Here is a 72,089-nt window from a genome sequence, read left to right as displayed (position 1 = left end):
TCGACATTTGATTGACGAGAAGAACATATGATCATCATGGAATGGGGGTCCGTTCATACAGCGGTTCAAGAAATGGAAGCTTCACTTTGTTTACTTATTTTTGTATACAATTTATTATTTATATTTCTTATATTTTTTTCATTATATTATTTAAGGAGACTGATTGTGTAATTTCATTATATATATTATATATTTTGCACTTGTCACTTTATATGTATATTGTTATGTATGGGGTACTTATTATTGTCCTCATTAAGTCTTTGTAATAGGGAGTACAATTATTTATCACTTTATCTGTGGATTTATATGTGGTATACTCACCTAATTATTTCCCCTTAGTGTGCCCTTTCCCAACATGGTGTCCTCAGAGTGAGTGCATGCCCGCTGCGACAGGATTGCTGATGCATCTGTCTCGGCTTCCGTTAGTGGAACGGCTGGGTATCTGTCATGGGAGATTCTTTCCTCACCCACACCCAGTCACGTGAGATGCCGACTTGGATGTGTCGTACAGGACCTATGACGCGGCACGCATGCACCGTTTACTGTGCTGTATGAGATATTTGATTCAGGACCTGCGATGCGGTGCGCATGCGCCAGTTACGGCGCCATTGATTTCAAACAGCTGCGCCGCTCGGATATAAGTGCTCAGTAAATGCACAGTCACAGCCCCCCGAGGAAGCCCATGGGAAACGTGCGTCGGGGCTACAAGTGGACATATAGTGGGGCAAAAAAGTATTTAGTCAGTCAGCAATAGTGCAAGTTCCACCACTTAAAAAGATGAGAGGCGTCTGTAATTTACATCATAGGTAGACCTCACCTATGGGAGACAAACTGAGAAAAAAAAATCCAGAAAATCACATTGTCTGTTTTTTTTTCATTTTATTTGCATATTATGGTGGAAAATAAGTATTTGGTCAGAAACAAAATTTCATCTCAATACTTTGTGATATATCCTTTGTTGGCAATGACAGAGGTCAAACGTGTTCTGTAAGTCTTCACAAGGTTGCCACACACTGTTGTTGGTATGTTGGCCCATTCCTCCATGCAGATCTCCTCTAGAGCAGTGATGTTTTTGGCTTTTCGCTTGGCAACACGGACTTTCAACTCCCTCCAAAGGTTTTCTATAGGGTTGAGATCTGGAGACTGGCTAGGCCACTCCAGGACCTTGAAATGCTTCTTACGAAGCCAATCCTTCCTTGCCCTGGCGGTGTGCTTTTGGATCATTGTCATGTTGAAAGACCCAGCCCAGTTTCATCTTCAATGCCCTTGCTGATGGAAGGAGGTTTGCACTCAAAATCTCACGATACATGGCCCCATTCATTCTTTCATGTACCCGGATCAGTCGTCCTGGCCCCTTTGCAGAGAAACAGCCCCAAAGCATGATGTTTCCACCACCATGCTTTACAGTAGGTATGGTGTTTGATGGATGCAACTCAGTATTCTTTTTCCCCCAAACACGACAAGTTGTGTTTCTACCAAACAGTTCCAGTTTGGTTTCATCAGACCATAGGACATTCTCCCAAAACTCCTCTGGATCATCCAAATGCTCTCTAGCAAACTTCAGACGGGCCCGGACATGTACAGGCTTAAGCAGTGGGACACGTCTGGCACTGCAGGATCTGAGTCCATGGTGGCGTAGTGTGTTACTTATGGTAGGCCTTGTTACATTGGTCCCAGCTCTCTGCAGTTCATTCACTAGGTCCCCCCGCGTGGTTCTGGGATTTTTGCTCACCGTTCTTGTGATCATTCCGACCCCACGGGGTGGGATTTTGCGTGGAGCACCAGATCGAGGGAGATTATCAGTGGTCTTGTATGTCTTCCATTTTCTAATTATTGCTCCCACAGTTGATTTCTTCACTCCAAGCTGGTTGGCTATTGCAGATTCAGTCTTCCCAGCCTGGTGCAGGGCTACAATTTTGTTTCTGGTGTCCTTTGACAGCTCTTTGGTCTTCACCATAGTGGAGTTTGGAGTGTGACTGTTTGATGTTGTGGACAGGTGTCTTTTTATACTGATAACAAGTTTAAACAGGTGCCATTACTACAGGTAATGAGTGGAGGAAAGAGGAGACTCTTAAAGAAGAAGTTACTGGTCTGTGAGAGCCAGAAATCTTGATTGCTTGTTTCTGACCAAATATTTATTTTCCACCATAATATGCAAATAAAATGAAAAAAAAAACAGACAATGTGATTTTCTGGATTTTTTTTTCTCAGTTTGTCTCCCATAGTTGAGGTCTACCTATGATGTAAAGTACAGACGCCTCTCATCTTTTTAAGTGGTGGAACTTGCACTATTGCTGACTGACTAAATACTTTTTTGCCCCACTGTATACTGGTAGATATTATATGGGTGAGTCTGGCACTCCTTCACTGGATACCCCCCTAGACTTTCTAGTGACTATAGAGGGTAGAAAAATGAGTATATTTAGATCTCATGCCTGCCATGTGTTTGGGAGATCCCTTGTTATAATCAATGCATTTTTTTGCACTAAGCACTTTTTTGATACGCCATTTAGAAACTTCTTAAAGGTGCAACATTTAGTTGGTCTGCTGGATAGCCCTTTCTGTTACTACAGTGTATGAGTCCTTTTACACACACCTTGTGTTTTGGTCTGCGTTTTTTGATGTATTTTTAATAATCTTGTAATAATAAAAGTATATTGATTTTTATATACCTGTTTTGGACTTTCACTCTGTGGTTGTTGTGTAGGATTCATTGTTCTTGGAGTGTTCATGGTACCTATTTGCTGGTCCACTAGTCTGATATATGGCAATTGAAAGATATTTGATATGTATCAGTGGTTTTTTGTCTTTTTCAAACCGAAAAGAGCCCGCTATTTCATCAATAATACCAGCGCATAACAGTCCCCCACCTTCTCCTTGCTGGCTTCTCAGTCATCCATTTGGTCAGTCAAGCCTCACTCATCTGTTTAGGCCATAAAATCTTTGAAAACAAAAAAAAAAAATCTTCAGATATTTCTTGGCCCAATCTTGATGTTTCCACTTCTGTGTCTTGTTCAGTGGTGGTCCGGTTTCAGCCTCCCTTACCTTAGCCATGTCTCGAAGCACTTAACACCTTGTACTTCTGGAATATGACAGCATTGGAGGATAAGGCATTCCTGGTCACTTCACCATTGATTTTTTTTCTCAAGGTGTCTATTCTCATGACACTTTTCTGCCACCCTGTTGACTATTTGCAACAAAGTTTCAAGAGTGCTGCATCCCTCAACAATTTATCACTTTTTAGAGTCAGTTAAATCTTTTCTTGCTGCCTAATAATTCTGCACCCTTCAATAAAAGATGTTGTAGCCTTAGGCCACACCCTCCCTCATAACACAAATACACATCACCTGATCTGCTTCTTCCAATAAACATTCACGTTTATACAATTTGGTGTTGGAAATTATGCATAAAAGTTATGTTATGGTCAAAATATTCAGTTGCCTAATAATTCTGCACAAAATGTAGGCGGTTAAACTTAGACCCCTTTGGTAGGAGTACAACTGAGAATTAACTAAAAGGCATGGATTTCTCTTATTAATTCTACTTAAGAGGGATAACGTATCTTTAAAATTATATATCTTTCCAAGTCCCTATATTAATTTCTTGATAGTACCATATTTTACAGACATCCTATTGGCAGATCTCCTAGATTGTCCAAGCATAAGTACCGTATATACTAGTGTATAAGCAGCGTTTTTCAGCACTTTTTTTGAGCTGAAAACGCCCCCTTCAGCTTATACATGAGTAATTGTCCCAGAAAGCCGGCGGGGGAGGGGTAGGGGGAGCAGCAGGTCACAGAGGCAAGAGCTGGCGGCTGTGGCTAAAGCCTGTGCTGCTGCTGTAATAGCGCACAGTGCAAGCCGCCGATGCTGGCACTGCATCTCGTTGATTCCGCAACCTGCAGCTCTTCCAGCCGATTGATCACGTGGACCCACTCATTAAGCTAATGAATATGCACTGCTCTCCATTCCCATGGGGTGGAGAGCATACTCATTACCTTAATGAGCAGGGCCAGGTGATCGCTCGGAAAGAAGAGCTGCAGGCACCTACGGCCGGCATAGATGCAATGCCAGCACCCAGGGCAAACAGGTAGTTAAGTAGGATGTTTTTTTTTTTTATTTTTATTTTCAATAGGAAACATGCAAACAGGGATGGGGATAAGGGGATAAGGAGCCATGCATAGAGGGACGGACGGGGGTGCCATGCAAACAGGGACGGGGGAGGCATGCATACAATGGCAGGGACGGGGGAGGCATGCATACAATGGCAGGGACAGGGGGAGGCATGCATACAATGGCAGGGACAGGGGGAGGCATGCATACAATGGCAGGGACAGGGGGAGGCATGCATACAATGGCAGGGACGGGGGAGGCATGCATACAATGGCAGGGACGGGGGAGGCATGCATACAATGGCAGGGACGGGGGAGGCATGCATACAATGGCAGGGACGGGGGAGGCATGCATACAATGGCAGGGACAGGGGAGGCATGGATACAATGGCAGGGACGGGGGAGGCATGCATACAATGACAGGGATGTGGGGACAATGCATACCTGGCTTATACTCGACGCAATAAGCTTACCACTTTTCCGTGGCAAAAGTAGGAGCCTCGGCTTATATTCGAGTATATACGGTAATCTATTTCAGTTCTTCAATACAAAAAGTGAAACTCATATTACATAGACTCATTACAAACAGCGATACGTATCATCGACATTAACAGAAATAAACACTTGAAATACATCACTCTGTAATGACTATATGAGTTTCACTTTGTATTGAAGAACTGAAATACATCAAAGGGAATCTGTCACCCCATTTTTCAACTATCAGCTGCCAACACCGCCATCAGGGGCTTATCTATAGCATTCTGTAATACTGTAGATAAGCCCCCGATGTAACCTGAAAGATAAGAAAAATGAGTTATATTATACTCACCCAGGGGCAGTCTGGGTCCAGTTTTGGTCCGATGGGTGTCGCGGTCCGGGGCCTCCCATCTTCTAATGGCGATGTCCTCTTTGCTTCCCATCGTGGCTCCTGCGCAGGCGCACTCTGCTCTACTCTGTTGAGGGCAGAGCAGAGTACTGTAGTGCGCAGGCGCCGGACCAGCTCATAGAGGTCCGGCGCTTGCGCACTGCAGTAATTTACTCTGCCCTCAACAGGGCAGGTAAAGTAGGCCTGCGCCAGAGCCGTGATGGGAAGCAAAAAAGAGAACATCGCCGCTACAAGATGGGAGGCGCCGGATCGCGACACCCATCGGACCAAGACCAGACTGCCCCCCAGTGAGTACAATCTAACTCGTTTTTCTTATCTTTCAGATTACATCGGGGGCTTATCTACAGCATTACAGAATGCTGTAGATAAGCCCCTGATGGCGGTGCCAGCAGCTGATAGTCAAAAAAACGGGGTGACAGATTCCCTTTAACTTTTTGATGATATTCTAATTTAGTGAGAAGCACCTGTATGTCATTACATCCCACACACTGAAAAACCAGCTCTAAGCTATTGTGTGGACATGTCCATCTTTCCTTCAAGTGTAGCGGTCAACTTCTGATTGGGCAACAACAAAGGGAAGAAGCACACCTCCTAGTGAAAACTAACAGAAAGGCAAAATAAAAAAAGTTTAATTCCGCTCTGCAGCCATTACATTCTCCATCTCTCCTAGACTAGATAAGTTAAAGCAGCAATCCAATGAAGACATTTTTTAAAAAATAATATGGTGCATATGTAGTGTAGTGTGGGTCTGTGTTAATATATTCATCTATGCCCTTCTCGGGGAGCCAGCGCCGTTCTTCTCTTCTGACTGATGTCACTGCTCTTCAGACTCTACAGGTCACGCAGCACTCTGGATTTTACAAATAAAGTGCATGGAGAGTCAGAAAAAGCCTCCATAAACTTATACTGTAAAAGAGACTTCTGGCTCAAGCATAGAGTGAGTCGGATAGTTAGTGGTGTCAATCAGAAGAGAAGAATGGCATTGGATCCCAGAGAAGACGGAAGTAGGCGAGTTAATTAACACACACTACATGCAAATATTCAACGATATAGTAAAAAAAATAAATAGAAATGAAAAATCTTTATGGAGTGCTTCTTTAACCCCTTTCTGACATCGGACGTAATATTCCGTCCATGTGACCTGGGCCTATCTGACAGGTACGGAATATTACGTCATCACGATCGGCCGGGCATACGGGGGGAGCGCGGGCAATCGTTGCTGGGTGTCAGCTGATTCTGACAGCTGACATCCGGCACCAGGTGTAAGGAGCGGTCACAGACCGCTCCCAGCACTTTAACCTCCGAAATGCTGCAATCGAACATGATCGCATTGTAGGGAGGAGGACCCCCACAGAGTGTCCGGGCCGGAACCAAGGGGACCGCCATCTGAGTTCCTAAGGAAACAGTACACGGGGAACAGAGGAGGAGAGTGGACTATTGAGAGTGACAGGATAGCAAGGGGAGGGGCGAGTATAAGAGGGACAGGGAGCACACAGAGAAGTCAGTTGGTGATACGTCAGACACGGAGCAGGAGACGGGGCGTGAGAGAACGGGAAGGACACTGACAGTTGAGAGAAGAGACCAGCAGCAGAGGGTAGATACGCAGTGGCCCTTAGGAAAGAGGCGCCGAGCTTACCGACAGGGGACTGCCTCTTCACCCCAATCTCGGGTTACGATCTGCCCCCGGTCATCCTCGGCCGTTACCGCTGAGCTCGAGCCCTCCGCGGCCTGTCCACTCCCTCTCCCGGCTGCTGTCATCCCCTTTCAGCCCGCGGATGCGGCCTGCCCGCTGCCACCCGCGGACGCTGCCGTTTCACTTCAGCCCGTGGTTGCGGCCTATCAGCGCTCACAGCCACCTTCACCCCGCTGCAGTCGGCAGTTGGGGCCTGTTCCTCGTCAACACTGACAGACACTCTGCACACAGCCTCAGTAAACCGCCACTCTTGAGCACTGCGACACAACCCTGCTAGGGGACAGGAGTCCCATTGAACTCACTAACAAGCGCAACTCCGCTGTTACTTCATCGGGGGTTACTTCATCTCAGGACTCCATCAGGGCCTGTTGCTCCCCAACTCCTCCTGGGCGCTGGAACGCCCGAAGACTACTCCAAATCTACAGCAGCTGGGCCCAGCGGCTGCCACGCCAAGGCAGCCTAATCAAAGACGCCAGAGCAGCCTTATCAAAGACGCCAAAGCAGCTTCATCAGCAACGCAGCTTCCACAAAGACACTGAGGGACGTCAGGACGGATAAGTGACATTATAGAGTATAAGGACCCGTAAGACGGTCATACCGTGGCCCCATAGTAAACGGCCTCGGCCGGGTTAGTCGTGTTCTTTTCAAATAGTGTTTGGTTGTACTGAGTCCCTGCGAGAACTGTTACCCCTTTTTTGGTTGCTTAGTATAGCACTAGCAGCTTCAAATTATAAAAGTTTGCTTTTCAAAGTTCAACCAGTCTCGCGTCTCGTCACTGCATCCTGCGAACCTGCTGTTACCTACAGCATCATTCCAGAAGCAGGCAGAGGGCTGACCGCCCCTCTGCCTTTGGATCGGAGACCCCGCGGCATGAAACGGGGTTCCGATCGTTGCCATGGTGACCCCATGTTATCATAACGACATCCGGGTCACCAGACCTATCAAATTTTCTGATCATGTGCAGTGCATGATCAGCAAGTCTCTCTGTCAGTGCAGAGCTGACAGCTTCTATGGCACGCAGATGCTGCTTCATCTCCATGCTATAGCAGTGATCAACCTGCAAATGATTGTCCCATACATAGAAAAAAAAGTAAAAAAATTTATTTAAATAATTGTAAAAATATTTAAAAAAAATAAGAAAACAATATATATTCTATCACTAAATAAATATTTGAATGAAATATTTGGTATTGTCGCGTCAGTAACGACCCGACCTATAAGGCTAAGTGCACACGTTGCAGGAATTTTCTGCTCAAAAACCTGAATCCCTTCCCAGAAACCGCACCTATTTTTCCGCTTGCGTTTTTTGCGCAGTTTTGATGCGTTTTTGATGCGGTTTTTTTCTGCAGCGGTTTAAAACCGCATGGAAGAGGCCTAAAACGGGGAAAATCCGCAAAATTAATGAGCATGCTGCGCTTTTTACCGCGATGCGTTTTTTTCGCGGTAAAAAACGCATCAATGTGAACAAAAAGTGCAAAATGCATAGAAATGACTGTGCAGCTTATTTTTAGCGGTTTTATAGCGAAAACCGCGGTAAAAACCGCTAAAAAAACGCTGTGTGTGAACACAGCCTAAAACGGTCTCACTAGTTAACCCCTTTATTGAACACCATAAAAAAAGCAAAAAACAACACTTGATCATCATACCGCCAAACAAAAAGTGGAATAACACGCGATCAAAAAGACGGATACAAATAAACATGGAACCGCTGAAAACGTCATTATGTCCCGCAAAAAACAAGCTGCCGTACAGCTCCATAACCGGAATAGAATCATAGAATCGTAGAGTTGGAAGGGACCTCCTGGGCCATCTGGTCCAACCCCCTGCTCAAAGCAGGATTCGCTAAATCATCCCAGTTAGATGTCTGTCCTGCCTCTGTTTGAAGACTTCCATTGAAGGAGAACTCACCACTTCTCGTGGCAGCCTGTACCACTCATTGATCACTCTGTCAAAAAGTTTTTTCTAATATCTAATCTGTGTCTCCTCCCATTCAGCTTCATCCCATTGCTTCTAGTCTTTCCTTGTGCAAATGAGAATAAAGTTGATCCTTCTACAATGTGACAGCCCTTTAGATATTTGTAGACAGCTATTAAGTCTCCTCTCAGTCTTCTCTTTTGCAAACTAAACATTCCCAAATCCTGCAACCTTTCCTCATAAGACAGGGTTTGCAGACGGGTCACCATTCTGGTCGCTCTTTTCTGAACTTGCTCCAGTTTGTTGATGTCTTTTTTAAAATGTGGTGCCCAAAATTGGACACAATATTCCAGATGAGGTCTGACCAAAGAGGAATAGAGGGAAATAATGACTTCACGTGATCTAGACTGTATGCTTCTGTTAATACATCCTAGAATTGCATTTGCCTTTTTTGCTGCTGCATCACACTGTTGACTCATATTCAGTCTGTGATCTATTAGTATACCCAAGTCTTTTTCACATGTGCTGTCACTTAGCCCTATTCCTCCCATTCTATATATGCTTTTTTCATTTTTATTGCCCAGATGTAGTACTTTGCATTTCTCCCTGTTAAAAACCATTCTGTTAGTTGCTGCCCACTTCTCCAGTTTATTTATATCTTTTTGAATCCTCTCTCTCTTCTCTAGTATTACCTATCCCTCCTAGCTTTGTGTCATCAGCAAATTTAATCAGTTTACCCTCAATTCCTTCATCTAAATCGTTGATAAAGATGTTGAACAATACAGGGCCCAGGACAGAGCCCTGTGGTACCCCACTTGAGACATTCTTCCAACTGGATGTGCAGCCATTTACGACCACTCTTTGGGTCCGATCACTAAGCCAGTTATGAATCCACCTAACAGTTGCCTTGTCCATTCCAGGAATACAGGGAGTAGGAAGAAGTAAGTATATAAAGAAGCGACAACCAATAAAATTAAAGCAGCAGTTATTAAAAACACATGATTAATTAAGATACAAATAGCAGACACAAATAAAGATACAAAAAGGGGAGGGTGAGATAAAAAGGACATGATATAACAAATATAAAAGAACAATTACTAAAAAAACAAGAAAAAGTAGTAAGATGCACAAAAGTATGAGGTAATTATGTGAGTCTTTTTCGATAATGAGATTTAACCCCTCAGGTGCCAGCGTGCCAAGTTTAAAAATCCAGTAACACTCTCTTCATATTAAATTGATAAAACGATCATTCTTATCAACTGGTATCTGATCTATGATAGTTAGCTTTAATGAACTCAGATCCTTATTGTGCATTACAAGAAAATGTTTTGACAGACTATGCATTAAATACCCATTCGGGATGTTCTGACGGTGTTTATTTATCCTTGCATGCATAGACTGTATCGTCCGCCCGACATATTGCAGTCCACAACCACACAACCTCCCCTTTTTATATTTTTAATTGTGCCTGCTATTTGTATCTTAATAATTGCTCCTTTAATTTTATTGGTCGTCACTTCTTTATATACTTACTCCTGCCCACTCCCTGTATATTGCCACCCGATGAAGACGGAGTTGTTCCGTCAAAACGCGTTGTGTATTTCAATAAAAGAAGACATTTTTAATCTCCTCATCTGTGTCCTTTGCGCTCCCGTGTGACTGGGGTATCTTGCATCTCAATGTCACTTCCTCTCCTGAGGCACCCGGCAGGAGCTGCATTGAACCTCCCTCTAGTAACATCCCCATTGACTGCCAGCCTGGCGCTCCGCTAGCTTGTCTTCTCCGTACCTGTCTGCTTTATTCTGGCAGTGTCTTTATTTACCATATAACTATAGGATTAGTAATAGATAGGTGTCTTATAGATGTTTCTCCATTACTAAGCGGTGGGCTTGATGTCACCTGACAATACAAAGGTGACACCAACCCCACTTGCCACCGCTACAGGGCAAGTGGGAAGAGCCGGGCAAAGCGCCAGAATTGGCACATCTAAGGCTGGGTTCACACGTAGCGGAACTCTTGCGGAAATTACCGCGAGAATTCCGGAATTCCATTCCGCGGGAAAATCGCATTTTAAATTCACACGATTTTCCTGCGGAAAAACAAGCATTTTGCAAGCGTAATTAGCTTGCAGAATTGCTAGCGTTTTACAAGCGATCTGGAGCATCGCTTGGAGAACTGATTGACAGGCTGGTCACACTCATCAAACATAGTGTTTGACGAGTGTGACCAACTTTTTACCTATTGAGGCCGTCTATGCGGCATCAATAGTAAAAGATAGAATGTAAAAAATAATAATAATAAAAAAAAATATTGTTATTCTCACCTTCCGACGTCCCGCGCAGCCTTCCCGCCTCTCTCCACGCTCCCGGTCCCAGTAATCCTTTACGACAATTACCGCAATGACATCTGTTCTCGCGGGATCGCGATGTCTCGCGGTCATTCGCGATGACCGCAAGACTTTGCGATCCCGCGAGAACGGACGTCATCGCTCGCAAAGGCTTGCTGGGACCGGGAGCGTGTAGAGAGGTGTGAAAGCTGCGCGGGACGTTGGAAGGTGAGAATAACAATATTTTTTATTTTAAATTCTATTTTTTACAGTGATATGGTACCCAAAGCCCGGAGGACAGCCTCCTCTCCTCCGGACCGTGGGTACCATCCGCAAATGTTCTGCTTACTTTTCGCATGGTGTGCACAGCCACATGCGGAAAGTAAGCAGAACAACGCATTCCTATGGGTGCAGGATCGCCGCGATTCCGCGAAATTATTGAGCATGCTGCGTTTTTTACCGCGAAGTGATTCCGCCGCGGTAAAAACCGCAGCATCAGCACAGCATTGCGGAATCCCATAGGAATGCATGGGATGTTTATTTTTCGCGGCAAAATCGTGCGGTTAAAACCGCCGCGGAAATGCTTAAAAAATGCCACGTGAGAGCCTAATAGATGTGCCTTTTCTGGGCAGCTGCGGGCTGCTATTTTAAGGCTGGGGGGACGGTCAATATCCAAGGCCTCTTACCAGCCTGCGAATACCAACCCCCAGCTGTGAGCTTTAACAAGGCTGGTTGTCAAAAATGGGGGGAACCCCACATTTATTTAAATACGATAATTAAAAAAACAGAGTGGAGACCCCTCTATTCTTGATAACCAGCCTTGCTGAAGCTTACAGCTGAGGGTTGCAGCCCCCAGCTATGAGCTTTGCCTGGCCGACTATAGAAAATACAGAGGAACCCACACTGTTTTTTTCATTTAGTTATTTATAGCGCAGGTGGTGGCTGCTGAATACCCCCATCAGCCGCTCCTGCTGTCACTGTTATTAGCAGCAGCGGCAGGCTGATGGGAGTAATAGTCCCATCAGCCGCCGCCTGCTGTCTCTTATCACTTAAATGTAACTCTCATCATTCTCCCCTGCTTGCGCCAATCGAGCAGGGGAGAATGATGAGAGCCATGTTCAGCACCCAGCGCTGGGGAACAGCGTTTACTGTAACGCTTCTTCGTCGGCGCCGATGCTTGTCACAGATAATATCCATGTGTGTTATGCGTATGCACGTGCGCGGGATGTTTTGTGACCCGTGCTGACATTAAAAAAAGGACAAGTCAGCTTGTTTTGCCCACGGACACACGGTGTGTGGAAACACATTGACATGTGCACAGACCCATTCACTTGAATAGGCAAATAGCGCTCCATTCCTCCAGAGTCTATCCGTATGGCTAAATAGTACTGTACAGTCACATATGGGGTATTGCCAAGCTCAGTAAAAATTGTGGGACAAATTTTGGTGCCGGTTTTACCCACTTATTGTGTGAAAATGTAAAATCTTTGGCTAAAACAAAATTTTGGTGCTAAACATGTAGTTATTTTGTCTTTACTGCCCAATGGTATAAAATTGTGACACACCCATGGTGTCAATATGATCACTGCACCCCTAGATTAATTCATTGAGAGGTGTAATTTGTAAAATGGGGTCACATATGAGGAGTTTTGCTGTTCTGGCACCTCATGGGCTCTCCCAGTGGGTCATGGCACCTGGAAACCATAACAGTAAAATCTGGCAATCCTTGCCTTCTGAGCTTTGCACTGTGCCTGAAAAATATTTTCCGATTACACGTAGGGTATTGGCGCACTCAGGAAAAAATTGACCTCAGTTTGCTGTAAAAAAAATTCCTATTAGCCCTTAAAAATATTAGAAACTTGGGGCTAAAGCATTTTAGTGGTAAAAATGTTATTTATTAGTTCTTCACCGCTCAGTCATATAAAATTCTGTGAAGTACATGTGGTGTTAATATGATCACTGCACCAGTAGATGAATTCATTGGGGTGTGTTGTTCCATCTAAGGTTATGATTGTATGCTTTCATAAGTGTGTTATGTTACCTTTCTTTGTATTCAGTTTTGCATTTGGTCTGCTGCCACCTGCTGTCCTTTTCTGTATAGCAGACGGCAGCTAATTAATTCTAGTACATGCCTCCCACTTCCAGGTCAGTCCTTCTCTTCCTGCCGGTGGCCATTACTAGTTTCTTTTCACCCGGGAGAGACACGCTTACCAGGCTGTGGAAGGCATCAGTTTTTTGACCACACACACACACAATTTTCTGAATCATCTTGCTGCACACATCTTGCTGTACCACCTGGGTTGTTACACCTGTATTTCTGGAGAAGTACTGCATTACCAATCATACGCTGTATGTCCAGATTTCCAATAAACAACTCTGGACTTCACAATATCTGGTGTGTATCATCTCTCCGGACGCATGAACAGCAAAACAGCAACAATGGTCCTGTCTGCTCTGCATCGAGGAAACGGAAGGTAGGAATCTCTCCCATCCCCACTCAACTACACCTCCATTCGCCTCATGTGGGGACAAAACAGTCAAAAAACTGCATTGAATCCCGGCAAAAAATCACCCTTATATGCTAACCCGTCTGCCCGCTCACATACTGCAGCGTCACCCCAGATGGCATTGTGCATATAGACTCTCTGTATATTATACAACATCGCTGCAGATTGTCAGACTGCAAAACCCCACAATTCTCTAAAAATACATTTCTCGTCAGGACGTCTTAACTAAGCTACACTGCGATTTCCAGCCCCAATTCAAAAGTTCAGTTTCATAAAGAGACAGTGCACCTTAAATCAAAATGGCCAAAAAAGACCCTGCAGTCTCCCACTGCTGAAACAGAGCAAATACTACCCGATACTGTTCATTATGAAGAGGGGGAAACAGAGCCAGCTTCAGAAACAGACCAAGACTCACGACCAAGACGCTCTGTCAAACCAACCATAAAGGTCATCGAAAACTATCACAGCACAAAGGAGGAGTTTAATGACAACCTGGACGACCTATGGGAACGAGTCACCTCCCTCATGTCAGGCATCCAACGCCAAAAAATGATGCAGGGAGTCTACAGGACACTATAAAACGTCTAGACACAGCCCACGGAAGATACAAGAGACTGTCAGCAAGGTACGTTGCCTTCCTAAGAGACTCTAATATTGATGAAGCCTCATCAGAATTAAGCAAAGTAGATTCCACAGAAAGAGAAAGGGACGCCGCTGTGCAAGCTGCCAAAGGTAAAGCGGAGCTCCGTATCGCTGTATGTCCAGATTTCCAATAAACAACTCTGGACTTCACAATATCTGGTGTCTATCATCTCTATGGACGCATGAACAGCAAAACAGCAACAATGGTCCTGTCTGCTCTGCATCGAGGAAACGGAAGGTAGGAATCTCTCCCAGCCCCACTCAACTGCACCTCCATTCGCCTCATGTGGGGACAGAACATGGGGAGTGTAGTTTGTAAAATGAGTTCACATATAGGGGGTTTCTGTTGTTCTGACACCTCTGGGGCTCTGCCAATGTGACATGGCACCCTCAAACCATCAAAACCTGAACTTAAATATAGCTCCTTTTGATGTTTGCACTGTGCTTCAAAAGTAGTATTCCCCTACATATTGGATATCAGCGAACTAAAGAGAAATTGCAAAACAATGTTTGGGGTCCAATTTCTCCTGTTACCCTTGGTAAATTAAAAAATTGGGGGCGAAAAGATTATTTTTGTGGAAAATATTTTTTATTTTCACGGCTCTACATTATCAAACTTCTGTGAAGCACTTGGGGGTTTCAATGTGCTCACCTCACATCTAGATAAGTTCCTTGGGGGGGTCTAGTTTCCAACATGGTGTCACTTGTGGGGGGTTTCCACCGTTTAGGCATATTAGGGGCTCTCCAAACGCAACATGGCGTCCGATCTCCATTCCAGGCACTTTTGCATTGAATAAGTTAAATGGCGCTCCTTCCCTTCCGAGCTCTGCCATGCGCCCAAACAGTGGTTCCCCCCACATATCAGGTATCAGCGTCCTCAGGACAAATTGCACAACAACTTTTGGGATCCAATTTCTCCTGTTGCCCTTGGCAAAATAAAAAAAAATTGTATCTGAAGTAATTTTTTTGTGAAAAAAGTTAAATGTTCATTTTTTTCAAACATTCCAAAAATTCCTGTGAAGCACCTGAAGGGTTAATAAACGACTTGAATGTGGCTTTGAGCACCTTGAGGGGTGCAGTTTTTAGAATGGTGTCACGTTTGGTTATTTTTGGTCATATAGACCCCTCAAAGTGACTTCAAGTGTGATGTGGTAGCTAAAAAAAAAAAATAATGGTGTTGTAAAAATGAAATAGCTGTGTACCTTTTAACCCTTATAACTTCCTAACAAAAAAAAAAAAAAATTTTGGATCCAAAATTGTGCTGATGTTAAGCAGACATGTGGGAAATGTACTTATTAAGTATGTTATGTGACATATCCCTGTGATTTAAGGGCATGAAAATTCAAAGTTGGAAAATTGCGAAATTTTCAAAATTTTCATTACATTTACGTTTTTCTTTCACAAATAAATCATATCAAAGAAATTTTACCACTAACATGAAGTACAATATGTCACAAGAAAAAATGTCAGAATCATCCGGATCCATTGAAGCGTTCCAAAGTTATCTCAAAGGGACAGTGAACAGAATTGCAAACCACCCTCGGGGGTAAAAGGGTTACGATATATCTTTTTACTAAATATCCTTCTATAACAAAATTAAAACTTGAGATGTGGCTTGAAACTTGTGTCTCACATGGGTACGTTGACCTAAGTGCCACAAGGGTGGTATAAAAAACCTATAGCCGCAACTTCATTTCAGTACCATAAGTAGGACATTTTTGTCCACCAATAAAATGAAGTTGAGAGGAATGTGTAGACCAGTGCTCCCCAACTCCAGTCCTCAAGAGCCACCAACAGGTCATGTTTTCTAAGGAAATAATTTCTAAGGAAATTCTTTTCCTTAGTATTGCCCAGGTGATGGAATTATTGCCTGTGCAGTTACTGCAATCATCACCTGGGACATACTAGGGAAATCCTAAAAACATGAACCGTTGGTGCCTCTTGAGGAATGGAGTTGGGGAACACTGGTGTAGGGAGTTTTTGCTGGGGTTTATTCAGTGTCTTGACAATACGCTTTTCGTAGGAGAGAATCCTGCACAGGGATAGGCCCAAGGGTGTATTGAAAAGTGACCTCTAGAATTGGCTTTACCTGTCCCCCCCCCCCCCCCACTCTTTTGTATAGTTTTTTTTCTAGCTACCATACACACCAAGGTAACAAAATTATCTTCTCTCAATCGCTAAAGGTAACAATCTTTTTGTGCATACTTCGTTTGAGCACAGATTAAGTTTTTACATACATCATTGAAAGTGTTCCTCATGCAATTTTTGTTTTACTCTTTCAGTCCGGTTTAGGTTCCCCGATTTTTGAGGAATCTCAAGTACTGGCTTTTTCTAAAGCAAAAAGCATATTCTTTTGTGGTAGCCACCATCTGTGTCAATGAGGATACTTCTGGGATTACTGCTTTGCATGGGGCCTGTTGGATGCTCTTGAATAAGAACATATCGTACCACTCAGTACTTTATTCCTGAAATTCCTTCCTGGAGGTCTGGAACCTTATGAACTGTTTTAAGAATGCTATGCGTCTTGCCAGATATCGGATGATTTTTCAGATGAATAGTATGTCTAACCAAGACTGTGGAAGGTTGATTCACAACCTGTTCATAGACTACTCCATCTTGAACAGACTGGACAGTTGTTCCCATCTTTGTGTCATGATCTCTCAAAGGTTTGGGTCTGCGATTCCCCCTTTTTATCCCCTCTTATCAGTTTGCAATATTTTGTTCACTGATAGGTTCTAGTAGTTTGCTGGATTAAAGGTGTTGTGTGGGGGTATGATATATAGTGAAGGGTACGGTAACCTGTGTATTGTATTCTCATGCTATATACGGTGTGTGTTATTTGTACAGGCTATATTTGTAAATGAAGTCTGATTGTCAATAAAGCTATACTTTTAAAATATCAATAAGGATACTGGAGCTTCTAAATCAATCAGAAGTGCCCAGGGGACTCAATGGTTCCTTTGGACTGTGTAGGATTTTTTTTTTTTAAAAGACTAAAGTCGAAAAAAACCCTCACATCCTCACCCAACCCTGAGTTCACACGTGGCGTTTTTTTCGCGCTTCCGCGGCGGTTTTAACGGCGCGATTTTGCCGCGAAAACGCGAAAAATAAGCATCCCATGCATTCCTATGGGATTCCGCAATGCTGTGCTAATGCTGCGGTTCTTGCCGCGGCGGAATCGCTTCGCGGTAAAAACCGCAGCATGCTCATTAATTTGCGGAATCGCGGCGATCCCGCACCCATAGGAATGCATTGTTCCGCTTACTTCCCGCATGTGGCTGTGCACACCATGCGGAAAGTAAGCAGAACAATTGCGGATGGTACCCACGGTCCGGAGGAGAGGAGACTGTCCTCCGGGCTTTGGGTACCATATCCCTGTAAAAAATAGAATTTAAAAATAAAAAATATTGTTATTCTCACCCTCCGACGTCCCGCGCAGTCTTCCCGACTCTCTTCACGCTTTCGTTCCCAGTAGTCCTTTGCGAAAATGTCCGCGATGGCGTCCCTTCTCGCGGGATCGCGAAGTCTCGCGGTCATTCGCGTGACGTCATCGCGAATTACCGCGAGACATCGCGATCCCACGAGAACGGACGTCATCGCGGACATTTTCGCAAAGGATTACTGGGAACGGCTGCGCGGGACGTCGGAGGGTAAGAATAACACAATTTTTTATTTTTTTTTTTACATTTTATCTTTTACTACTGATGCTGCATAGGCGGCCTCAATAGTAAAAAGTTGGTCACACTTGTCAAACACTATGTTTGACGAGTGTGAGCAACCTGTCAATCAGTTCTCCAAGCGATGCTACAGATCGCTTGGAGAACACTAGCATTTTGCAAGCTAATTCCGCTTGCAAAATGCTAGTTTTTCCGAGGGAAAATCACGGGAATTTAAAATGCGATTTTCCCGCGGACTGGAATTCCAGAATTCTCGCGGTAATTTCCGCAAGAGTTCCGGTACGTGTGCACTTAGCCTCAATGGCACTTTTCACTGGATGGTAGCTGGTGCCAAATCAAGTGTAGAAATGTTTCCAAACAGTCGCAGTAAAAGAAAGGTTTATTTAAACAAATATGCTGGTAACACATTCTTAACCATGATCAACAACACCCCAACCATAATTCTTACACGCTCCCTTCTAGCATTCCGACCCAGCATTACCTCCAGAATTGATGGCAATTCAGTTTCTTTCACATTTCAATCCGGTACATTCAATACATTAATTGCGCCATTTGCAATCCAACAAGAGAGCATATGTTTAATATCCAAATGAAAATTCTGCATGGAACATAACATTTATTTTCAGGAAAAAATATTGTAGCATATATAACAGATGTTACAGACTACACACAGGTCGGGCAGATTGTCCCCCTTCTCAAATTCTAAACACAGAGATGGCTAGTAGCCTTACAAAATGACAGAATTCAGGTAGCACAAAAGATAGCCCTCAATGGTGAGAAACAAGCCACGTGATAACAGGACAGAAAAATAATTTTAATGGAAATATAGGTCCTTAGTAATACAAGCCTATAAAAGATTACTTAGAAAATAAGTTATTCCCGAATCCAAAGGATAGGGAATAATTTACTGTTTACTGGTGGACCAACCACTGGGATCTCCAGCAACCCCTGAGGCTTTGAAGCTTCATCTTGAATGCGAGAAGACGTATGCACCAATAGACTGCCAGAAACAGCGGAGCGCTGTACTCTGCTTTCTCCGGCAGTCCCATAGACCATGAATGTAATGGAGGTTGGGCATGTGCACCTTGGCTCTATTCAAGACACTTTACAGCCATGTACTCTGGATTGATGGGGGTCTCAGAGATATGGGATAACTTGTTAATGCGGGAATAACCTTTTATATGCAAGCATCCTCTTACTATGGACAATGCTTTGTCACTGAAAACATATTTCTACTCTGGTATAAAATTCAAAAATAATAAAAATTGCACAGAAATTTTACAATCTTGCCATTTAATGATGCAAAGTTCATTGCATTAACTATAGAGATGGATTTACGTCTTCCTCTATGAAGTCAACAAATAGTATATTATAGGGCTAACTAAATAATCAACAAACCCTTGTTCTCGATAATTCTCTTGTGGGACTCGTCACCATGCATCATATTTAATAATTGTGTAGGACTTCCTTCAACAGTGCCAAACTGGATCAGTCATGTGTCACCTCTGCCCCATTGTTAGAAAGTGCAAGCTATTGAAATACTAGATAGAAGACATAGAACAAAGTATCCCTATAAGAAATGAAGTGGGGTTAGCCATTTAGAAAAACCCCTTTAACATTCTTAGTTTGCCACGCATGCGTAACTATGGCAAATAACATTCCTCAAGCCATGAACTTTCCATCCTGGCTACCAATTTTCTAACACTGAAGCTATATTTGAATCATTTGAACACGTCATGCAAGTCTTGGGTGAATTATTACTTTTTGTCGACACTTTTAAAACAAGTCATTTATTCCAATTTAAAGGTAGTTGTTACCCTGAGCAGAACCATAGCCCACCAACGTGGGGAGAAGAAAAAGAAAAAAAAAAAACACACAAAGTGATGAAGGCAGTAATACCGGATTGTAGACAGTCATCTTGACGTACATACCCGTTCACAACAGACGTATCTATATAAAGAAAAGTCATTAACCTCAGACTTCTTTCATCCATAGAAAACAAAATTGTGCACCTCTGCTTCAACTGGCAACACACACATACATACAGTGCGCAACGCTAAGTAATACCTCATGTGGTCATTCTTCAGATAGTTCTGCCTAACCGTGCTCCTGCTGGATAAAGGAAAATGAGACATACACAAACAAGCGAAAATTAATCTACTGTTCTGGCTCTAATAAGCACTTGTAAAATCCAGATTGTGGTCCCGATGCAACAGGCTTTTTATACACTAAACAGTTTGCAACGTTTTGCATTGGGATCCTAAGTAAGGGTATGAAGGAACCTAAACTGTGTGAAAAAGAACCACTAATCTCACTAGCTGCATGTTTATATTTAGTAAGTACCCTACCTATGTCCTTAGATAAATGACGAATTAAACACAAACACACACACACAAACAAAACATGTATGCTCAAATCACATACGTACGTACTGGGTGCTGTCGGGGTGGGGGGATGGGAAAAAAAAAAAAAAAAAAAGGCTTCTGCCTAAATGTCAAAAAATAAAAATTTGGCTTCTGCCACAAAATATGAAAGACAAATTAATGACCACAGGACTTTTCAAAAATAATAAGTCTCCAGCCTCTGAGTGGGGAAGAAATCCATTCTTGATCGGCAACCCAGCATTATCTTAATCCCTGAAATATGGTAAAGTGGACAATTCAGAGGCTTTGACCCCAAGTTTTTGTTTGTCCTTTAAACACTGTCATCAAACACATTTACTTGTTTAGTTCCGTTCCAAAAAAGGTAAAGAGTTGAGGATAAGTCCTGTTTGATAATCCTGTAGGAGGAAAATTTAGACTGTAAGTAAGGATATGTAAACATACATTTTAATATTTTAAGTAATTAAAAGCCTCTATGTGGCAAACTGAATAATGCAAATCCTTCTGCATATACACTACTGTGAAAACTTTTAGGCAGGTGTGGAAAAAACACTTCAATGTAAAAATGCTTTCACAGAAACTTAAGTGTTAGTAGTTTATTTTGATCGATTAGCAAAATGCAAATAGAGTAACCAAACGAAAAATGTAATTTAAATCATCAATATTCAGTGTGATCACCCTTTGCCCTCCCTCATCAGTTCTTCTAGGGTTCACTTGCACATATGCCCCCCAATTCATCATTTGTGGGGGAGTTTACACCATTCTCCTTTTTATTTGTCTAGTAGTTTTAGTTTCAATTTCTGACACCAAATTAATTAAAATGTAGCATGCGAATCACAAATCTGGTGCAAAGTAGAAAATGGTCTTTTTGAAAAAAATGCATCAAATTTTTAGCATACTCAAATACTCCATGGGAAGAAACTGGAGTGAAATTTCTCCATATTTTGCTACTTTTTAAAAAGGTCGCAATTGATAAATTGTCTGAAAACATCTGGAATCAACTCTTACCAAGCAGCCAAGAAAAAAAAAAACTAAAAGTGACCACATGTAAGATGGACTTCAAAAAAGTGGCTGCGAAAAAAAAAAAAAAAAGGCCAAACACACATAACTAAACAAAATAACAGGTACAGAGGCAATGCTATCCATAGATTCTGAAAGAACTCTGCAGGTAGGTTGTTCTAAACATCTTGGGTGAACCACATATCTTCTGTGGATGTAGGCTTGCGGGATTCCTTCTGTCTGATCACACAAAGCTAGGAGGGACTGCTAGAGAAGAGAGGGGATTCAAAAAGATCTAAAACTGGAACTGTGGGCAGCAACTAACAATGGTTTTTAACAGGGAGAAATGCAAAGTCCTACATCTGGGCAAGAAAATGGAAAAAATCATATACATAATGGGAGGGACAGGGCTAAGCAACAGCACATGTGAAAAAGACTTGGGTATACTAATAGATAAACTAAACATGAGTCAACAGTGTTTGTTATTTTTAAATAAAAACGGAAAAGTGTGTTTTGTTTTGAGTTAAAATAACATATTTTATACTTACTGTGTCTTTATTTACAATATAACTATAGGATTAGTAATGCATAGGTGTCTTATAAATGCCTCTCCATTACTAAGCCTTGGGCTTGATGTCACCAGAAATACAAAAGTGACAGAAATCCTACAAATTTGAACCCGACTTGCCACCACTACAGGGCAAATGGGAAGACCCAGGCAAAGCACCATAATTGGTGCATTTAATAGATGTGCCTTTTCTGGGCGGCTGCGGGCTGCTACTTTTAGGCTGGGAGGAGTCAATATCCACGGCCGCTTACCAGCCTGAGAATACCAGCCCTCAGCTGTCTGCTTTAGCTTGGCTGGTTGTAAAAAAAATGGGCGGGGAGGGGGGTCCACACACTTTTTTTTTTTAATTTATTTAAAGAATTAGCAAAGACAGCATGGGGACATCTCTATTCTTGATAACCAGCCTTGCTAATGCTGACAGCTGAAGGTTGCAGCCCCCAGCTGTGAGATTTGCCTGGCTGGTTATCAAAAACACAGGGGAACCCACGCCGTTTTTATTTATTTATAGCGCATGTGGCTGATGGGAGTAATAGTCCCATCAGTCGCCGCCCTTGTTATCAGTTGAATATAACTCATCATTCTCCCCTGCTCACGCCAATTGCCGGTAGCAGAGGAGAGGAGAATGATGAGAGCCGTCTTCAGCACCCGGAACTGGGGAACAGCTCTAACTGTACTGATGCTTTCTCAGGCGCCAGTACGTGTCGCACGGATGACATCCCTGTGTAGGTGTGCGGGACGTTTTGCGACACTTGCTGCTTTTAAAAAAAAAAAAGGAAAATAGACATATGAGTGCATTTTGCCCACTGACACACGGTCCATGGAAACACTCTGACAAGTGCACAGACCCATTCACTTGAATAGGTCTGTGTGTGTGTCTCCAGTACATGTGAAAACTGTGACCACATGTACCAGATACACCGACGTCTGAAAGAGGCCTTACATGTATTTGGGATGGTGGGTTTTTTTTAACATTTCTTTATTTTTAACTGGGGAAAAGTGGGGTGATTCAAACCTGCAGTTGTTTGCTTGTACTATTTACTTGGATACTCCATTATTATTATTATTATTATATATAGTGTAAGGAGGCTAATGGCCATGTAATCGATGGGAGGTATGTGTCACAGAGATGGCTGCTCTCTGTGATATAACCTAGAGTATTTTCTTTAGTGCAGGTAAGCACTAAACTGTCATTTGGTGCACCTGGATACGGGTTGCGGGTAGCTATGAGAGATGGGCGGGTCTGCCTACCCACAAACCTCACCTCTGCGTGTGGTTAAAGCCTATATAATGGAAGCTGTTTGGCACAAGGTCCGTGTGTTGGGAGGGAGAAGGCCTGTGTGTGGCTCCAGACTGAGCCTGAGTGCTAGACATTACCCCAGCCTGTGTGCCCACAGGCCTGGCGGAGCAGAGCCCTGCTATGGACATTTATGCTTTGGTTTTGCCTGATCTAAAGGCTGTTTACCTTTTGTTTGTGCTTCTGAGTTTATGAAGCAATAAACCCACATGAACTTTTAAAGGAACGTGCCTCCTGTCGCACCAGAGTACAACCCTTACAATAGTTAAAAAATTAGTACATCTCTTACAACGCCCAATATGGGGGTTTTAATTAAAGTTTTGGTCGGATGACGGTACTTAATGCTACAATCAGTTTGATATGCAACATAGCCGGCATCTGCCCTGTATGGAGCAGGCTCAGCTCTGGAGCCAGTTCCAAACATCCTGACAAGCTCCATAACATATTTGTCCATCATGGAGCATTAAGGGGTTAGTCTTTTTATATAAAATTTACCATATTTATGTTCTACATGTAAACGGTAAAATGGTTCTTGGTGCATAGGTCAAAAACGTACCTGATTTTTGATGACCTTTCTAATTCTTAATCACCTAAAATAAGAAAGAGCAGAGGATATACTGTATAAACTTACTTCGAGTTATAAAGACCAAAGTCAATGTTTCCCTGGAAAAAATCATTTCTCATGGCATTTTTCGAATATTTGTTAAATCATGACATCAGAGAGTGTACAGAGCAGATTGTAAAGACTAGTAGCTAGTTTTTAACCAGAACCATTCTCTCTATATGAAACAGTTAAATTTGAACTTTTCACCAAATTCTTCAAGTTGTACTAGACACACAATGTAATACTGACTGCAGAGCGGTTTAAAATGTTTTTTTTTTTACTTTATTTCGCCTCTCTATTTTGGAAGTATTAGCAATCGATTAATTTGGCACCTAATGAGTTAAACTTTTTTTTTTTTTTTTTTTTTTTTTTTTAAACTCCAAATGGGTGTTATCAGACTGTTTTCACTGGGGGCGGGGTATTCCTTCTCCCTGTATGAAGTTGACCAATTATAAGCAAGCATCAAAACTTAAAACAAGAACATGCTCCCACAATAGCTTAGAGGATATTTATCAGGGTGAAAGGTATAGTTTGAGACAGACATGATCTCCTGGTCTAATCTCCTGCATGAGTCAAGTGTGCACGTGAGTGCAGCTGAGTTTAGCTGTGTCAAATTACAAACCCTTCTATCAGCTCTCCTCATTACAGAGAGTGTCAGTATCACACGTGTTTGCTGTTCTCAGGCAACTTGTAATCGCTGCTTGTTGTGGACTACTGCAGTATGAGATATAACAACACCCTGCTCTGATCTCACTGCAGCCCAAGTCAAGCATAACAGACAAAAGTGTGATATTGTCTCTGGACAAGCAATATTAGGGAGGAGCGGTAAAGCAGAAGTGAATGTGCCAGATGTAACAGTTAAAATTAGCTGTGCCAGCCCTCCCCCACAGGGAATTTTATATGAAAGGTGTTAGTATGCGCTGCTTTCTAATCAAGCAGGAGGATAGACCTGGAGATCAGGCTGTCATTTGTCTCACACTTACAAACTTGCTCTAAGCTATTGTAGGGGCATGTTCTTCTTTCGTTTGAGTGTTGCTGCCTGATTATAGTTGGTTCATCAGTATCATACACCGAGAAGTACACGCTCACAGTGAAAACTGTCTGCTAACACAAACTTGTACTACAATTAAGAAAAAGTTAACTCTTTTGATATCCCAACATCTCTGGAACAGAGAGATTAAATAAAAAAAAAAAATGTTGATTCCGCTCTGCAGCCACTATAACTTTGTGAAATGTATGCCCTCCCACAAGTGGCCATTCGTTGCAGTCTCAGACAATAAATGGATGTGCAAGCTTGACTTCTGCTCTATTCACACATCTCTCTGCAGAGTCTCATTTTCAGGATCACCGGTGTTCCCAGGACAAAGGACCTCTGCAATCATTTGCTATAGAAAGGGAATAACTTTTCAACTGTGGTAAAAAACCTTTAAGACTTTACAACAGCATTGATAGGGGTTTCAGAATTGTATTTATCTGGGATTTTAATTGTATCCATTTTATATTCTCTTAGGTTAATGATCTACCTGTACAGTCCATCCTCTCATCCCATCTATGAATGGGATAAGATGCAGCAACGGGCACAGAAACATTCATATGGATATCTGTGTACCTGATACTGCAGTAGGGGCAAAAGGGGTCCAGTAAGTGCTTAACAGTTTAAGGCATATATACAAAATGTAGTACAGTCTGACAACTCCAGACATATACCAAAATAACAAAGCAGATTAATACATTTTCTTTTAACATGAACTAGCCCCTTTACCCAATATCCAACCCCTCCTCTCCCTCCCCACCTCCCCCCCAACCCCATTCCCATATCCTTCATTGTCAAGCTAATACATCACCTCTTGATAAATTTAAACAGTTTTACATAGGCTCAGCCGCACAAGTACGATTCCTACTGATGCAATTAACCGACTCCCAACCTACTCTGCAACAGCTCAACAGACGCCACACTCGGACAGTCCATCCATCCACACCACACATTTTCAAATTTTGTATGTTGACTACTCTTGACACATTCCTTTCCATTAGAACAATAAAGTTTATTTTATTCACAAACTTTTCTCGTTAGTGGTTTCTTATCTAACCAATGTATCGCAATAAGCTTCCTAGCAGCATAAAGCAATCTTGCAATAGCCAGTTTCCCACATTCATCTGTAGCAATATCATCCATACATCCCAGGAGGCAAGTCACCGGGTTACGCACAATATTTACCCCCATCACTTCTTGGATCAGATTGAGCACTATCACCCAAAAGGGCTGAAGACGAGACCACATCATGTGTAGAAGGCCGGCTCCTTCCTCAGAACACCTTGGACATTTTGAGTCTTTTCACAGGCCTGCCTTCATCATCGATAGCAGGGTCCTATATACTCTATAGACTAAATATACAGTAGTCGTGACACCCTTCTAGCCTCACTCAGAGAAACCTTGGGAATACATTGTAATATGGGCTCCCACTGAGACTCCGATAAAGGACCCAAATCTGCTATCCATTTTCCCCTCACCGTTAATGGATGTTTCAGTAAAAAAGTGTCCAACAGGCCCCTATACAGCAAGGTAATGAACCCCCTCGTATCTCTCCGAGGTCCTATGAGATTCAGCAAACTATCTGACTGCAAAACTACACGTGACACCTCGTTCTGTTTATTTAGGGCATGTCTCAGCTGTAGATACTGGAAAAACATCTTCTGGCTCAGAGGAAACTCATTCCTGAGCATTTCAAACATCTTACTAACACCACCATCAAACAACTGAGACACAAACCAAATGCCAATACACCTCCACTGACCAAACTCCCGCAATCTCATGAGCTCCATCATTCTAGGGTCAAACCAAATTGATGCATATCGAGTAAATTCTGTCACCCCCCACAGTTTAACTTTCAATGGGAGGTGCACACGATCAGGAAATGGCAGCGCTTTGGATGAAGCACATGTCCGCTGCGTACAAAGCACTGTCAGCTATTGAACACAGGTGAATCAGCATGTGTTTATTGAACCGTGTGGATTCACTGCATTCAAAACATTGTATGGGTGAGATTTATCTTGTGGAGGCTCGCGTTGCTGCAAGGTAAATAGACATGCTGCGGTCTGGAAAGACGCACCGCATGTCCGTCTCCACAGGCAAGTCGCGGGCGTCTCTGAACATATAGTGGGCACGGGATTTCTTGAAATCCCTTCCACTATGCTGTAACACCTGGCCACTGCGGGTTGAACGCTGCACAAGTACGCCGCGTCCAACCCGCAGCGTTTAACATGGGGAATCTATGGGGTGATAGACAGTACATGGAGATTCTATGGGGGTGACAGACAGTGCATGGGGATTCTATGGAGGTGACACTATACATGGGAATTCTATGGGGGTGACATGCAGCACATGGGGATTCTACGGGAGGGTGACATACAGCACATGGGGATTCTATGGGGGTGACAGACAGCACATGGGGTTTCTATGGGGAGATAGACAGCACGTGGGGATTCTCTGGGGATGACAGCCAGGACATGGGGATTCTATGGGGGGGGGGGGGGTGACATGTAGCACATGGGGAGGCCATGGGGGTGACATGCTGTGCATCGGGAGGCTATGGGGCTGTCGTGCAGTACATGGGGATGCTATGGTGGTGATATGCTGCACATGGGGAGGCTATGGTGGTGACATGCTGCACATGTGTAGGCTATGGGGGTGTCATGCTGCACAAGATGAGGGGATGGGGGACTCATGCAGTGTATGGGAAGGCTGTGTGGGGCTCGTTCAATATATAGGGAGGCTGTGTGGGGCCTCATGCAATATATGGGGAGGCTGTGTGTGGCTCATGCAGTATATACAGGGAGGCTGTGTGGGGCTCATGCTGTATACGGGGAGGCTGTGTGGGGCTCATGCTGTATACGGGGAGGCTGTGTGGGGCTCATGCTGTATACGGGGAGGCTGTGTGGGGCTCATGCTGTATACGGGGAGGCTGTGTGGGGCTCATGCTGTATACGGGGAGGCTGTGTGGGGCTCATGCTGTATACGGGGAGGCTTTGTGGGGCTCATGCTGTATACAGGGAGGCTGTGTGGGGCTCATGCTGTATACGGGGAGGCTGTGTGGGGCTCATGCTGTATACGGGGAGGCTGTGTGGGGCTCATGCTGTATACGGGGAGGCTGTGTGGGGCTCATGCTGTATATGGGGAGGCTGTGTGGGGCTCATGCTGTATATGGGGAGGCTGTGTGGGGCTCATGCAGTATATATAGGGAGGCTGTGTGGGAATCATGTAGTATATGGAGAGGCTGTGTGGGAATCATGTAGTATATGGAGACTGTGGGGCTCATGCTGTATATGGGGAGGTTGTGTGGGGCTCATGCTGTATACGGGGAGGCTGTGTGGGGCTCATGCTGTATACGGGGAGGCTGTGTGGGGCTCATGCTGTATACGGGGAGGCTGTGTGGGGCTCATGCTGTATACGGGGAGGCTGTGTGGGGCTCATGCTGTATATGGGGAGGCTGTGTGGGGCTCATGCTGTATATAAGGGGCTGTGGGAGGGTCCATACGATATACAGAAGGGGCTGTACTTGGGTTCAAAGATATATAGGGGGTGTCAGCATACTTAATTCTGCTCAATACTAAGGATACAATTAATATTAATATTGAGTAGAATTAATTTCAAGCTATTGGTTTGACTCTCCACAACAGTCATGGTCTCTCATGTGGCCCCTCAGGAAAATTAACTAACTTCAAATTTATGTTAAGAACCTATTACTCTGCCCTTCACCTCGCCAAACAGACCTACTTCACCACCCTGATCTCCTCACTAGCCAACAACCCCAAGAAACTTTTTAACACTTTTCACTCCCTCCTCAGGCCAAAAGCACAAGCCCCTAACACAGACATTTGTTCTGATGACCTGGCCTCCTACTTTATAGAAAAAATAGATAATATCCGACAGGAAATCTGCTCCCAACCACCAAGTGCTGTGACTCCCATCCCTCCCTGCATTTCCCATGGCTCACTTTCCACATTTGATCCCATCACAGAAGTCTCCAGACTCCTCTCTTCCGACTACATGCACTACTGACCCAGTTCCCTCACATCTCCTCCAGTCTCTCTCTCCAGTCGTCACAACTCACCTAACTACAATCTTTAACATCTCCCTCTCCTCTGGCATTTTCTCATCCTCCTTCAAACACGCCATCGTTACTCCATTACTAAAGAAACCCGCTCTCGACCCATCCTGCACAAACAACTACAGACCAGTCTCCAATCTCCCCTTCATCTCTAAACTTTTGGAGCGCCTAGTCTACTCCCGGCTTACCCATTACCTCTCCACTCACTCCCTCCTAGACCCTTCACAGTCCGGCTTCCGCCCCCTACATTCGACTGAAACTGTACTCAAAGTGACCAATGACCTTCTGACAGCAAAACATAATGGACACCACTCTCTGCTCATTCTTCTCGACCTTTCTGCAGCTTTCGACACTGTTGACCGTCTCCTACTCTCTAGGCATTAAGGACACTGCTCTCTCCTGGTTCTCTTCCTATTTTTCTGACCGCTCCTTCAGTGTTTTGTTCTCTGGCTCCACGTCATCTCCTCTTCCTCTCGCTGTTGGGGTACCTCAGGGCTCAGTCCTTGGCCCCCTTCTCTTCTCTCTCTACACGGCCCCAATTGGACAAACCATCAGCAGATTTGGCTTTCAGAACCATCTGTTATGAAGGGGTCACCGAGGAGGAAAGCAAAACCAAGCTAAGCCACAGAAAACCAGAGAGGTTGGTAACTAAGCGAATTGCAGACCCCTGATCCTATCCACACAACTAGCAGTAGCCGTGGAGCGTACCTACGATGATCCTAGACGCCTCGACAGAGCCGGAGAACTAAATAAGCCTAAAGCAAGAAAGGGGAAATCTAAACTGCCCCAGAGCAGACCCCAAAGGAATAGATAGCCCCCAAACATATACTGTCGGTGAGACAAGATGAAAACACAAACGCAGGTAGGAAAATATACTGAGCAAACAAAGGGGCCCACACTAACTAGACAGGAAAGGAAAGACTGTCTGCAATCACGCAAAAAACCCTGCAAAACATGCCCAACACGTCTGATAGAAAAATACTGAAGTCACTAGACTTCACCCACTATATCAGCGCTCTGGTATATTCTGAAAGCAGAGCAAAAAGAGGCCAATCTAATAAGGGACAAAAACAAACTGGCACAAGCAGTAACATAAGGATGGAAATTCAGCACAGCCCCAGCCGGAGCTGGCTGACCACACAAAACTGAAATAGACAAAACAAGATCAAATGTGAACAATAGCAAAAGAACACTTAGCTGAGCATGCAGGGACTGAGCTGGAAACTAAGGCTGTGTGCACACGCTGCGGATTTTGCTGCGGTTCCGCAGCGGTTTTGGCCGCTGCGGACCCGCAGCAGTTTTTGCTGCGGTGTACAGTACCATGATTCCCTATGGGAATCAAAAACCGCAATGCAGACGGTGCGGAATTTTCCGCGCAGATTATCTGCGGTTTTCAATCCGCAGAAAGAATTGACATGTCAATTCTTTCTGCGGATTCTGCTGCGGTTTGCCATCTCCTCCATTGAGGAGATGGAAAAACCGCAGAGCAATCCGCAGGTAAAACCGCAGGTCTTTTGAATCATAGAATCGTAGAGTTGGAAGGGACCTCCTGGGCCATCTGGTCCAACCCCCTGCTCAAAGCAGGATTCGCTAAATCATCCCAGTCAGATGTCTGTCCAGCCTCTGTTTGAAGACTTCCATTGAAGGAGAACTCACCACTTCTCGTGGCAGCCTGTTCCACTCATTGATCACTCTAACTGTCAAAAAGTTTTTTCTAATATCTAATCTGTGTCTCCTCCCATTCAGTTTCATCCCATTGCTTCTAGTCTTTCCTTGTGCAAATGAGAATAAAGTTGATCCTTCTACAATGTGACAGCCCTTTAGATATTTGTAGACAGCTATTAAGTCTCCTCTCAGTCTTCTCTTTTGCAAACTAAACATTCCCAAATCCTGCAACCTTTCCTCATAAGACAGGGTTTGCAGACCGGTCACCATTCTGGTCGCTCTTTTCTGAACTTGCTCCAGTTTGTTGATGTCTTTTTTAAAATGTGGTGCCCAAAACTGGACACAATATTCCAGATGAGGTCTGACCAAAGAGGAGTAGAGGGAAATAATGACTTCACGTGATCTAGACTGTATGCTTCTGTTAATACATCCTAGAATTGCATTTGCCTTTTTTGCTGCTGCATCACACTGTTGACTCATATTCAGTCTGTGATCTATTAGTATACCCAAGTCTTTTTCACATGTGCTGTCACTTAGCCCTATTCCTCCCATTCTATATATGCTTTTTCCATTTTTATTGCCCAGATGTAGTACTTTGCATTTCTCCCTGTTAAAAACCATTCTGTTTGTTGCTGCCCACTTCTCCAGTTTATTTAAATCTTTTTGAATCCTCTCTCTCTCTTCTCTAGTATTAGCTATCCCTCCTAGCTTTGTGTCATCAGCAAATTTAATCAGTTTACCCTCAATTCCTTCATCTAAATCGTTGATAAAGATGTTGAACAATACAGGGCCCAGGACAGAGCCCTGTGGTACCCCACTTGAGACATTCTTCCAACTGGATGTGCAGCCATTTACGACCACTCTTTGGGTCCGATCACTAAGCCAGTTATGAATCCACCTAACAGTTGCCTTGTCCATTCCATACTTAGTCATTTTTTCAATAAGGATTGTATGAGAGACTTTGTCAAATGCTTTGCTGAAGTCAAGATATACTATATCTACAGCATTTCCTTGATCCACCCAATCAGTGATACCGTCATAGAAGGAAATTAAGTTAGTCTGACATGACTTATTAGTTACAAACCCATGCTGACTCTGTTTAATCACTTCATTCTTATCCAGGTATTGACATACATGTTGTTTAATAATTTGTTCAAAGATCTTTCCTGGTATAGAAGTCAGACTCACCGGCCTATAGTTACCTGGGTCCACCTTCTTCCCCTTTTTGAAGATAGGAACAACATTTGCTCTTCTCCAGTCTTCTGGCACTTCTCCTGTTCTCCAAGAATTTTCAAAGATTATAGAGAGGGGTTCAAAAATTTCTTCTGCTATCTCCTTCAGTACTCTGGGGTGTAATTCATCTGGACCTGGAGACTTGAATTCATTTAGGCTAGCTAAGTGTTTCCTCACTATCTTTCTGTTTATAGATATCCTGGATTCTTCTATTCCCTTAATAGGACAGTGAATAACAGTTGATGTTACATTTCCTTTCTGAGAGAAAACAGATGCAAAATAGGAATTTAAAAGTTCAGCCTTCTCAACATCCTGTCTTACCATTTCATCATTTTCATCCTGTAAAAATCCTATAGCATCTTTGACTTTTCTTTTACTTTTGACATATCCCCAAAATCCTTTATTATTGCTTTTGACATCTCTTGCAAGCCTCAATTCATTTTCAGCTTTAGCTAATCTGATTTGTGCCCTGCAGGTTCTGCAGACAGCATTATATTCTTCTTTAGATATGCCTCCCTCTTTCCATTTTATAAACATTTTTTTCTTCCTTTTTAGCATGTGCTTAAGTTCTGTGTTCATCCATCCTGGTTTCCTTAACTGCTTCCTATTCTTCCCTCTTTTCGGAATTGTTAACAACTGTGCTTTGAGAATTTCATTTTTCAAGATTTCCCATCCTTCCTGGACATTTTTGTCTTTAAGGATATCCAGCCATTGGATTCCTCCAATTCTCTTTCTGAATCCCTTAAAATCTGCCTTTCTGAAATCTAACCTTGACGTCTGAGTCTTCACAGTTCTTCCGCCTCTAGTTATCCAAAATTCTAAAATAGCATGGTCGCTACCTCCTAGGGTCCCAGCCACTTTTACCTCCTCAACCATTTCCTCCCTGTTTATAAGGATTAGATCCAAGGTAGCAGTTCCCCTTGTTTTCTCCCTTACCTTTTGGAAGATAAAGTTGTCAGCAAGAGAGGATAAGAATTTCCTTGACCTGTTAGTTTTGCCTGAGAGAGATTCCCAACAAATGTCTGGATAGTTGAAATCTCCCATGACAACTATGTCATATTTTTTGGAGAACTTGGCCATTTGATGTATAAAGAGTTCATCCATAGCTTCAGCTTGCACAGGCGGCCTGTAGTAAATGCCTACAATGGTGTCCTTTCCATTGTTCTGTCCTTGTATTCTTACCCAAACAGTTTCCACAGAACTCCCAGTCTCTGAAGCTTCAATCTCTGTGCAGATATACGCGTTTCTAACATACAATGCGACACCCCCTCCTCGTTTATCAAGTCTGTTTCTTGCAAATAAGTTGTATCCTTCTAGTCTTGTATTCCAATCATGTGTATTGTCCCACCAAGTTTCAGTGATTCCAATGACATCATATTTCTTTTCCTGTGTTAGTAGTTCCAATTCTCCTTGTTTGTTGCCCATGCTTTGTGCATTAGTATAGAAACATTTTAGTTTGTGATTGGTTTCTCTTTCTCCAATATTTTTATTAATTAGATTCTTTCGTCTTTGTTCTTCCTTTCCACTTCTAATAGCAGAGTTCTCAATAGCATTTGTCAGGTGTATGGCTTTTTCTGGTCTTTTGCTTCCCTTCCCATGTTGTTCTAGTTTAAAGCTCTCCTTACAAGTGTAGCAAGGCGACTTCCAAATACATGCTTACCAGTCTTCGTAAGGTGCACCCCATCTCTAGCAAGTAGTCCATCGTATAAGTAGCTCACTCCGTGATCCAGAAATCCAAATCGTTGCTGACGGCACCATCGACGTAGCCAGTTGTTCACCTGCAGAATCTTATTCCACCTCCTTGTTCCATGGCCATCCACTGGGAGGATGGAAGAGAAGACCACCTGCGCTCCCAGTTCTTTCACTTTCTTGCCTAAGTCTTCAAAGTCTCTGCAGATGGTTTCCAGGTCGTTTCTTGCAGTGTCATTTGTCCCCACATGTAGTAGCAGGAATGGGTAGTCATCTGTAGGTCTGAAGAGTCCTGATATCCTGTCAGACACATCTTTAATTTTTGCACCTGGAAGACAGCACATTTCTCTTGAAGTAATATCCGGTCTGCAGATAGCGGCCTCAGTTCCTCTCAACAGGGAATCCCCCATGACCACCACTCTCCGTTTCTTCTTCACAACATTTTTCTTTCTCCATCCAGGAGGACTCTGAAGGCGTACAAGGTTGCTGCTTGTTGGTAAAGTCTTATCCTGATGTATTTCTTCATTGTTTTCCTGCGTGAGAGCCTGGTACTGGTTTCTGAGCAGTATGGGTGCTGACTGCCTCCTGATCCTCCTGCTTCTCTGGGTCACATGTCTCCATTCCTCTGTTTCTTCAGGTGCACTTCGAATTTCTTCTCTTTCTGTAACATGAAGAGATAATTCTGCTCTGTCCAAGAACTCTTCACCTTCCTTAATGATCTTCAACGTAGCTAACCTCTCTTCGAGATTTTGCAACTTTTCCTCCAACAGGGACACAAGCTTGCATTTGTGGCATGTGAAGTTTGGCTTTTCCACTGGTAAGTCTGTGAACATGTAGCAAGAAATGCAGCTCACCAAATGGCTCCTGGCCTCTTCCATCTTGAGATTTCTTAAAAACGATGAAAGATGAGCCCTATCGGCGCGCGGTTTTTCCGATTTCCTCTTTTCAGCTGCAACGGCCAAAACCCAGTGATCGTTGAGCTCGTGGAGACTCTTCACTTATCCCAGAAGGCACTGGGAATATGCAAATGATCTCCTCAAGACTCTTCCCCTGGTTTTCCGATTTCCTCTTTTCAGCTGCAACGGCCAAAACCCAGTGATCGTTGAGCTCGCGGAGACTCTTCACTTATCCCAGAAGGCACTGGGAATATGCAAATGATCTCCTCAAGACTCTTCCCCTGGTTTTCCGATTTCCTCTTTTCAGCTGCAACGGCCAAAACCCAGTGATCGTTGAGCTCGCGGAGACTCTTCACTTATCCCAGAAGGCACTGGGAATATGCAAATGATCTCCTCAAGACTCTTCCCCTGGTTTTCCGATTTCCTCTTTTCAGCTGCAACGGCCAAAACCCAGTGATCGTTGAGCTCGCGGAGACTCTTCACTTATCCCAGAAGGCACTGGGAATATGCAAATGATCTCCTCAAGACTCTTCCCCTGGTTTTCACTGTTCCACTCAAAACTTATAAAATAAAAACACCCCGGCAGCAGGCGCGCTGTCTGGGTGTTATGTTTGACACCAATCTCTCCTTTACATCCCATATACAATCTCTTGCCCACTCTTGCCATTTACACTTAAAGAACATCTCTAGAATCCGCCCTTTTCTCACCATGGAAACAACTAAAACCTTCAATGTCGCATTGATCCACTCCCGCCTGGACTACTGTAACGCTCTATTAATTGGCCTCCCCGTTACTCGACTTTCCTCTCTCCAGTCCATCCTTAATGCAGCAGCCAGGGTCATCCATCTGGCTAATCGGTACTCGGACACATCCGCTCTTCGCCAGTCCTTACATTGGATGCCCATTCATTATAAGATCCAATTCAAGTGATTCAGAGAAAGGAATTTTTATAGATTAAACGTGCGCTGCCAGACCATCACTCCTCACAAGTTGTGTGCTTTATATATTTAATTCCCTACGCGTTTCGAAGTTAAAAACTTCTTCCTCAGGGGATGACATGTACAGACAGGTATAGACATCACCGGTTTTATACCCGTATGTATAAAACCGGTGATGTCTATACCTGTCTGTACATGTCATCCCCTGAGGAAGAAGTTTTTAACTTCGAAACGCGTAGGGAATTAAATATATAAAGCACACAACTTGTGAGGAGTGATGGTCTGGCAGCGCACGTTTAATCCATAAAAATTCCTTTCTCTGAATCTGATGATTTATGGCCACGGCGTGGTCATTTGGATGTGCAGCAGGCTGACCTTGTTCCTTTATGTCTGACACTCTCCTACATAGGGTGAGTATAACAATTTGATTTACATTCTTATTTTCTCGGGTAAGACCCTATTGCGCTCTTTTTCTTTCAGTTTTTACTAAGATCCAATTCAAAGTACTTGTTCTCACCCACAAAGCTCTCCACAGTGCAGCACCCCCCTATATCTCCTCCCTCATTTTTGTCTATCGGCCTAACCGACTGCTGCGGTCTGCAAACAACTTTCGACTAACCTCTGCACTAATCCGTACCTCCCACTCCCGACTCCAAGACTTCTCCCGCGCTGCACCAATCCTTTGGAATGCTCTACCCCAAGAAATTAGGACTATCCACAATTTGCATAGTTTCAGGCGTTCCCTCAAAACACATTTGTTCAGAGCGGCCTATCACGTTCACTAAGTAAAGTCATTCTATGTGTAAGTGTGCCTGTGTAGCCCATTCACTATCTCCATCCATCCCTCAACATGGCTGGACCATCATTGTAAATACACACCTGTACTTTGTATCTCCCCCACCTCATTGTAGATTGTAAGCTCTCACAAGCAGGGTCGTCTTATTGTGCTTTAATTATTGTATTGTTAACGTTGTTACTTATGACTTGTGTTTCAAAATTGTTAAACTGTAAAGCGCTGCGGAATAGGTTGGCGCTATATAAGATTATTATTAATTGCCCACCCCTGATGTAGAGGCTTCTTCAAGCTTTCCAACTTCAAGCTCCAATAGCTGGGAATAACTGAAATGAGTACAGAAGTTATGCACAGTGATAAACGTTATTGTGCTCTCAGAGCATCACGACCTCTATATTACCTGTATACAATATATTACCCACCTGTATCTTTTGGTATAATATTAACCCCAAAAACACAGCAAAAAAGCAGATGTGGCGTCTGTTCACATGGCATGCATTTTGATGCGCTGGGCGACCTGCCTGATCTAATAGAAGGGTGTAACTACTAGGCTGTTAACCTGGATGCTGTGCATTGCCATAGTGTGAACAACGCCGCATACAAGTTTTTTATTGTGCATTAACATCAGGGCTGTGGAGTCGGAGTTGGAGTCGGAGTCGGTGCTCATTTTGGTGGAGTCGGAGTTGGAGTCGGTATAAAATGGACCGACTCCAACTCCTAAAATATATAATAAATTGGGTACAGTAATTCAATGCAGGATGTGCTGAATATTTTTTCATAGGAGTTTGGGAAAGTTATGAAATGTCCTATAAATGGCTGTTATATTCCTGATCTAAGGCTACATTCACACACAGCGTTTTTCCTGTGTTTTTTGAGGATACGTTTTTCAGCTGCAAAAGCTGATCATCTTTTTAAAAAACTGCATCACCTGAAAGGTTTTTGAGCTCATAGATAATGTTTTCAATAGCAAAAGCAGATTAGAAATCTGCTCTATCTATCCATTTATCCATATCTGTCTATCCATATCGTATCTGTACCAAAAAGAATGAAAACTGGGTAGTACACCAATATATATTCTGTTCTATATAAATATCTTGATTATTGGATCATAAAAATGATTAAATGTCTGAGGTTCACATTGTACTACAATAAATTTTTCACTTAAATATAAGCAATATGCGTGGGAGTCGGAGTCGTGGAGTCGGAGTAAGGGAAATTGAGGAGTCGGAGTCGCAGGTTTGGCTTACCGACTCCACAGCCCTGATTAACATACCAGGCAACCGCCCCCTCCATGTATTGGTAGGCTGAGAGCGGTTGTTTCATCGGTATTCTTGCACCTGTGTTGCCACCTTAATTATGTGGGTCCACTGCATCCTGATAATGCATTTGTCTGGAGGCCTGGACGGGTAAGCATCTCTGCTTTTTTGCTGTGTTTTTGTATTATTGGAGGATTTTCAAGTCCTCTTTTTGTGCTATAATATTAACCCCCCAATTATTCACCAGTTTATTTTCACCTGCCCCTTCCCCCCTCCTACACACTCCATAATCTCCCATGAATTCTCCTGGGGGCATTATAGACTGCTTTATCTGCCTATAAATCAGCATGTCTACTCCCTCCAAGTACATTAAAACCACCACATACTCCATTAACCCCTTAACGCAAAATGATGTACTTGTACTTCAGCACAGCTGTTCTTATGTGTGGAATGGGCACAGGAATTGAGCTCCATCCAAACACGGTAGATGACAGTAACTGTTCTAACCTCAATGTGCAGAACAGTCAACAACATGTAAATGGTGCGGTTTCCATTGGACCCACGCAATGCAACTGCAGTGCACTGACATATTACCATGGCAGACAGAGGCAGCTGAAGACCTCATTGCTACCCTCTTTATTACACTACATACTGCAATACTCTGGTATTATATAGAACCCGTCCGTTACACCAAAATGATACAAGGTGAACAGAAAATGCACAATTACAAATAAATATAAAAATAATTTTTATTTTACCAAAAAAATTATTAAAAACACCTAATACACAAATAAGGCAACCTCAATTGTGGGACAAAAATGGCTAGTCACCCCTTTAAACACATTATAAATGAGCAACAAGTATAGAAAAATTCAGTTAATTGCAACCAAATTATGCCAAAAACTGAGCACAATACAATTTTCAATGCGCTAGAACAAGATTCCAATCATAAAAGCCCGCCTTCTGCCATAGCTTATAACTGCGCTTGAACTAAGCTAAATTCATTAAAGCCCGGCTGTTAGCCAAAGCTTATATGTGCTAATAATTCAAAGGTGTGCAAAAAACAATGTGCCAGTGCTATGAGCAAAAACACACTCAAAATGAATCTCACCCGGCTCACTGACGTGTGGAGTGACTGCCGCGTCCCTCACCCCGACTCGCGTTTCGTCCTCTTCTTCGGGGGCCCCTGAGGCGTTTTTAATAATTTTTTGGTAAAATAAAAATTATATTTATAATATTTATTTAGAATTGTGCTTTTTCTGTTCACCTTGTATTATTTTGGTGTAACGGACGGGTTCTATATTATTGCATATGGCACATTTAATTGTATATTGGATCTTGAATTGATTAAAATACTCTGGCATTGCGGCATAGTATATGACTGATAAGAGAATTGTTCAAACACAAAAAAAACAATGTCAAAATTGAATTTTTTTATTGCAATTTTACTTCGCTTGGAAATCTTTCCCCATTTTCCAATACATTGAATGGTAATATGAATGGCGTTATTCAAAATTTCAACTCGCCCCTTAAAAACAAGCCATTGCATGGCCATGTCAGCAGAAAGTTTAAGAAGTTATGGCCCTTGGAAAAAGGGGAGGAAAAAACTAAAGTGCAAAACTGAAAAATCACCTAGTCATTACGGGGTTTATATGGCGCTCTGTTCTGGTTTGCGCAGAGATATTCACATTTGATACTTCTGAAGCCTGAAGCAAACTATGTGAAATCTCTGCTTTGCAGTCCAACTTGGCATTTCTTGACAATCATCTCTGGGGGCAGGCGCTTTCACTCCTCCCTCTCAAATGCTACCATTCACAACTCGGCAACTGATCTAACATTCAAAATCACTGCAGAGCTATAAATGGCAGTTTCATTTCATGTTGGTACAATTATGGGAATAGCATACTCAGCCAGTTAACTCTGAAACGCTGCAATATTTCAGAGGAAAACCTTTTAAAAGCCGCTGGGGACCGGAACCGTGCTGGAGAGAGTTGGGTCCCCGATGGTTTCTTCCCGCCCACTGCCCTAGATTGACAGGTCACTAGCAATACGAACACGAATAGGTCATTATTTGATGACAGCTTCCTTTTAAATGTAGCAGTAATCTGAAATACACATACACGCCATATTTATTGTCTCTGTGCCCGATTGAGATAGCAGTGTACAGCATTTAGCTATCTGTATGGTTCCTAGTGGTAAATGCCAAGCACAATTTTTAACACATAGTGGGGAAATGTCCTGTCTAAATGACAAATAAAATACACTATACAACCATGTAGGCCATGTATGAAGCATTTTTCTACACTTAAATACTGCAACTCTTCTCTTCAAGGACAAGAAATAAATGAGTCATACGTGCTAAAACAAACAAACCCCAGAGCAGGCCTACACTGAAATAAAGCCAGTCTGACATTTTTCGTAAAAATAACGCTTCCATATTATGTGTTAGATGATTAGATCATTTAAGAAATAACAGTTTCCCATAAATGAACTTAATGTACTCAGACCAAAGCTTCAAACACACACCCCTGAAAATTCATAGCCTAAAGCAGGCCAAACAAGTCAGAAAAACTTTACCTTCTTGGCACTGTCCTCCTCCTCTTGCCTCTTCTCATAATGTGAAAAGTCATCAAATATGGAAGTGGTATGCTTGTAGCTAGCCATGATACGGAGCACCTGACGCGCCTTTTCTATGGGAACCTCCTGTGTGTCTCGAGAGTTGGTAACCGGCTTATTCTCATTGTTCTCTAGTCGGATGTGTCGCAATTGCCCATTGGGTACATCCTTCACAAACACCCAGCGAACATCAAATCGGCCCTTCCACTTGTCCTGAGACCACACACCTGCACAAGTATTGTAGTCCACAGCAGATCGCATTTCTGCCACCCCACAAAAGTGACCACTTCCATTAACACTGAAAAGTAAATAGACAGGGCCTTTACCATTCAGAGAGCGATAAGCAGCGTCCAGACGTTTGTTACCATGTTCTGTAGAACACCAAACATTATACTTGATAGAACGGTGTATGTCATCTTCTGAGTAGCTCTTCACAATAAATACTCGGCCAAATTTTGGATTGCAATCAAAGTCCTTTGGATTATAGTTATTAATAGAACGTAGTTTCTCCAGGACAGGATGTGGGTCCGTGGAGGATTGTGATACATGTGCTTGCTCTAAACCACGGCTACGAGGAGCTGACCAACGAGTTGGAGCATGTGAAGAGGAAATAATGGGTGTTGGCTGTTGAAGGACTGGAGGTGAAGGTAGCTGGCAAATGTTGGCTGTGGTTACTTTATTTTCCCAAGTTCCAATTTCCATGTTTTGCTTGACAGGTGGAGGAAGGATCTTTCCAGTGTTTGGCTTGGCAGGTTTGCTGGCAATGTCTGCCCAAGATGCCTGCTTTGGTGGAGCAATCGTTGCAGGAGGCAAATTGGTCACACTGGTTTTAATACTATTTCCTTCTCCCAATTTCAAGGCCCCCATGCTTTGCTCTAGACTGCCTACTGCTTTGCCACCTCCAAAACTTGCTGGGCCATCTAAAACAGCTCCTCCCAAGCTGCTGGGAGCATATGCATAACTACCACCATAGCCAGAGCTAGGTGCAGATGCACCTGGAGAGTTTCCTCCATTACCCCAGGCTGAAAAGTCCATGCCACTTGGGAAAAAGTTGAATCCAGGTTGTCCCAGGAAAGGAGCACTACTTAGAGGTCCAAACATGGCATCTGGCAAAAAATGTGGTTCTCCACTGCCTAACTGACCATAGGAAGCAAGAAAAGGCATAGTTGGTGGTGGGTCACCGCCAGTAGACCACGCAGCATCACTTAAAGAATAAGAGAATCCAATGGACGGACTGTAGTAACTGGGAAGGTAGGAATCTGACAATGCAGTGTATCCATTACTCTAGAATTAAGCAGAAATTAAACATTTAGGCAATGTTAGAAATACTATTTTACCATTTTTTCCCATCCTGAAAGTTTAAGTTGATATTAGTTGAAGTAAACAATTATAAAACAAGTGTAAAATACCTTCTTCGGAGGTAGCCAACAGGACACTTGACATTTTTTAAAGTGACCCAGGCTCTAGGGCACCGATTGGCATTTTAGGCTAGTTTCACACTAGCGTTCATTCCATGCAGCGCACGGCGCCGCTAAGCCCCGTCCCCTGCCGGCTCCCTGCCCGCCCCATCCGGTCATCGCCACCTACTATCGCACATGGACGCTTGCGATCTGCGCACCCTATCTTTAGCATAGGGTGTGCAGATCGTGCGCTGGCCGTGCGCTAGTAGGATTTTGGCGTGCGCTGCGCACTTTTGAAGGTGCGCCCGTGCGCGCCGAACGCAGCATGTTGCATTTCGGCGTGCACGGCGCACCTTCAAAAGTGGGCAGCGCACGCCAAAATCCTACTAGCGCATGGCCAGCGCACGATCTGCGCACCCTATGCTAAAGATAGGGTGCGCAGATCGCAAGCGTCCATGTGTGATAGTAGGCGGCGATGACCGGATGGGGCGGGCAGGGGGCGGGGCTTAGCGGCACCGTGCGCTGCGTGGAATAAACGCTAGTGTGAAATTAGCCTAAGTCAGGAGCTCTCTTAAAGTAAGAGTTTGCAATCCAAAAAAAGAAGCACGGGAACAATATCAGAGATGGGTCACAAGCATTTGATGACATACGACAGAGGTGCAGCAGCATAGCGTGGCCTCATCCGGTAGTTGAATCAGTCCTCAAATAGAATAGCGTATATTAATTTCTGAATGTGAATGTCCATGTGTTATTTGCAGAACGGTACGGCTATTTACATTGTAATCCATAGTTTGAAAGTGGCATATGTCAGGATGGGACCAGAGCACAGCTGGACTCCGACCACATCTTGTAACCCTACCCTCATAAGAGGCTCTGTAAGAGAACAACTCCAATGACAGATAAAAATATTAAAATTAAAGGGGCTGTCCGGTCTAAAATGATTAAGTCTGCAGTCACTCTGTGTGACTGGAGACTTGTGAAAGCCCTTAGTGTGTGCTGTGAGTATTCGTTGTTCTCTGCCCCGGGAAAAAAGGTCAAGTATGCAATATGCTTACTCCCTGGCAGGACCCATCTAGTGGTCATGGCCTTGCTCAATACAAGTATATTGACTGAAGACGTGTCATTTTAAACCGGACAACCTCTTTAAAGGGAACCTGTCAGCAGGATTGTGCTCAGTAACCTACTGACAGTGTCAGGTCGGCACCATTATACTGATTACAATGATACCTTGGTTGATGAAATCCGTCTTGTGGTTGTTGCTTAATCTTTATTTGCAGTTTTGAGTTAATGATATGCTCGTGCCCCAGGGCGGCCTGTGGAGGGTCTTCATGTGGTGCTGATTAGGTATTCATGTGTATGGCTTATGACATGTGACTGATCCCTCAGTGACCTGCCCCCTAGTTTACATACTGTACAGCTTATTGTAAATTACATTTATCATACAGGACGCCGACGGTGGCGCCTGCACTGTAGCATGATCGGATCTGTAATATCCATATATTTTATTTAGAGATATAAATTTGAGAAGAAAAAAAAATGTCTTCCTCAAAATGGAGTCGGCCGTGCCTGCTCAGTAGCATAATTCGGAACGCGATAGATGCTACTGTGCAGGCGCCACCAACATTTTGGTAGAGGAAAAAAATAAAAATTTGTCTTCACCAAGATTTGTGTCGGCGGCACCTACACAGTAGCATTTATCGGATCGCCGATTGTGTTGTAGGTGACTCCGCACAATCCTGCTGAAAGATTCACTTTAAATGTATTGCTTTGTCATCCCAGAATAGAAAGAAAATACATATATATATACACACACACACACACACTATATATTAGGAAAGAAAGAAAAAAAAAAAAAAAGATTGCAAACAAAATATTTTGCAATGGTGCCTTCAGATCAAAAATTGCCTTACCTGCCGCTCTTGTGTATGCAGATAGGGCTCAAACTCATCATCATTCACTCCATCTTTCTGGTGAACAGATCCATTTTGCACTAAAAATTAAACACAAGATGAGTGACCGTAGAACACTAAAGGACAATGTTTGCTAAGCTAAACCAAATGTTTCTTCACAGCTAACAAACATTCTCTCTCTACAAAGTGTGAATAGAGTCAGTGAGACTCTAGCATTCAGACTTTGTGATGCACAGATCTAAAAAGATACTGCCATTTTGTATTTTATTGCATTAGTCAATAGGACACATGAAAATAAACAACTTTGTAATATATGTAATCATAGCAATCTGCTTCTTTCTCCTTCTGAGTTGATGTTTCATGGAGGAGGAGCAGCGGGAAGCAGACACAAACATTCACAGCTGTAGAAAAAGATCACATCAATTTATTGCGGCAAAAGCAAAAATTTACAGAACTGGACACGAGGTTCTGATCAGACTGAAGCCCACTGCCACGTATGACAACATTTCTGCTGCAGGTTCACCTCAAATGACAGTTCTCCATACAATTTTATGACAACCATTGTCATCTATCTCAATAATGGGAAAATATTAATACTAAAATATTACCCGAGCATTGAGGATTTTAAAGGTACTGTCACACTAAGCCATATCGCTAGCAATATCGCTATAACTTGTGAAGTTATAGCGATATCGATATCGCTGTGTCTGATACTTACCTCCGACCGCTCCCCCGCTGGTTATCGCTGATCGCACAAGAACGTCCTGGACTGTTTCTCGTCGTCAGCTTCCTGTGGAGAGACGAGCGTGGACGCGGGCGGGAGGACGTCAGGATCGCCTAGTGTGACAGGTAAGTAGCGACCCCCGACCCCTGCGATGTCGCTGGTGAGATCTGCCTGTGTGGCAGCTCACTAGCGACCACTCAGCGATGCACCAGCGATCATGGTCGGGATCGCTGGTGCATCGCTAAGTGTGACAGTACCTTAAGAATGATTGATCAGTTCTGAGGAGAAAGAAGATTTCTCTAAAGAGATATTTTACAACAGATCCTGAATGTCACATGTACTACTGATTTGTGATAAAAATGTAAAGGACAATTACTCTTCAAATAACTACTGACGGACAACATGTTCGCCAGTTGCTTAATTGCCTGTTTACAGAGGGCGTGCAGGCTTCTGGAGAGCACTGGGCAATCAGTAATAAATTGTTCTAAGTGCATATGCTGCCATTACTTTCAGCACAACAGGTCCTGTTTTACAGAACAATGCACTGCTCAGGTTGAAAAGAGCAGTTTGCAAATTTGTCAGATGGTCGGCACTTTATTTCAAATTGCACAAGTAACGTGAAATCACAGTTCCTAGGAATGCTGGGTCACATTAATCCCGCAGTTGTAAATGGACCTTAACTGCTCAAACAGTAAGTGTCCTACGCAAAAGCAAAACAACCGGATCCAACCTTATTCAGGCCTAATTCAGACGCCCCTGATTTCTCTCACACAAGAAAAACAGACTGATTTTCATCAGTGTTCTGGATCAAATTTTCATCAGGGTGTCAGTTTTACCACTTTTTTTTGGTGCACACTAAAGATTCTCTCTATTTTCTCATATCAAAGAAAATCGGACAGCACAAGGCTGAATATAGGATGTCACTAGAGTCCTGGCAAAATGTTTTTAGGAACTCAGACTAAAGGCCCTTTTACATTTAGCGATGCACCAGCGATCCGACGAGCGATCCGGTCAGGATCGCTGGTGCATCGCTAAATGATCGCTAGTGAGCTCCCACACAGGAAGACCTCACAGCGATTCAGCAGCGACGCAGCGGATGATACTTACCTTTCACACACAGCGATCCTGACGTCCTCCCGCCCGCCTCCACGCGTCGCTCGTCGTCACAGCAGGAAGCCCAGCAGGAAGCTGACGACGAGAAATGGAGCCGCCCAATCTCGCGCGATCAGCGATGGACAGCGGGGGAGCCGGTCGTTGGTAAGTATCACACATAGCGATATCGCTAGCAATATCGCTATAACGTCACAAAACCGGTGACGTTATAGCGATATCGCTTAGTGTAAAACCCCCTTTAGGCCAGGGTCCCACTTGCAAGTGCAATGCGAGAAACTCACGCTTCAATATCCGGCACTGCAGCCGGCACTCGGACCGGAGCGTTCAGCTGCATAAATACATGCAGCCGCACACTCCATTCCCAAGTGTCGGCGGCAGTGCCGGGGACTGATGCGAGATTCTCGCATTGCACTCACAAGTGTGACCACAGGCCTTACATTGAAAAATTGATATGAGACTTCGATTTAAAAAAAGCTAGACAAGTCTGGGGTAATCTGCAAGAAAACCTCAGACATGTGAGCAGCTAGATGGCTTATAAAGGGTAAAGCCACGTTTACACATTCAGTGTTTGGTCAGTATTTTACCTTAGTATCTGTAAGCCAAGACCAGGAGTGGGTGATAAATAATGAAGTGGTGACAGGTTTCTATTATACTTTTCCTTAGATTGTCCTAGTCCTCGCTTACAGCGCTGGGAGCTCGCTGATAGTTGGTCTCCCGCTGCCACACGCAGCGATGCATGCTGGCCAGCGGGAGAACAATGATCAAAAAGTGGCGCAGGATATTGATGCCCGATCAGCGATCCCGGGGGGGTGTTTGCAGTCACTAATGCGTGCCCCACAGAGCGAGATCGCTGGCCGTCACAAAATCGGTGACGCATCAGCGATCTCGCTTAGTGTGAAGTACCCCTTAGGCTGCATCACAGGTGAATACTACAATTTGTATGTGAGGGTTAACCCTTACTCCCCCTTTGCACCCTGCTTGTGATGTCATATGTTCTGTGCAGGACAGGTAAGGGTTAAGTCCTCCACAGTGCTCCTTGCTGTGATCTGTGGCTTATCACATCCACTCCATAGACTGCAATAAGGATTCCCACCCATTGCCGGTCACCTCCTGCCCATATGTGATGTGGATCTATGCATGTGGAACTTTTTTTCCAATGCTCCCAATGTATTTATTACTTCATCAACTGCTAATAGAAATTACGATGCACGTTATTGCAACAAGTATTGTCAGGCTATGTTCACAAAAATATTGGATCCCATATGGTGGTGTGAACACTGTCCTACAGAATTGTTCACTGTGTGCATGGCCCATGTGTTTGTATTCAATTGGTTTCTTGTTTCTGCAAGATTAGGGAGGTTTCCACCCCTCCGTTGTGGGCCATGCGCACAAAGGCCGTCTTCTACGGCGTGTCCGCATCGGACATTGCCTGTCTGGGTCCTGCTCATGTGGGTACTATTCACATACTATACTATGTTAGGAAATTTTTCATTGACGTATATTAGAAAAGGAGATTAGATTATACTAAATAGAAGCACACTTAGTATGAAATTCACGTTTGGTTTCGGACCGCCCCTTTAAGTTCAACTGATTGGTTCAGCCCTCCACAGCAGTGCCAGTTTCATATGTGGCCCTTTGGGAATATTAAGTGCCCACCCCTGCCGTAGACTTTAATTGCCATCTATGATCCATAATTATGGATCAGAGCAGGACATGCAGAGAATGACTTGAATCTCCTTCTTGGATCTGTGATTTTAACTGATGCATGAATACATCCACTCAACTCCATGGGTCAATGTACAGCCCAATAAAAACAAAAGGGCAGGACTCCGACAGTTCACAAATGTGTGAATGCAGCCTAAAGGCGTGATTTCTATGTGCTTAGCAGGTACTGTCACACTGGACCCCTTATAGGAAGTATAAAATCCCCTTCATAATCTAAGCAAATGTCTCAAGGGCCAAGCCGATAATCAGGAATCATCCGATTGTTAGATTGACTACTATACAGCGATCAGATTGGCCAGCATGCAGCCAATCAACAGATGATTAACAGCTACAGTCAGAAGATATGAATGAACATTAAACTAAACTTCCAAGAGACATAATTAATTGTTATCTCTCACCTTTACTTCCTTGCCCCTTGGGTCTCTGCTAAAACAAAACAAAAATATTTCAGCACAAATAAAAACCATCAGGAAAGGAAAACAAAGTTGTACAAAAGAGAAGGGCAGAGAGGGGGAGTCAAAGAGGAGTCAAGACGTAAAACAGAGAAAGGGCTAAAGTTGGGGACACAGAGAGAGAGAAAAAACAGAGAGAAAGAAAGAAACAAGGAGCGGCCCACAGGAGGGAGGGCAAGAAACGAGGGAGCGGCCCACAGGAGGGAGGGCGGGAAACGAGGGAGCGGCCCACAGGAGGGAGGGCGGGAAACGAGGGAGCGGCCCACAGGAGGGAGGGCGGGAAACGAGGGAGCGGCCCCCGGGAGGGAGGGAGGGCGGGAAACGAGGGAGCGGCCCCCGGGAGGGAGGGAGGGCGGGAAACGAGGGAGCGGCCCCCGGGAGGGAGGGAGGGCGGGAAACGAGGGAGCGGCCCCCCGGGAGGGAGGGAGGGCGGGAAACGAGGGAGCGGCCCCCCGGGAGGGAGGGAGGGCGGGAAACGAGGGAGCGGCCCCCCGGGAGGGAGGGAAACGAGGGAGCGGCCCCCCGGGAGGGAGGGAAACGAGGGAGCGGCCCCCCGGGAGGGAGGGAGGGAAACGAGGGAGCGGCCCCCCGGGAGGGAGGGCGGGAAACGAGGGAGCGGCCCCCCGGGAGGGAGGGAGGGCGGGAAACGAGGGAGCGGCCCCCCGGGAGGGAGGGAGGGAGGGCGGGAAACGAGGGAGCGGCCCCCCGGGAGGGAGGGAGGGAGGGCGGGAAATGAGGGAGCGGCCCCCGGGAGGGCGGGAAATGAGGGAGCGGCCCCCGGGAGGGAGGGAAATGAGGGAGCGGCCCCCGGGAGGGAGGGAAATGAGGGAGCGGCCCCCGGGAGGGAGGGAAATGAGGGAGCGGCCCCCGGGAGGGAGGGAAATGAGGGAGCGGCCCCCGGGAGGGAGGGAAATGAGGGAGCGGCCCCCGGGAGGGCGGGAAATGAGGGAGCGGCCCCCGGGAGGGCGGGAAATGAGGGAGCGGCCCCCGGGAGGGAGGGAAATGAGGGAGCGGCCCCCGGGAGGGAGGGCGGGAGGGGCCCCCGGGAGGGAGGGCGGGAAATGAGGGAGGGGCCCCCAGGAGGGCAGGAGGGAGGGCGGGAAATGAGGGAGCGGCCCCCGGGAGGGAGGGAGGGAGCGGCCCCCGGGAGGGAGGGAAATGAGGGAGCGGCCCCCGGGAGGGAGGGAAATGAGGGAGGGGCTCCCCGGGAGGGAGGGCGGGAAATGAGGGAGCGGCCCCCAGGAGGGCAGGAGGGAGGGCGGGAAATGAGGGAGCGGCCCCCCCGGGAGGGAGGGCGGGAAATGAGGGAGCGGCCCCCCCGGGAGGGAGGGCGGGAAATGAGGGAGCGGCCCCCCCGGGAGGGAGGGCGGGAAATGAGGGAGCGGCCCCCAGGAGGGCAGGAGGGAGGGCGGGAAATGAGGGAGCGGCCCCCCGGGAGGGAGGGCGGGAAATGAGGGAGCGGCCCCCAGGAGGGCAGGAGGGAGGGCGGGAAATGAGGGAGCGGCCCCCCGGGAGGGAGGGCGGGAAATGAGGGAGCGGCCCCCAGGAGGGCAGGAGGGAGGGCGGGAAATGAGGGAGCGGCCCCCAGGAGGGAGGGAAGGAGGGAGGGTGGGAAATGAGGGAGCGGCCCCCAGGAGGGAGGGAAGGAGGGAGGGTGGGAAATGAGGGAGCGGCCCCCAGGAGGGAGGGCGGGAAATGAGGGACAGACAAAGAAGGGTTGGAAAAATAGGTGTTGGAAAAGAGAGAGGGAAAGGGGGCAGAAAAAGTGAGAGACAAAGGGTGCGGGGAAAAGAGGTGGAAAGGAGGAGACTAAATGGAAGTGTTGAAAGACAGACAGTAATTGGTCAGACTGGAAGGGGAATATGGAGAGGGACAGAAAACAGCATAGAATTTGGAAATGACAGAGGGAGGGGAATGGTGAGGCAACAGAACACACAGCACCAGCTTCAGGTAAATATTAAGAAATGGATCTTGGAGGATCATTAAGTAACGCAGATAGACACCAAGAATAAAAAGAGGGGCAGTCTATGGCAGAATGAGAACACAGCACATGACTGGGAGGGGGATGATAAAATGGAAAGGGGAACAGCGCCCAAGACAGGCAATGCAGGCAGAGGCTTCTAGAGGTGCGGGGACGGTGAGGAATAGTGAGGGCGGGGTCATCTCGGTACCGGCTCCAGCAGACTACTGGCGGACATATCGTCGGCGGAGAATTGATCCGGGAGATGCAGCAGGAGCGCGCCCTGAAAGCAGGAAAGGGGAGGGGACTGTGGCGCGTACACAGATGCGCCGACATCGACGTGTTGCTGCGCCCAGGCGGCCATGTTGAGTGTGGGCACCTACGTCACGCATAGAAGGATCATAGGCACGTTCCTTGACTCCAGCTCGAGCTTCAAGGCTGATAGTGAGCGAGCTCTAGTTTGGCGCCTGTGACGTCACTTGTGCGCCGGTGGCGCTGGGTGATACGGTGGCGCTTGGATAGGTTGCGGCCAGTTTGGCTCTTCCATATGACGATCTGCGTCTCGTTTTAGCTTCTCCCACCCGTGTGTGATGCCGGCTGTCTAACACTGGGTATTGCTGGACCGGCTTCTTGAATGGCCGCAGGCCTGTACACACAGAAGGTGGTAATATCGCACACACTGTAGGTCACAGTGCCTCACACTTGGCTGCGGTTTGCAGCTTTTAATCTTGCCACCACAAATCCCTGCAACTTGTAGGAAGTTTACGTTGGTTTCTTATTCATATGTTTGTTTTTATGTGTAATAAGCGAAAAATGATCCCAATAATGGACTACCTGCACAGGGTGGGCACTAAAGGGTGTGATCAAGATGGCTTCCGGGCACTGGCCTCACACTGCAGGCCCTAATGGGCTCTGGGCAGCCCGCCAGTTTTCAATAAGTAGTGGTTTTAAAGCTGGGGGGTGGGGAACCTTTTTCCAGCCTGGGGCCTTTCGGAAATTTCTACCATCGTTCAGGGGCCACACAAAAATGACTACCTTGAAAAATACCCCTGTATATTTAGTCAAACAATTACAGTAACTTACCCTTAATGTGACGGCTGGAGCTGCTTCTCTTTGGTGCAGCGGTGATGTTAGGTGATACTGATCATGTTGCTTCTCACAGCTACTTTTCCAGGTTTGTGTTGGCCAGGAGAGCAGTCAACTTTTTGTCATAATAAGCTTTGTATATCCTATACATCACATAGGAGACGCTGTGACTGCTGTCTATACATCACATAGGAGACGTTGGAACTGCTGTACATACACACATAGAGGACTCGAGACAGCTGTCTATACATCACAGACGTTGGAACTGCTGTACATACACACATAGAGGACTCAGACAGCTGTCTATACATCACAGACGTTGGAACTGCTGTACATACACACATAGAGGACGCTGAGACAGCTGTCTATACATCACAGACGTTGGAACTGCTGTACATACACACATAGAGGACGCTGAGACAGCTGTATATGTATCACATAGGAGACGCAGGGACTGCTGTATATACATCACATAGAAGATGCTGGGACTGCTGTACATAAATAACAGGAAACGTTGACACTGCTTTATATGCATCACAGAAGACTCGGGTCATAAATTACAGGAGAGTCTGGGGGGGCATAGACATCACAGGAGATGCAGCAACATATCACTGGGAGGATTAGACATCACAGAGGGGCTATATACATCACTAGGAAGCACAGACAGCACTGGGGGTATATGTCACTGGTGGGGTCACATACATCACTGGGGGCTACATAATCACAGTTGGGGGGAATATGCAGCACTGGGGAATATACATATCACTTGGGGGCACATACAGCCCTGGAGGGGGGGATATACAGCACCAGGGGGGCTTAAAGATCGCCAGGGGTACACCGAGATCACAGGGGGGTACATAGCAGGGGGGCATAGGGATCACGGGGGGGGGCACAAAGCTGGGAGCCACAGAGATCACAGGGGTGCAAATTACGAGGGCACAGAAATCACCAGGAGGGGGGGTTGTGGCACATAGCTGGGGGGCACAGAGATCACGGAGGGGTACATAGCTGGGGGCACAGAGATCACGGAAGGGCACATACAGTGGGTACGGAAAGTATTCAGACCCCTTTAAATTTTTCACTCTTTGTTTCATTGCCGCTATTTGGTAAATTAAAAAAAAGCATTTTTTCTCGTTAATGTACACTCTGCTCCCATCTTGACTGGAAAAAACAACAGAAATGTAGACATTTTTGCAAATCTATTAAAGAAAAACAAATATCACATGGTCATAAATATTCAGACCCTTTGCTCAGACATTCATATTTAAGTCACATCCTGTCCATTCCCTTGTGATCCTCCTTGAGATGGTTCTACTTCTTCATTGGAGTCCAGCTGTGTATAATTAAACTGATAGGACTTGATTTGTAAAGTCACACACCTATCTATATAAAACCTCACAGCGAATGTCAGACCAAATGAGAATCATGAAGTCAAAGGAACTGGCCAAGGAGCTCAGAGACAGAATTTTGGCAAGGCACAGATCTGGCAAAGGTTACAAAAGAATTTCTGCAGTACTCAAGGTTCCTAAGAGCACAGTGGCCTCCATAATCCTTAAAAGGAAGAAGTTTGGGACCACCAGTAGGCTTCCTAGACCTGGCTGTCCAGCCAAACTGAGCAATCGTGGGAGAAGAGCCTTGGTGAGAGTGGGGGAACAGAGATCACTGGGGGCACATAGCTGGGGGGCACAGGGATCACGGGGACATAGCTATGGGGCACAGAGTTCACAGGAGGGGCATATAGCTGGGGGCACAGAGATCACATGGAGGCATATAATTGAGGGGCCACAGAGATCGCTCTGGACTCTGGCAGCAGCTCCTCTTCCGAGTTAGGAGGATGGCAGCTCATTGGGCACTAACCCGCCCACCCCGATGACATCATCATTCATATGCAGGCAGTGTTCTGTAATAAACGCTACCGTGCACTTGAAGGTTAAAGGGCCAGCAGTTGGCAGGATATAGCTGCCACCTGAGCTTTGTGCACTCCAGGGACCAGCCCGTGGGTATCCCAAAGGATTCTGAGCAGGGCTGTGGAGTCGGTCAGCCAAACCTGCGACTCCGACTCCTCAATTTCCCTTACACCGACTCCAACTCCCACATATATTGCTTATATTCAAGTGAAAAATTTATTGTAGTACAATGTGAACATCAGACACTTAATCACTTTTATGATACAATAATCAAGATATTTAGATAGAACATAATATATATTTATTGGAATACAACTTTAGAACACAAAAAACTGTAATAAATTGTAAATATCTAATACAGCATGTAATATCGATTACATATATAACACTGTGTAATAAGCTATGTAAGTGGCAAAAAACAGTTTTCAACAAAAACATACTAAATAACATTTGTGCAGTCTATGAATTTGTACTAAGAAATAGAATTGCCTCCATCAGATCCTTCTTCATAGATGACCTCAAATCTGACCTAATAATTTTAAGGCCAGAGAACAACCTCTCTACACTTACTTGGGTTGGAGGTAAAGCCGTAACCACATGGACAGCATCTCTAACAATTTCCGGGTATAAAGGAATTGCCTCATGCACAGTCAGTTTTGATGAACGGTTGAATTTTTCTATTTCTTTGAGAGCAAGTGAAACATTTTGCTGAAATATGGTCAATCTGCTTGCTATAGGAGACGGAGTGAAGTCTTTTTCCTTGCGGCAACGCTTTGCCTGCTCCATGTCATCCAAAAACTTTTCAAAGTCAAACTCCTCATCTGATGAGGATGAAGATATGGCAGCAGTAGCACTGTCAGGACCCAAGTCCTCTTGCACCTGGCAGTCCTCCTGTAGGCCACTCATCCTAACTGCTACCTCAGTCAGAGCTTCTTTTCCTTTAGTAAGCTGTTGATCATCAAGCAGTATACGATGACTTGGGTCCACATAAACAGCTGCCAGAAAAATTTTATTTTCCAATAGCTGTGTCTCTCTCCATTTCATTGAAGCAGAAATGCCATCTGCGATTAAACCACCTCTTTGGGACAAGCAAAATAGCAAGTTCTTCCACTCCCTTATGAAAATGCCAGGAGTTAAATCCTCAGGTTGTGATTTTTTAGTCACGGTAAATGGGTGGTTAAGCAATTCCTTCAATTCAGCCACCTGTGTCCATTGACCTTCATTTAGGGTTACCTGAGGGTTCGCCATATCTGTAAGAAATGGTTTTAGTTCAAGCAATCGCTCAATCATTAAATAAGTGCTGCCCCCACCGAGTGGCTTGATCAACAATTGCCCCTTTCCCAGCCCGTCTCTTCAAGATGGAATCAATTTTAGGGGTTCTGGCAGCAATAGCCAGTTTCCTCACTTTTCCAATCAGATTTCCAGCATGTCCCTCTTGCAGACTATCTCTTATTGCCAGCTGCAGCGTGTGCACAACACAACGCATCTGATGAATAGGAAAGTGTTTTGAAGCAGCTTCAACAAGATCATCTATTTCTAAAGTATAATTTTGCTGTTCTTATGTTGTAATATCTGTTTGTTCCTCAGTTACATGAACAGCACTGTGGCCTTCCATCTCAAGTATACTGAATCCTAATTTTTCTTCTAGCTGTTGTTCATTACTCTCATTCATCAGTTTAATTGTACTTATCATGTTTGAATCATTGTCCGTTACAATAGCAAGAACCTGTTCTTTTTTGAGTTCGTGTAATCTTGCAGGACTTTTTCCACTAAGGTCTGGAGAAACTGGCTGCTGTGATGAGCTTTAGTATCTTTTACTGCCAATGTCTTGGTAACAATTTCTTTGTCACAAACATATCGAACATTGATGGCAAGTTCACACTGTGACGTGTGCAGGCATCCATTTTAAGAAACATGAAGCGTCTTTTGAGAGTCTTTTTAAGATCTTCCTTTTGTTTAAGTGCTTCTTCAATCACTAATTTTCTAATACTTTCTCTTTCCAGAGAAACACCAAGTTTGCGGGCCATTTCTCCATTAAGAGCTATAAAAGCTGGTCGTGTAAATAGTGATAATGGTACACCGTCCTTCACAACAAGCTGTATGAGCTGTCTTTTAAACATATCTGCTGTCATTGTTACAGTAACTTTGTCACTTACAAAATATCTTGGTAATGATGTTTGAGATGTTCTTTCCTCCTCATTTGCCTGGCAGGAAGTGCTGGGTGCGGGTTTCTTGGTGCTGCTGTTATCTTTTTCAGTCACAGCTTTGAAAACTTCTGGGTGGAAGCGTTGTAACTGTCTTTTTAGATTGGAAGCTCTTGTAGGAGCATTTTTTATCACTGCCTGAGTATGCGCTGATTTTGGCATCACAGCATTTGTTTTCCTTTGGGTCACTTGTCATACATTGACAGACAAAATATTTTTCATCTTGAGTCACTGTGAAATGCTCAAATACAGCTGACTTCATGGGGAGCTTCTCAGACATTTTGTAATCATATAAATTCACTCTCAAAATAATTTTGTCCTATAAAATAAAATAATGTATATTATCATTCCAGCCAGAACAGGAAACCAAGTACAGTGGGGAAAATAAGAATTTGATACACTGACAATTTTGCATGTTTTCCCACCTACAAAGAATGGAGAGGTCTACAATTGTACACTTCACCTATGAGAGACAGACTAAAAAAATCCAGAAAATCACATTGTATGATTTAAATAATATGCATTTTATTGAATGAAATACATATTTGATACAATAGAAAAACAGAACTTATTATTTGGTACAGAAACCTTTGTTTGCAATTACAGAGGTCAGACATTTCCTGTAGATTCTGTTTCAGTTGAAGTGTACCTATGATTAAAAATTTCAGACCTCTCCATTCTTTGTAGGTGGGAATCGACAGTGTATCAAATATATACTTTCCCCACTGTATAATTTTAGATAGAAATAAAACAAACTTTGCATAAATCAATAGTACAGATGACAAATATAAAGTCTGTAAAATATGTTAATAGATAGCTTTACTTTGAATTTCCAAGGCTTTTCTTATTAGGGTACAGCTCACTAAATGCTTCACAGTCTATGAAGAGGGGAGGAGGGAGGGAGCAAGTTTGTTGTGTATCATACTCCAGGAACAAAGAAACTGATAACAGAGCTAATAACTTGATGTTTTGGCTTCATATAAGTCCTCATCAATCCTGTTGCTGTATTTTCCCTGTATATTGTATAAAAGCTAGCTTCCCAAAAGTATACGAGCTCAAAGAAAAAACAAACAAGCATCAAGCATATAGAGAGAACATACAGTATACTGGACTATTGATTTATGCACAGTTTATTGAAAGTTTAAATATGCTTTAAGAAGTAATTACCTTAATCTTGTTATCCTGTTCACTCTAGCAAGTCTTCTGAGATAAGTGCCTCCCTTCTTTCTGAATGTTTACTTGTCTGTGTTGTACCCTTGTCTGTAGAGGAGGAGCTTCAATGGTGCTAGAGTTCACCACTGACACCTCAGCTGCTGTGAACCTCATACTGCACACCCCTACACTTGAAAATAAAGCCTGCACCATAAGAAGATGTGATGAATGCAGTCTATTTATTCCAACTATCAATTGATGTTGATGTGTTACTGAAGACGAGCAATGTCTGTCCTGGGCATCCTTTTGGGCAGCTATGAGGTGTATCTGACTGGTGCTAAAAAAAGAGTGTTAAGGGGGTTTTACACATAGCGATATCGCTATAACGTCACCGATTTTGTATGTGTGATACTTACCTCCGACCAGCTCCCCCGCTGTCCATCGCTGATCGCGCTAGAATGTCTGGCTCCATTTCTCGTCGTCAGCTTCCTGCTGTGACGACGAGCGACGCGTAGAGGCGGGCGGGAGGACGTCAGGATCGCTGTGTGTGAAAGGTGAGTATCGTGCGCTGCGTCGCTGCTGCATCGCTGTGAGATCTTTCTGTGTGAAAGCTCACTAGCGATCATTTAGCGATGCACCAGCGATCCTGACCGGGTCATATCGCTGGTCGGATCGCTGGTGCATCGCTAAATGTAAAGGGGCCACACTTCCCCTTTTGCGAAGAGTTACAATTTCTGGTATCAAGCAAGACAGTGCGGAGGTAATTTTTCCAAAACCAACCTAAAACCTTTCATCTCTTTTTCCAGGTGTCGTAACAATTGGGTGCGTAATGAACGCTGCGTCATGTGCCATCTTTCAATTGCCATGATCCAGATGTTACAGCATGTTGCAGGGGATTTCATTAATTCCCCTCGACACTATGCATCCAAAGATGGAGGGGTTGAGGCATACCTAACCCGACATGTGGCACGTGTCTGGACACCACAGCATGTCTATTTAGCTGGCGTAGGCGCTCTGTCTTCGCAAGTTAAGTATCAGTATAATTATAGCATACATGATTTTGCATGTATTGACTTAAAACATGCTTTAGCACCATGGGGAAATAAAAAGGGAGCAGCGCTTTTCGCTGAGTGGGATGTTGGCTGTGTCCAAAGCGTACCTTCTTTGCAGCATGGATAAATACCATACTGTTTCCTTTTTTTTTTTTTCAGCATTCAAGGGAACATTGCACCTCCGAAACAGACCGGACAAGATTCTGAAGATGGAGCAGGGTCCTCTGGAGCTGGGGACATCTGTTCACCATGTGTCGAACCAGCTTCTGCCGTTGCCACACGTTCTGTATCTGATGGAAGGACATCTGCAACACCAGCTGCAGGAACATCTGTTCAACAACGAGCTGCCTGTCCGGTGTCAGGAGAGCCGACGAAAAAAATTTTTAGATCAAACCATCAAGGCCAGCCACTGATACTCGGGTTGATTAAAAAATCAACTTCAGAGGACCAGTATGATTTTTTTGCGCTGCAAATTGCCAGCAAAACTCGATCACTGCCACCGGACAGGCAGTCTCTTTTCATGAGTATGGTCCAGATGTCCCTAACAGCTCTAGAGGACCCTGCTTCAATCTACAACTATGAACAGATTTGGATGGGGATTTTTGGCCTATTCAGGCCCAGACAACAAGGCCAACAACCGACAGCCCCTGTGCGCCAAGAGAGTCAACACAACAGCTTCACACAGCTGTTGCAGGCAGCAACAAATGATAGGGTGGGAGACTCCGCATCAGATTTCAGTACTGGGTATGGATATTACCCCCAATACTATAATTTAAATTAAAGTTTTATTTTTGTTTTTTTCATTTTTGAGGAAATTTACTATAATGTGTCCATAATGTTCTTTCACATTGAAAAAAAAAGGTGACATGTTTGTCATGAATGTTAGTGTTTACAAAATAAATTTCTAGTTTTCAAAATTATTTTTGGGTCCTGCTTGGTACTTCCTATGTTCTCTGGCTTTGACCGTCTCTAGGCTGTAGCATACGTTCCGCTCTCTACATCTTGTATCTTGCCTGTGTTCGTAGCGAACTTTGTGTCTGTTTTTGTTTTTCGCGTGCAGTTTCAGATTCACCTTTCGTACCAGGCTCTGCCGTGATGTCTTGCACGCGTCTTTTGTACCTTTGCCTACCCCTGCCTTGTGGCCCTTGCACGCGCCTGGTCATACCCGTGCCCGCCTGTCTGTGCCTCAGCTGTGGCGCTCTAGTCGTGCCCACCTGCCTGTACCTCAGCCGTGTTTTCCTTGCTCTCTTGCACTCACACTGTTTCTCACACTGCGTTTCGTGCTTCTTTAGCACAAGTCTTTAGCTATTTTTGCTCTTTCCTGAACCTTGTATCTTGTATGTTATGATTTCTATGAGCTGTCTTGAAACTTTGTCTTGTCCGTAACCAGCTCTCTGCTACTGCCTACGTTCTGCTCTTTGTCTTGAACCCTGCAACCTGGCAAGTCTCTTTACACGCACAGGACCATGTCTTGAACTCTGCCACCTGGTGTGTCTCACTTCACGCTCAGGACCGTGTGTTGAACTCTGCCTTGGACCATGTTTTGAACTCTGGCGCACCTCCTTGCCTGAACCCTTGATCCCTGGCTTGCCTGCCGGATGCCTGTAGTCTGCCGATCGCCCGTAGTCTGCCGATCGCTGACATAGGTCCGGAGCCAGATGACTGCAGCCTGATGTCCGTAGCCTGATGTCCGGAGTCTGTCGATCGTTGCCAGATCTCAGGAGTCAGATGCCACCTAACCCTTGCCTGAACCCAGGCGTGCCACCTAGCACATAACATGCCTTGGACCTTGGCGTGCACTCGCACGCACCTTGTTGAGTATCACTTTGTCCTCATAATTATGTCTTGAATCGGTTGTTACCCTGAAACCAGGCTTTAATGAAGATACTCTGTGACCACACTTTGTCTTGGCTTGTATCCTGCACGTACCCGTTGTCAGACACACTTGTGTCTTCCTTGAGCCTGCCGTCTGGTTCCATCAGTCGTGGTGGCTCACCCCCTTGGTCTTGCCCCTGACACTCCCTGTATAGGTGGTGGTTCCTTGCGGGGTCAGCTCTCCCTGGTTGGGTGGGTACCACAGCAGAATCTTGCTCCGTCACAGTACCTGACCACAGGACTATGGGATAGAGGATAACTATGATGGGTATATAACCGCAGGACTATGGGATAGAGGTTATGAATTATGGCTATATGATATCACTAATGACTAGTAATAATAATGGAGGATATAAAGGACTAGATGTGCACCCGATGCTATCGCATCGGGAGGGAAGTGTGTATGTGGTTTGTGTGAGTACGTGTGTGGCTATATTTGTAAAAGCAATATGGAAAACGGAAGAGGTTGGGACAAGGAAATTACATCTTTTTTTTCTTGAGTCTATTTTTTCAAACTTTATCTCTGATGCTGTGGAAAACGCAGACAATTCTGCAGTTCAAAATAGCACTTAAAAACAGCAGATAATCTGCATCAAAAACCGCAGCAAAACCGCACCTGTGGTTTCTGCTAAGAGCTGCGGTTTTTGTGCAGAAAAATCCGCAGGAGAATCTGCAACGTGTGCACATAGCCTAAAGATGTCCTGCATTGGAGCGACCCTGAAACGCAGTTGTGGACATCTCCATTAATCTTTCTATTTACGCTGAATATGGCAATCTGTGCACTCGTTCAAATAAACATTATGAAAAATCTCCAAGTTCTTTAGTTTTTACCTGAAACAGGAAGGACATTATGGAAACAGATTTTTATATGTATCACTCCAAGGACCTTAATCAGACATAGCTCATTCGTCACAAGTAATAATGTTACCCATCACCCCCAAGTAAAAACACAATATCCATGCCTTGGTGGATTTTCCAGTCCTCCCATATTTTACAGATTTTATGCAGGGCTCTCCTCTTTTGATATACTCCTTTCAGACGTAGCATTAGATCCATTTGTTCCATAAATTCCCTAAACGTAGATCAGGGTTCCCCAACTCCAGTACTCAAGGCCCACCAAGAGATCATGTTTTCAGGATTTCCTTAGTATTGCACAGGTGATAATTGCTTCACCTGTGCAATACAAAGAAAATCCTGAAAACATGATCTGTTGGTGGGCCTTGAGGACTGGAGTTGGGGAACCCTGACGTAGATTGTGCCCTGTCCAACCAGTGTGCTGCTATAATTTTCCTGGCTTGATATAACGTTCTTTTAAGTGCCAACCTTATGTTTGCATCTTCAGCAACCGCGTCCACAAAACCCAAGGATGCTTAGGAATTACAGCCCTAAACATCGTGTTTATGTGGTCTATGACTTGGATCCAGAAATTCCCAATGCAACCACATGACCAAAACATATGTAGAAAATCGGCAGGGCTCAATCCGCATCTCGGACACAAGACATCCTCTCTTATCCCAATTTTATGAAGGAATTTGGGAGTCCTGTATACCCGATGCAGCAGGTATATGAACTGTTGTGAGTTCATTTTCCCCTTCATTACTGAGGCCCGAGGAACTCCCTCTTCTGGTAAAGAAAGGTAGTGAGCCTGATTGTCAAACACCTGAGGCTGATGATGATGACTGGCTGAGTGGAGTTACGGACTGGATATAAGGCTGCCGACGCCCTTCTGCCCTGTGGGTGATTTCTCTGTGGGATCCTTGGAGACCAGTCTGAACTCCTGCTCCTCCAAAGCTAAATTTGCTGCTCGGCCTTTTGCTTTTGTGCTTTGACTTTGTTTTTGCTTTGTTTTTCTGGATTTCTGCCATTCCCTGCTGGGGTGTGCTGAATTCATTTAGCTCTGTCTTCTGAAAATACCTGAGTGCTGATTCAGTTTTTGAAGCCTAGCTGCTTCAGGACCTTTTTCATAACAGCTGGTTGGCTTATGTCTTTGATAGGGTTTTGGCAGATTGCAGACAGCAGCCTTCCTGTCCTTTCCTATCTAGGTAGTTTTGGGGCCCCCTCTTTGCTCAGTCTATCTTTCTGTCTGTGTTAGTATTTTCATCTTGCTTCACCGTCATTATATGTTGGGGGCTGCCTATTGCTTTGGGGTCTGCTCTGGGGCAGTTTAGATTTCCCCTTTCTTTCTTTAGGCCTATGTATTTCTCCGGCTGTGATCGAGGGGTCTAGGGCATCGTAGGAACCCCCCACGGCTACTGCTAGTTGTGTTGATAGGTTCAGGGGTCTGCAATCTGATAGTTGCCAACTTCTCTGGTTTTCTGGACTTAGCTTGTATTTCTGCTTTTGCCTCCTACTGTGACTCATTCATAACAGAATCACCCGCCTTACCGCAGATTCTAGGGTACTCAATAGCAGGAAAGAATTGTAAAAAAAAAAAAAAAAAAAAAAGGTGTGTATATTTTTTCCCTCTATATCTCTGAGGCCGTAGGGGGAATTTTTTTTTTTCTCTCAATGGAGATAAAGCAATTGTCTGATCGTGTGGAGCAGCTCGCTGCGGAAGTGCGGGGAATTTCCGCCTACCTTGCTCATTCACATGCTGCTGAACCAAAGATTCCTACACCTGATGTATTTTTTGGGGATCGGTCTAAATTTTTGAATTTCAAAAATAATTGTAAATTATTTTTTGCCTTGAAGCCTAACTCGTCAGGGAGCTCCGCGCAGCAGGTTAAAATTGTCATCTCTTTGCTGCGTGGCGATCCCCAGGATTGGGCGTTTTCTTTGAAACCAGATGATCCTATTCTGACTAATGTGAACGCATTCTTTCAAGCTTTGGGGTTGTTGTATGACGAACCTAATGCCATTGATCAGGCTGAAAAGACCCTGCTGGCATTGAGCCAGGGTCGTGATTCTGCAGAATTGTACTGTCAAAAATTCCGAAAGTGGGCAGTACTTACTACCTGGAATGATAATGCCTTGGCTGCTCTCTTTCGGAAGGGGTTGTCAGAAGCCGTAAAAGATACTATGGTGGGATTTCCTGTTCCCTCTGGTCTTGACGATTCTATGTCATTAGCCATTCAGGTTGATCGGCGTTTGCACGAACGCAAGGCTGCACGAGAGGTGTTGCCACCTGTTGAACAAATGTCTGAACCTATGCAATGTAAAAGAGTTTTTTCCAGAGAGCAGCGTCAGGAGTTCAGAAGGCGTAATAAGTTGTGTTTTTTCTGTGGAGATGCCTTGCATATTATTTCTGTCTGTCCCAAACGAGAGAAACGCTTTGCACACACGTTTTCTGTTGGGGGTGTTCAACCTAAGTTTCTTCTGGCTATTACTCTGATCTGCTCCCTGTCCACATTTTCCGCCAAGGCTTTTGTGGATTCGGGAGCAGATCTAAACCTAATGGACTTAGATTTTGCTAAACGTTGTGGATTTCCGATGACACCTCTGCAGACGCCTATCCCTTTGAGGGGAATTGATGCTACTCCTTTGGCTAAAAATAAACCCCAGTTTTGGACCCAGGTGGTAATGCGGGTTGCCCCAGACCATCAAGAAAATTGCAGATTTCTGGTGTTGCATAATCTGCATGATACTATTGTTCTGGGGTTTCCCTGGTTACAGATTCATAATCCAGTTTTGGATTGGAAATCTGTGTCTGTGGTGAGTTGGGGTTGTCGGTGTGCCTTTAGTGAGGCTCCGGTGTTTTCCACCTCTCCTCAGTCGCATGATGTTCCTGATTATTTGGCGGACTTTTATGATGTATTTAGTTAGAATGAGTCTGCGTCTCTGCCTCCTCATAGGAGTTATGACTGTGCAATTGAACTGAGCCCGGGGTGTAAATTTCCCAAGGGTCGGCTCTTCAATTTATCTGTACCCGAGCACGAGGCTATGCGATCCTATATTAAGGAGGCGTTGGAGAAGGGTCGTATTAGACCATCCTCGTCACCCTTAGGTGCCGTTTTTTTTTTTTGTAGCCAAAAAGGATGGATCAGTAAGACCTTGTATTGATTATCGTGCCCTCAACAAAATTACTGTTAAATATCAGTATCCGTTACCCCTGATTTCTGATCTATTCTCCAGAGTTAAAGGTGCTTGCTGGTTTACCAAGCTTGACCTCAGGGGGGCGTATAATCTTATTCGCATTATGCATGCGGATGAATGGAAGACGGCGTTTAGTACTCCGGAGGGACATTTTGAGTACCTGGTGATGCCTTTTGGGCTCACTAATGCCCCTTCTGTCTTCCAGTGCTTCATGAACGATATTTTCCGAGATTTTGTCGATAAATTTTTGATTATCTATCTGGATGATATTTTGATCTTCTCCAAGGATTGGGATTCTCATGTGGAACATATTCGGACTGTGTTCCGGATCTTGAGGGAGAATTCCCTGTATGTCAAGGGATCTAAATGCCTTTTTGGAGTACAGATGATTTCTTTTTTGGGATTTATTTTGTCCCCGTCAACTATTGAAATGGACCCGGCCAAGGTACAGGCCATTCACGATTGGGTTCAGCCCACTTCTTTGAAGGCCCTCCAGAAGTTTTTGGGTTTTGCTAATTTTTATCGGAAATTTATAGCAAAATTTTCTAGTATTGCCAAGCCATTGACTGATTTGACTAAAAAGGGTGCTGATGTGCTAAATTTGTCTCCGGAGGCTGTTTCTTCCTTTCAGGAGCTGAAGCGAAGATTCACCTCCGCCCCTGTTTTGCAGCAACCTGATGTCTCACTTCCATTCCAGGTAGAGGTGGATGCTTCTGAGATTGGTGCAGGAGCTGTTTTGTCCCAAAAGGTTCCTGTAACATCTAAAATGAATCCCTGTGCTTTCTTTTCCCGAAAGTTCTCTCCATCTGAACGTAACTATGATGTGGGGAATAGGGAACTGTTGGCCATGAAATGGGCATTTGAGGAGTGGAGACATTGGTTGGAGGGAGCTAAGCATCAAGTCGTGGTCCTCACTGACCACAAGAATTTGATTTACCTAGAGTCGGCTAAACGCTTGAACCCTAGACAGGCTAGGTGGGCCTTGTTTTTTACACGTTTTGATTTTGTGGTTTCTTTTCTTCCTGGAACAAAGAATGTCAAGGCAGACGCCCTCTCTAGGAGCTTCCTTGTGGATTCTCCTGTGGTGACCAAGCCTGCTACCATCTTAGGCGAAGGGGTAGTTCTTTCTGCCATCTCGCCCGATTTGAGACGTGCTCTGGAAGAGTTCCAGGAGGACAAACCTGAGCGTTGTCCCAGTGGAAAGTTGTATGTTCCTGACCAGTGGAAGAAGAGAGTGATGTCTGAAGTTCATTGCTCTGCTTTGGCTGGTCATCCAGGTATTTTTGGTACTAGAGATCTGGTGAGTCTTTTTTTTGGTGGCCCTCCTTGTCTCGTGATGTCAGGAATTTTGTGCAGTCCTGTGGGACGTGCTCCCGGTCTAAATCGTGTTCTCGCTCTAGTGGGTTGTTGATGCCTTTGCCTGTCCCCAAGAGGCCATGGACCCATATTTCAATGGATTTCATCTCTGATATGCCTGTCTCTCAGAGGATGACTGTTATTTGGGTGATTTGTGATAGGTTCTCTAAGATGGTTCATCTTGTACCACTCCCTAAGTTGCCGTCTTCCTCTGAGTTGGTGCCCCTGTTTTTACAACAGGTGGTTCGTTTGCACGGGATTCCTGAGAACATTGTATCTGACAGAGGAGTGCAGTTTGTGTCTAGATTTTGGAGAACTTTCTGTTCCAGGCTGGGAATTCAGTTGTCCTTCTCTGCTTTTCACCCTCAGACCAATGGGCAGACAGAGAGAACAAACCAGACCTTGGAGTCATATTTGAGATGTTTTATTTCTGCTGATCAGGATGATTGGGTTTCATTTTTGCCCTTGGCCGAATTTGCTTTGAATAATAGAGCTAGTTCTGCCACTTTGATGTCACCTTTTTTTTGTAACTTTGGGTTTCATCCTCGATTTTCTTCAGGGCAGGTGGAGCCCTCTGCCTGCCCAGGTGTTGACACTGTGGTGGAGAGAATGCACCAGATCTGGGACCAAGTGGTGGATAAGTTATCTCTCTCCCAGGAGAAGGCCCAGCGGTTTTCCAACCGACATAGGACCATTGGTCCCCAGTTTAAGGTTGGTGATATGGTGTGGTTATCATCAAAAAATATTGCTATGAAGGTGGCTTCTCCTAAGTTTGAGCCTAGATTTATTGGACCTTACAAGATTGTGGAGATTATTAATCCGGTCTCTTTTCGTTTGGCTCTTCCTGTCACATTTAAAATCCATAATGTGTTCCATAAATCTTTGTTGAAGAGGTTTGTTGAACCTGTTGTTCTGGGGGTGGCACCTCCAGACCCTGTATTGGTTGAAGGTAACATGGAGTATGAGGTAGAGAAAGTACTGGATTCCCGTCTGGCTAGACTGAGACTCCACTCCAGTATTTGGTTAAGTGGAAGGGTTATGGTCAGGAGGATAATTCCTGGGTCTCTGCCTCTGATATTCATGCCAAACGATTGGTGCGTGCCTTTCATCAGGCTCACCCTGATCGCCCTGGTGGCGTAGTTGAGGGTTCGGTGACCCCTCCTCAAGGGGGAGGTACTGTTGTGAGTTCATTTTCCCCTTCATTACTGAGGCCCGAGGAACTCCCTCTTCTGGTAAAGAAAGGTAGTGAGCCTGATTGTCAAACACCTGAGGCTGATGATGATGACTGGCCGAGTGGAGTTACGGACTGGATATAAGGCTGCCGACGCCCTTCTGCCCTGCGGGTGATTTCTCTGTGGGATCCTTGGAGACCAGTCTGAACTCCTGCTCCTCCAAAGCTAAGTTTGCTGCTCGGCCTTTTGCTTTTGTGCTTTGACTTTGTTTTTGCTTTGTTTTTCTGGATTTCTGCCATTCCCTGCTGAATTCATTTAGCTCTGTCTTCTGAAAATACCTGAGTGCTGATTCAGTTTTTGAAGCCTAGCTGCTTCAGGACCTTTTTCATATCAGCTGGTTGGCTTATGTCTTTGATAGGGTTTTGGCAGATTGCAGACAGCAGCCTTCCTGTCCTTTCCTATCTAGGTAGTTTTGGGGCCCCATCGTTGCTCAGTCTATCTTTCTGTCTGTGTTAGTATTTTCATCTTGCTTCACCGTCATTATATGTTGGGGGCTGCCTATTGCTTTGGGGTCTGCTCTGGGGCAGTTTAGATTTCCCCTTTCTTTCTTTAGGCCTATGTATTTCTCCGGCTGTGATCGAGGGGTCTAGGGCATCGTAGGAACCCCCCACGGCTACTGCTAGTTGTGTTGATAGGTTCAGGGGTCTGCAATCTGATAGTTGCCAAATTCTCTGGTTTTCTGGACTTAGCTTGTATTTCTGCTTTTGCCTCCTACGGTGACTCATTCATAACAATGAACCAAAGTAATTTAACCCTTTACCAAACAGGGCTGTGGAGTTGGAATAAAATGGACCAACTCAGACTCCTAAAATATATAATAAATTGGGTTCAGTGCAGGATGTGCTGTAAATGTTTTCATAATTTGGGAAAGTTATAAAATGTCATATAAATGTCTGTTCTGTTCCTGATCTAAGAATCTCATCTTTTAGTTTGATGAATCTGTGCTGCACTTTATGCACATGCTCAGTAGTGAGGCAGTGCTGGTGCTGCACCTTATGCACATGCTCAGTAGTGAGGCGGTGCTGGTGCTGCACTTTATGCACATGCTCAGTAGTGTGGTGGTGCTGCACTTTATGTACATGCTCAGTAGTGAGGTGGTGCCAGTTCTGCACTTTATGTACATGCTCAGTAGTGACGCATTGCTAGTGCAGCACTTTTATGTACATGCTCAATAGTGAGACGGTGCTGGTGCTGCATCTTATACACATTCTCAGTAGTGAGATGGTGCTGCACTTTATGTACATGCTCAATAGTGAGGCGGTGCTGGTGCTGCACTTTGAGCATGCTCAGTAGTGAGGCAGTGCTGGTGCTGCACCTTACACACATGCTCAGTAGTGAGGTGGTGCTGCACTTTATGTACATGCTCAGAAGTGAGGTGGCGCTGCACTTTATGTACATGCTCAGTAGTGAGGCGGTGCTGGTGCTGCACTTTATGTACATGCTCAATTGACTATTTGCCAGCTTTTATGTAAGTCATCACTATTTTTCTGTTGGCAGGATGAGATCCATGACTTAAGAAAAATTAGCCATTTAAAAAAACTAGTTGCTCAAATCATTAAAGGGAATCTGTAACATCAGATAACACTATTTAGCTGCAGATATAGGGTTAATCTTCAGGTAAATAGCATTTGAAAAGTGTCCAGCCACCTTATTGAAAGCATGATTACTGGGAGAAAATGGCTCCTCCAGCAAGTCGCCAGTTTTCATTCATTCATTGCTCACAGCACTGTGAGCAGCGGATGACCGCACACCCCTACACTTTGACAGCTTGTTCAGCAGTGCATCAGAGCATAAGCAGCTGTCAGTGCTGTGAACGGTGATTATAGCCGCTCCATGCACACCTGTGTGACTGAAAGCTGGCAGCTGCTGGGAAGAATAAAGTTTTTATTCAGTCTCCCATGACAGCACCACGAGGGGATCCGCCCTTCAGGGACAGGAAACCTACAGACATAAAAGGGCGGCACCTCTCTCCCGCATCAGTTGGCTTCCTGTCCCTGATGGGGGAACCTCTAGAGACATATCTTTAAGAAGAGGTCAAAAACTGAAGTGTTATGATGAGTCACCGAAGGAGGAAAAAACAAAGTACCAGCTAAGTCCAGAAAAAACAGAGGTTGGCAGCTATTGGATTGCAGACCCCTGAACCAAGCCACAACAACTAGCAGTAGCCGTGGGGGGTTCCTACGGTGCCCTAGACCCCTCGATCACAGCCGGAGAACTATATAGCCTAAAGACAGAAAGGGGAAAAACTAAACTGCCCCAGAGCAGACCCCAAAGCAATAGGCAGCCCCCAACATATGACGGTGAAGCAAGATGAAAACACTAACACAGATATAAAGATAGGTTGAGCAAATGATGGGGCCCAAGCTAACTACATAGGACGGGATAGGAAAGCTGCTGTCTGCCATACGCAAAAACCCTATCAAAATGAGCCAACCGACTGATAGGAAAAACAGGCCCTGAAGTCGCTAGGCTTCAAAAGACTATATCAGCACTTAGGTATATTCTGAAGACAGAGCAAAATATCAACAGATCAGAGACAAAAATGGAGTTCAGCTCACCCCCGGCCGGGGATGGCAGAACTCCCAAAAAACAAGGCAAAACAAAACTGAAGAGTACAAAGAAGAGCAGAAAAACTTAGCTTTGAGATGCAGGAATCAGACTGGTCTCCAAGAATCCAGCAGGAAAATCACCAGCCAGGAAGAAGGGCGTCGGCAGCCTTATATCCAGTCCTCGATTCCAGCCACCCAGTCATCATCTAGCTGCCCAGGTGTTTGGTAATCAGCCTCACTACCTTCCTTCACTAGAGGGAGTTCATCAGACCTCAATGGTGAAGGGAAAAATGAACTCACAACACTGAAGACTTTCCTGGACCCGGCAGGCCGACTCAGGTAGCGAGGGCCCCTTTCCTCGGTCTGTCCAGGGTGCCAGAAGCGCCACACCTCAGGGGCACTGTGTGTGTAGGCGGCAGCAGAGGAAGCAGCCTCCGGGAAGGAGAACTAGCTTGCAGCATGGTCCTTCGCCGGGTGCAGGTAAGTCATGTTCGTCCTTCGTAATCGAAGATGACAATAGCTTCAGAGTTAGAAGAGAATTAAAGGGAATCTGTCATCAATTTTTTTGCCTATCAGCTGCGGCCGCCGGCATCAGGGGCTTGTCTACAGCATTCTGTAATGCTGTAGATAAGCCCCCGATGTTACCTGAAAGAGAAGAAAAATGAGTTAGATTATACTCACCCAGGGGCGGTCCAGTTCGGGTCCGGAGGGAGTCGCGGTCCGGTCTGGTGCCTCCCATCTTGCAGCGCTGATGTCCTATTCATTCCTGGCCATCACGGCTCCAGCGCAGGTGCATTACTCTGCCCTGTTGAGGGCAGGGCAGAGTCCTGCAGTGCGCAGGCGCAGGACCTCTTCCGGCGCCTGCGCACTGGAGTGTGCCTGAGCCGCGACGGCCAGGAATGAAAAGGACGTCATCGCTGCAAGATGGGAGGCGCCGGACCGGACCCGGAACGCCCCTGGGTGAGTATAATCTAATTTTTCTTTTCTTTCAGGTAACATCGGGGGCTTATCTACAGCAATACAGAATGCTGTAGATAAGCCCCTGATGCCGGTGGCCGCAGCTGATAGGCAAAAAAATTGATGACAGATTCCCTTTAATAGTTATGGGTCCAGAGGTGGTTGATGAGGCCAATCCGGGCTCTGAAGGTTCGCCCACATACTTGACATAAGGAAGTAGATGTGGTCTGTACACCAGATTCTGCTTGTGCCTTGGGACAACACACTTTCTATTTGCATCCCAAGATTTTCCTATCTTCAGCTGCACGTGCTCCTGAGGTGATCCTGCCCCGCCAACCTGGACGATCCAGGGCAAGCTCTTCCCAGTCATTGATGTTGACTTCCAGGTTTTTAAGAGATGCCTTAAGGCAGTCTTTATAACGCTTCTTCTGCCCCCCAACTGCTCGCTTTCCTTGGCACAGTTCTCCCTACAGTTGTTGTTTCGGTAGTCGGCTGTCAGGCATTCTGACCACGTCCATCCCACCTGGCTTGGACATTCAGCAGGAGAGTGAAAACGCTGCACAGCCCAGCTCCAGAATTCCTGTGTCCGGGACATTGTCTTGCCACCTGATGTGGAGGAGTCTGCGGAGGCAACTCATGTGAAAAAGATTAAGCTGCTTAGCATGCCGGCTGTAGACTGTCCAGGTCTCACTAGCATAGAGAAGTGTGGTGAGGAACACCGCGCAGTAGACCTTCAGCTTGGTTGCAAGGCTGAGTCCCCTTCATTTCCAGACGTTTTTACGCAGTCTCCTGAAGGCGGCACTGGCTTTGGCCATTCGGTTATTAACCGCAGCGTCTATGGTTATTTCACAGGAAAGTGTGCTGCCCAAGTAGGTGAAGTTATCGACTGCTTTGAGGTTTTGCTCCTTCACTGTGATATGGCTCCTTGTATAGTTTCCCTGGAAAAGATTGATACATGACTTCAGTTTTCTAGTGTTGATCTGGAGACCAAAATTGTTGCAAGCTTGAGAAAAACAGTTCATTTCATGCTGCATCTGCTGTTCTGTGCCAACGTTAAGTGCACAGTCATCAAATAATTCATGGACAACAGTTTCATGCTCCTTCGTAACTGCCTTCAGGCGTTTTGGGTTGAATAGCTTGCCATCAGTCCTGTACCTAACCTGGATTCCATCTTCACAGTGGTTAAAGGCATCACTTAACATTGCAAAGAATAGCATACTGAACAGGGTTGGAGCAAGCACACAGCCTTGTTTTACGCCGTTTGCTACTGGGAAAGCCTCAGATTTGTCTCCATCGTTCAGAACCTTCAACATCATGCCATCATGGAACTGCCAGACGATTGAGATGATCTTGCTCGGGCAGCCAAATTTTGCCATGATCTTCCACAGGCAGTCTCTACTGTGTCGCAAGACTTAATCAAATCAACAAAAGTCACATAAAGGTCACTGTATTGCTCCTGGCACTTTTCCTGGAGTTGATGTGCTGCAAAGACCCTTTCTACTGTTCCACGTTTATCACGGAAACCACACTGGCTTTCGGGTAATAGACCTTGCTCAAGGTGATGTAAAAGGCGGTTGAGCAAGAGACGAGCCAATATCTTTCCTGCAGTGGACAGAAGGGAGATGCCTCGATGATTGTCACAAGATTGGAGATTACCTTTCCTCTTGTATATGCGAAATATGCTGGCATCTTTCAGCTGTTGCGGAACCTGTTCCTTTTTCCACATATTCTGGAATAGTCTGGTCACCGTTTGCATCAGAGCAGGACCGCCAGCTTTATATACCTCAGCAGGTATAGCATCATTTCCGGGTGCTTTTCCACAAGAAAGTTGTTTAACTGCTTTCCTGATTTCATCTCCACTTGGACAGGTATGGAAGCTGCGTCTGCCTCCTGGGGCCGTGCTGGGGCTTGCGGTGGCTCTCCTGGGACCTGGTCTTGTGCGCATCCGGGGGGAGGCTGTGGTGTCCGGCGTGCTTGGCATCAGGCCGGAAGTTGCTGCCTGTGGAATGCGGCCGGCAGGAAACGCTTGTGACGTGGCCACAGGCATGACCCGGTGACGCGTCGGGCCTTCGCCGTAAGCCGCGGGCGCACCTGGATGACGCGGCCAAGCGCAGGCCAATGACATCGGGGGTCACCGGAAAACATGGTGGCCCCCGGCGGAGAGTGCGGGCCGCGGCTGGACATGTAAAGCTCGGGCTGGGGCTTAATGGGGTTAGTCGCTGGGGGCGCGGTCACGGGGGGAGGGCGTTCAGCAGCCGGCAGGGCATCAGGCAGACCATGGATGGATATCCTGCTGGCCCCATCAGGGGGCAGTACCTAAGGGGGTGTCTGGCTATTTATGGAGGCTATGGGGGCTGCCAGATGCTTACAGCCCCATTCTTCAGGATGGAATCACCAGAGTAGCAAACACAGCAGCACTCACAGAGAAGCCTCATGTAGGAGTCACCCAGCAGTGGCAGTAGTCGTGCTGGTGGCTCTAGATCCAGTCAGAAGTCTAGGCCGGACAAGTGTTCAGGCCGTAAAGTTGAACCATTGGCTAAGAAGGACCCCCAATGGATTACGGTACCACTCAGGTGCACGCCACAGGTAAGTGATCTTCAAGAAAGTTCACTTGGTGATGTACGGTTTCCCCTCTTTTCTCTCCTTACTTGTCAGAGGAGAAAGTGTACCACTAAGGCCAAGCACAATGAATGTGCGGAGTGCCACTTCCGGATGACTATGAGAGAAAACTGTGCAGGCCATGCATACAGCATTTAGTGGCAGAGGAGACCCCAGACTTTACCCCTAGCTTAAGGGACATGGTCAGACAGAGGGTCAGTAAGGTTCCTATCCCAGGAGATGATTTAAGGAAAGAACACAGATCTCGGTGATATCACCTCAACCAACACCGGAACTGCTGCAACCCACCAACCTACTGTCTCCTTCCCCACCATCCTGTAGCATGTAAAGGCCCCGTCTCACTAAGCGATCTCGGTAGCGAGATCGCTGCTGAGTCACAACTTTTGTGACGTAACAGCGATCTCACCAGCGAGATCGCTGTGACAGCGATCAGCGTGCGGCCCCCCTGCCGGTATCGCTGGAAGAAACCTCTGGACATTTCTTTGGTCGCTGGTCTCCCGCTGGCCAGCACGCATCGGTGTGTGACACAGGCAGGAGACCAGCGATCAGGTGTAAAAAATAATTAAAAAAATAAAAAATATAGTTATTCTCACCTTCCGACGTCCCGTTCAGCCATCCTGCCTCTCTCCACGCTCCGGTCCCAGTGATCCTTTGCGAGAATGACCGCGAGATGTCACGGTCTCGCGGGATAACAAAGTCTCGCGGTCATTCGTGCAAAGGATCACTGGGATCGGAGCGTGGAGGGAGGCAGGATGGCTGAACGCGACGTCGGAAGGTGAGTAACTATATTTTTTATTATGATTCTATTTTTTACAGCGATAGCAAGCGATGCCGGGCGCTCGGCATCGCTGTGCTGATTGCTGGTGAAGCTGTCTGTGTTGTGTGACAGCTCACCAGCGATCACATAGCGACTTACTAGCGATCCTGACACCTTGATATCGGTGTCGGGATCGCTGGTAAGTCGCTTAGTGTGACGGGGCCTTAAGC

The 72,089-nt window shown here is 45.1% G+C and overlaps 1 protein-coding gene across 5 annotated transcripts; it reads right to left on the bottom strand.

Moving 5' to 3' along the window:
* Positions 1-18,117: 18,117 nt before the first annotated feature.
* Positions 18,118-49,592, bottom strand: YTHDF2 (YTH N6-methyladenosine RNA binding protein F2). Of its 5 annotated transcripts, none has more exons than XM_073564135.1 (6): positions 49,465-49,592; positions 47,068-47,092; positions 43,108-43,187; positions 39,759-41,081; positions 23,555-23,588; positions 18,118-20,535 (listed from the first exon to the last, which is right to left on the bottom strand). In XM_073564135.1, the coding sequence occupies exons 1-5, from the start codon at positions 49,471-49,473 to the stop codon at positions 23,574-23,576; spliced, it is 1,452 nt and encodes a 483-aa protein (XP_073420236.1). In that variant the 5' UTR covers positions 49,474-49,592; the 3' UTR covers positions 18,118-20,535; positions 23,555-23,573. The 5 variants fall into 5 exon arrangements, with proteins under 5 accessions (XP_073420236.1, XP_073420230.1, XP_073420239.1 ...); XM_073564129.1 differs by having other exon boundaries at positions 47,068-47,095; positions 49,465-49,587; XM_073564138.1 differs by having other exon boundaries at positions 49,402-49,514.
* Between the last annotated feature and the right edge of the window lie 22,497 nt (positions 49,593-72,089).

Source organism: Dendrobates tinctorius, unplaced genomic scaffold (genome assembly GCF_039654945.1).
Source record: "Dendrobates tinctorius isolate UK_male_01 unplaced genomic scaffold, ASM3965494v1 ptg000015l, whole genome shotgun sequence".
NCBI classification, from domain to species: Eukaryota; Metazoa; Chordata; class Amphibia; order Anura; family Dendrobatidae; genus Dendrobates; species Dendrobates tinctorius.
Note: the sequence above shows the minus strand (reverse complement) of the source record. Positions and strands in the feature narration are given on the sequence as shown.

What these genes read in the sequence shown, in the direction of transcription:
- YTHDF2 (XM_073564138.1), bottom strand. Translation starts at nt 49,473, where the DNA reads ATGCGTGACGTAGGTGCCCACACTCAACATGGCCGCCTGGGCGCAGCA. An exon ending in GTCGATGTCGGCGCATCTGT is followed by an intron (nt 47,093 to 49,401) that starts GTACGCGCCACA and finishes TTGTTTTAGCAG; the next exon opens with AGACCCAAGGGGCAAGGAAG. An exon ending in TGCATACACAAGAGCGGCAG is followed by an intron (nt 41,082 to 43,107) that starts GTAAGGCAATTT and finishes GCTTAATTCTAG; the next exon opens with AGTAATGGATACACTGCATT.